At 38.5% G+C, this 72,089-nt stretch overlaps 1 protein-coding gene across 1 annotated transcript; it reads right to left on the bottom strand.

Annotated features, from left to right (window-relative positions):
- Window positions 1-20,219: 20,219 nt before the first annotated feature.
- Window positions 20,220-71,290, bottom strand: PPP4R2 (protein phosphatase 4 regulatory subunit 2). Its single transcript, XM_047848941.1, has 9 exons — window positions 71,020-71,290; window positions 69,934-70,015; window positions 36,061-36,231; window positions 26,701-26,794; window positions 24,854-24,891; window positions 23,898-23,972; window positions 23,520-23,663; window positions 22,265-22,554; window positions 20,220-22,010 (listed from the first exon to the last, which is right to left on the bottom strand). Exons 1-9 carry the CDS (start codon window positions 71,051-71,053, stop codon window positions 21,691-21,693), a joined length of 1,248 nt encoding a protein of 415 aa, XP_047704897.1. The 5' UTR covers window positions 71,054-71,290; the 3' UTR covers window positions 20,220-21,690.
- Between the last annotated feature and the right edge of the window lie 799 nt (window positions 71,291-72,089).

Here is a 72,089-nt window from a genome sequence, read left to right as displayed (position 1 = left end):
TCACTTCCTTCTTCTATCTACTCAAATGTCCCCCGAGAGGCCTGCCCGGACCACCCTATATAGAGTGACAGCCTCGGCTCAGCACTTCCTGCCTTCTCTGTTCCAGTGCATTTTTGTCTCCATAAAAAAGTTACCACCTCTGGGCATAGTAGGTATTTGCCACATTTTTTGCTTATTGTCTGTCTCTGCCTCTCTCTCTCTCTCCTTGGTTCACTGCTGTGTCTTGGTGCCTGGCTTACAGCGATACTCAATATGTGTCCAATGGCAGATGAGCTACGAGAGCAGTAATTTTAGATGTGCTGAGACTTGTTTCATGGCGTGGTAATGGTCAATTTTTATAACTGCTTCCTGAGTATTGGTAAGGATGTGTCTTCTCTAATTGAGAACAGAATTTCACAAAAGCCCCTTACATACCTACTACATCTTTTAAGCTTGTCCAGATCAAAAATCTCCCACTATGATGGCTGATGTAACAATTAGGCACATGACATACATTATCTTATTTGATTTTCATAGCAACCATTCCAGGTATTATGGCTATGTAGGAAATCCCCACCCAAAATTCATGCCAAAAGAGGGGTGCCTTAAGCTCAGTTGGTTAAGCATCCGACTCTTGGTTTTGGCTCAGGTCATGATCTCGCAGTTCATTAGTTCAAGCCCCACATTGGGCTCTGTGCTGACAATGCAGAGCCTGCTTGGGATTCTCTCTCTTCTTTTTCTGCCCCTCCCCTGCTCACTGTTTCTCTCTCTCTCTCTCTCTCTCTGTCAGAATAAATACATAAACTTAAAAAAAATCAAAATTTATGGCCAAAGAAAATCAACCATTTTGTTATGCTCATAAGTTTTTGTGGCCCCTGTCGGCCAGGGTGGGGACAGGTTGTGTCTGTTCTAGTGTCTGGGGCTGAGGCTTGGGTTGATTGAGGGCTAGGCACTGGGATCGTCTGGAGGCATCTTTATTCACAAGTCTGGTGGTTGGAGCTGCCTGTTGGCATGGGGATATCACTGAGAACACCTGCATGTGGCCATCATGTAGCCCTTTGCATATGCTGGGCCAGGCTTCCTCACAGCATTGTGGCTGAGCTCCGAGAGGAGGTATCTCAGGAGAAAAGACAGAAGTGGATGGTACGTTTATAATCTAGCCTCAGAGGTGCCAGAGCACGATCTGTCACACCACAGTCCGGGCCAGATTCAAGGTGGCCGGGCCTGGGCCCCATCTCTTGCTGGAAGGACTATTCAGCTCACATTAAATAAAAAGCATGTGTGACAAGAGATCACGCTGCTGCAATGTTTGGAAAATACAATCCATCACAGCAACCCCCAGAAGTAGATTTTATTTTTCTCCATTTTAAAATTAGGAGAACTGGGGCGCCTGGATGGCTCAGTCGGTTAAACGTCCAACTTCGGCTCAGGTCATGAGATCACAGTTCGTGAGTGCGAGCCCTACGTAAGGCTCTATGCTGACAGCTCAGAGCCTGGAGCCTGCTTCAGATTCTGTGTCTCCCTCTCTCTCTGCCCCACCCCCGCTCTCATTCTGTCTCTCCCTCTCAAAAATAAATAAACATTAAAAAAAGTTTTAATAATAAAATAAAATAAGGAGAACTAAGACACAGGGAAGTGAAATAACCAGTACAGTGTCACTCAGCTACTCAGTGGCAAGGTGAAGACTTAGTCTAAGGTCTGTCAGACCTTAGTCACACGAAAAATAGATGGATGTTCATTTATACTCAGACTTATTGTTAAAAATAATTTAAGGTAGATAGATACAAAATCATAGGGGCGCCTGGGTGGCTCAGTCGGTTGATCATCTGGCTCTTGATTTTGGTTCAGGTCATGATCTCACGGGTCATGAGATAGAGCCCCGCATTGGGCTCTGTGCTGACAGCTCGGTGCCTGCTTGGGATTCTCTCTCTCCCTCTCTATCTCTCTCTCTCTCAAAACAAATAAATAGACTTAAAAAAAAGAAAATACAAAATCATAACATTTCATATTTAGGAAACAATTCGCATAACTCGTTCATCCGCTACTAGTATTTTAGGAAGCTGAAAAAGAGACACTCTTCAATTTCATTTCCCATGGAGGAAATGACTTCTAATGAAGTCATTAGAAAGAAATGAACTGTTAAACAGGAATCAATCAGCTTTCCAGGGTCCCTTTGGTTCCTCCCATATTGGTTTGGACTGTCATGGGGGTGGGAGATGGAAGCTCTCCCTTCTGCTGCCTGCTCAGCCCAGATTGCTGCCCTGAGGACTGCAGGCTACAACCCCCACCCAGCCTTTTGGTGTGGAAACTACCCAGAGGTCACGGACTCCGATCCCAGACAAGCCAGGGGCGCCTACCCTTCTGCTCTTCCCCTCCCCCAACCTGAGGAACAGAAATAACCCCTCCCCATCCGCATGTGGTGAGAACCCCAAGCACAGGAAGTCACATCACCAAGCTCTTTCTGGAGCACAAGCACAGCTCATTTCCAAGAATCCCCTCAATTGCTGGATAGGAAAGGCAGGAGGCACCCCAGAGACACCCTGATCTAGTGGTGCTCTGGCTGTTGTGGGCATCAGAACCCCTGGCTAGGGACTGGGCATGTATATTCAGAGCTCTCTAAGTGGGCCTGAGGCCCAACCCTGGGTAAAAATCTCTGCTTTATCTAACCCCACATCATACAGCTGGGAAACAGAGACCCAGGGGGAGCAAGCGATCTGCACACAGTTACCAAGCAGGGTAGTGGCAGGGTTGGAGCTGAAACTCAAGGATGGAGCCACTCACCCCGCAGCCTCCCTAGGATATTTTGAAAGTGACTTCTGTCTGCTCGTCCTCTGACAAGTCGGTTTCTCAGGCTGAGCTGTTTGAACTAAATGAACAGCAACGACAAACTGCCAGGTTGGAATCATAAAAGCCGCCGGATCTTGGGGCAGGACGAACTGTCCCAAGAACCCATGTTCAATCCTTACAATGAGGCCAAAAAGCAAAATTACCATCGCGCCCATTTCACAGACTGGGAAAAAGAGACTGTGAGAGGACACGTGGTTTGGCTCACACAGAACTAAGGCACCACAGAGCTGCAGCCTCCAGTGAGGGCCCTGATAGCTAAGCCCACCAGCTGCTGAACCACTGGTTATAGCCCTTTACAGGGACAAAAGCATTTAAGCGTCAGATCAACCCTGGGAGGTGGGAGCTGTTGTAACTCCTGTGTAACTGGCGATTTGCTAACAAGCACATGTATTTCGGCCTATTACCCAGCAGGTGGCTTGCCAGGTGCCCAATGCCTGGTGATTTAATTCTTTCAACGGTAAGTCCTGTTTCTCTACCCATTTTAATGATCAGGAAACTGAGGCCTGGAAAACTGAAGAGCCTACTCATGTTTGCAAAGCCGCTTGATGCTCTGCATCTAGAAAATGTTAACTCCCTGAAGCCGTGGTTCTGCCGTCCAGTTTTCCTCAGAACCATGCACAGTGAAAAGCACGCAATAGGTCTTCAATTCATCCGATTCGGTGCCATTAAATCTAATGCAATGGGACAAACACTGAAATGATAAACCTCTCCTGGAAACCAATAGTACCTGCCATCCACACCTCCCTGGGGAGGCACCCAGGGCCTGGCACCTGGTGGGAATCAGGAGGTAGCCAGTGAACATGACTGTGGCTTCCAAGAGAAGATGCTCTCGTCTCCGGTGTGTCCTTAGGATCTGCAGAGACACCTTTATGTTAGCTACACGGGTAGCTACACGGCAAGCCCCAGCAGGCACGGGGCCCTTGGGGAAAGCAGAGCGAGAACAGGCACGTTATTTTGAAATGGGGGAGGTGGTGGCTTGCATCCCCCCAGGGTCACCCTCCCACACACTACCGGCTCCCTCCCCAGAGCCAGCAACCCCGGGAGCTTCCAACCCTCCCTCCTGCCAAGCCAGAGGCAGGAAGCTGGCTTCTGGCTAGGTATTCTTCAGACTCAAAGCTCTGTACCCTGAAGGGACTTGGTCTCAACCCATGTGGTGCTTTCCACAAGCTTGTTAAGGGGCTGTTGTCTGTCACGGCAGAGTCTCAGGGTCCACAGTAAGGATTTACCTCTGTGAAGGTGCCATTTTTTTTTGCCAGGCAGGGAAATCCAACAGGACTTAGTATTTTTTCTTTGCTTCGGGTAAATACCCAGAAGTGAAATTGCTGGATGGTAGGGTCATTCTACTTTTATTTTTTTGAGGATTTTCATAAGCTATTTTTATTTTATGGTGATATCCTATGGTGTGTTCAGTTCACTCAGAGATGGAGTCCCCACGCTGCGTGTTGCAAATGCACGGTTTGCCCAAGGGGAGAAGGAGTAGGCGAATAATGGTCCTGATAGAAACATTTGGAAAAACAGCTTTCAGGATCCCACAGGGCCTTTGACTTAGAATTCAGCATCCTTGACTTGTCTTCTCCAAAAGCAGACAGAAGCCAGCCACCCTTTGTATCGTGATTTGACAGAGAACCTAAATCTTAAATGTTCTCCATACTCCTTACACGTGCACCCCCAAAAGTTCTAGCACAGGATCCCAGTGCCCACTGGTAGGAAGGAGGAAGGAAGGGAGAAAGAGAGGAAAAAAAAAGGGAGACACAAGAGAAAGAAAGAGACAGACAAACAAAGGTTAGGGGAGAGGGAAGGGGAGGAGGAGAAGGAAATGGTTATCTCAAAAGCAAATACATACACGTTGAGCCAGAATTCCTACTTCTAGGACTTTATCTTACAAATACGGTTACCTACTTGGGAAATGGTACGTATGCAAGGTTATTAATTGAAGGACTCTCTGCATTAGCACAGGACAAAAATATTAGGAGCCTAAAAGCCCATTGAAAGGAGATGAATTATACATATTGTGGATTAAGTTCATAATATTATAGGTAAACTCGCATGATGGAATGACTCAGCAGTTGTAAAAAGAAAAAAGATCTTTAGCACCTATTGTGAGAAAATCAAGATACACTCTTGGGTGTAATTTTTAAAAAATCACAGTCCAGAACAATTCTATCAAATACTTTCATTTGTATGTATAAGTAGAGGGCGCCGGGGTGGCTCAGTTGGTTGAGTGGTGGATTTTGGCTCGCATAGTTTGTGACTGTGACCCCCACATCAGGCTCTCTGTTGTCAGCATGGAGACTGCTTTGGATCCTCTGCCCCGCCCCCACTCTCTCTCTGTCCCTCCCCTACTTACTCTCTCTCTCTCTCAAAAATAAATATTTTGGGGGGCGCCTGGGTGGCTCAGTCAGTTAAGCATCCAACTTCTGCTCAGGTCATGATCTCACGGCTTGTGGGTTCAAGCCCCACATCGGGCTCTGTGCTGACAACTCAGAGCCTGGAGCCTGCTTCTGATTCTGTGTCTCCCTCTCTCTCTGCCCCTCCCATGCTCATGCCCTGTCTCCCTCTGCCTCAAAAATAAATAAACATTAAAAAATAATAATAAATATTTTTTAAAAACTGTTTTAAAAGAATGAAGCAGAAAGCTCTGGGCTCTGGGTATTGGATTATATCTCCATCCAATTTATCTGGAAGGACATAGAAGCCACTGGTAGTGTTCACAGAGTGGCTCAGGAATAGGGATTGTTTTCGTGTCTTGAAAATCTTAAATCCTGTGATTGTATTAGCCTTCCAATACAAAGATTCAGATAAATTTTTTAAATTGTCAAGGCAAAAGAAATTCAGGATTACTCTGTGGCAGGAGTTGGAAACATTCTTAAAGAACCAAGGTAATGAATACTGTGGGTTCTACTGGCCTTGTGGCCTCTGACCCAGTCCCTTCACACTGTCTCCAAAATGCAAAAACACCACTGGGTGATACAACAGGCACGGCTGTGTTCTAATAAAACTCTATCTGTGGACATTAACTTCATACAATTTTCACACGATATGAAACAATTTCCTCTTGATTTTTTTCAATTATTTAAAAATGCAGGGCTGCCTGGGTGGCTCAGTCAGTTGAGTGGCCAACTCTTGATTTAGGCTCAAGCCATGATCCCAGAGTTGTGGGATAGAGCCCCTAGACGGGCTTTGCACTGAGCCTGGAGTCTGCTTAAGGTTTTCTCTCTCTCTCTCTCACTCAAAAAAAAAAAGGGGGGGGGGGAGCCTAGAAGCAAAAAAATAAACATAAATAAAATTTAAAAACAAAACAAAAAAAACCCAAAAATAAAAACACAAGCTGTAACTTGCTGATCCTGCTCCAAAGTCGGGAAGTGGTGTCTGTCTCTTGACTTCTGTGGTGATTTCACTCTGCTGGGCTGTTGCGTCCAGCTGCGGGCAGCAGGTTGAGAAATATTAACCAGCTATCGGAGTGCAAGCAGGATGGGAGGCACGTTAAAGAAACGGCAGGAACTGATCCTGAGGAAACAGGTGGAGTGAAGGTGAATGTCACCATCAAATATGTGGTGGGCTGCGGGAGAGGATCCCGGTCTCCTTTGGAGAGTGACAAGGTCCAAGAAGGACGGTGACTGGAGGCTGGGACTGAAAGGAGCTCCCAGGGACAAGCAGCCCTGGAGCAGGATGGCAGCACTGGGGTGTGGCATGCCCTCGGGGCCTCCAGCCTGCCCCACCACTTCAGGGCACCCCCAGTCTCCTCTGTGACACCTGAGCTCCCCTACTCGCTCTGCCGCCCACAGGTGAGCCAGAGGCCCCATGCCAGCCGCTCTTCACCATAGGCTGGTGGATAAACACCCCCCTTTGTGAGGATAACTGCCATATTCACTCTGTTCCCCAGGGCCCCCAAAAGGGCTGTGGCTCTGGGTGAGGCAAGAGAGGCACTCCCTCTCAGAGCCATACAAACTTGTAAATGTTAAGAATCACACAGGTTGAGGGGTGCCTGGGTGGCTCAGCCGGTTAAGCCTCTGTCTGACTTGGGCTCAGGTCATGATTTCACGGTTCATGGGTTCGAGCCCTGCATCGGGCTCTGTGCTGATGGCTGAGAATCCGGAGTCTGCTTCAGATTCTCTCTCAACCTCTCTGCCCCTCCCTGACTTGTGCACGCACACTCTCACTCTCAAAAATAAATAAAAGAATCACACACGTTTATGATCAAGTGTGTAAATTATTTTTCTTTCTTAACTTTTGAGTGGAAATCATAACCTGAGCCTTCAACCCCTCCCGCCTGGGAGAAGACAGTTTACCCAGTGCCAGGGTGCAGGGGGTCAGCTCAGGTGGGCGCAGCGGGTGGGAGGCCCCTCGGTCAGGCCCGGGCATCCCGCATCCACTTGCTGGCTGCTCAGAGCTGCCAGCTCCTTGTCTGTAAGACCCGACTGACGATGGTGGCCCCCTTGGGAGGCTCCCCATCTCAGAACGCTTGACGTCACCCTCGCTCCTTTTCCGGGCAGGATCCGTATGCGATCTGTCCACAAATCAGGTCCGACTTCAAGGTGAATACACAGTTTAACCACTTCTTTCATCCAGACGTCTCTCCCTCTCCCCCTCCCATGTCTCAGTTTCTGTCCCCGCCCCCTTTTGTGGTTTATTTCCTCCACGGGACTTTCATGCCTTGTGCATTTCTCTCCTTGTCTGTTCTGTGCCCCCTGCCCAAAATGTCAGGTCCACGAAGACAGAGACACTGTTGTTCGTGCCTGGATGGATGAGTTAACGTGATGGAACTTCCCGCATTCTTAAAACATGGGCAGCAAAAGGAGCTTCCCGCAGCAGAGAATTGAAAATTGAAGCCCTGTTCGGCCTTTTCACGAATGCTCTGCCTCTCTCTCTCAGCTGGTTTTCTTTTGGGTCCCCGTCCGAACTGCCACACACCTGAGTGTAACTTACCCCACTTCTCTTTCAGATCTTATTGTTTGTCCTTCAAAATGGTTTTGGCACATTTTTCAGCACGGCTCTGTCACGAGGCTCCAAAATGTGTCTACACGTCTTCTGTTGTGGTTACTTTGAAGTTTGTTGAATTGTTATGTTTTGACAGGACTGTCACATCTCAAAACTTGTTGCTGACTAAAAACATATGCAAGACCTTTTTTCCTTCTCTTTTTCTTTATTCATATTTGCAAAGAAGAACGCCACCACCGTCTTGCAACTAAACAGGCAACCACAAGAGGGCACCATGAGGCCACACTTCTGCTCCGTGCAGCGTGGACAGAAATTTAGACTTCCTGGGAGGGAAATAGTGGAAAACGTTGGATATACTTTATCTCTTTCGAGATCTGCATCTCCTACTGCTAATACACCCGCTGCCCTTCGCCCTTCTGGAACAGGCTTGGAAAACTAAATATTGGTACAATGTTGGTAACAGTAATACTAACAAGCTGCAGAACTTCTAGTTAATAGAAAATTAAAAGTAACATATTTATTCAAATACGTTTCTTTTTCAGTTCCTTTATCAGCGTTGAAAGTGTACAGATCAACACCTATAAGCATAAACAGAAGAGATCTGAGACTTCTGTAAACTATAGCCTTCAGAAAAATTTCCTCTGAAATAGAATCTCCAGACAAGGCAGATAGAGTAGTTGAAAAGAATAAACACTTGGAGACTCTTACCATAGAATCATTCAAACTCTATTGCCATCTTAGACAGCGGCAACCTCAGGGGAAACTTCTGACATTGTGTAATCCTGTAAACGGGATAATTGGATTTGGAAGAGGCAGGGACCGAGGGGCGGGGGATAGGAAAAGGTTTTAAACACGCAGGTAAATGTTATGAGTAGCCTTTACATAGAGGTGAGACAGAGGAAAACTAAGGTTCTGACATCTCAGAGAATCCCTTTCAAATCTTAACTAGCTGTGTGTCATTGGAGAGATTAATTTACCTTTCCGAGAAACTTTTTGTTTTTGTTTTCGTTTTTAATCTCTACAAGAATAATAATAACGGTACTTACTTCCAGGCTGTGAAGAACAGGAAAAGTACATTGAAATCACCTGATGCGTAACAGATGCCAAAATGACTACACTAATGACCGTTTGTTTCACGTGCCCAGGCCGGACAGGTGGCATGACTGGAGAAATGCCACTTCTGAGTATCAGTTTAAAGAGAAATGTCTCTGTTGCTATTAATAATTGGGTCCCTTTTGAAATCCCTCAAGAAATGCCAGGAAATATTTCAGTAGTTTTTAATTCAAATAAATTCATGACAATTATAACCCCTTGCCATTTGCTTCAGACATTCCTGTCACAGTGGATCAAGACGTGTTTAAGGATCTTCTTTTAGACGGTGTTGCTATCAGCAACAGGCCAATGGCTGAAATATTTTAGAAAACAATTTGAATGACACAGGTGTCACAGATCATGAGGCTGCTTAGTACCATGTCTGGGGACAGGTGGGGAGTGGGGGGTAGGAGGAGTTGCAAAAATCCCACCCTCTGACCTAAAGGAGTCTCTCTAGATAAAACAAGCCAGGATTTTTAACCAACAGATACTCAAAACTTCACCGGAAGATCACATCTGCAAAATTTCGTTTCAGGTTTCTAGCGATCATGAGATGTTGTGGCCAAGGCTTATAAGATGCTACTTGGCAAAAGTAATCATTGACACACCAAGGTGTGGATCCCAAACTTCTGGATTTTATTTCTGGTTTCTGCTCTGCCAAGCCTTACGCACTGGTTTTCATTCTCATGTTGGTCTCCTCCTAGGAGGTAGGTGGCTTCAAGACTGGGGTCTGAGTCATGTGTAGACCAGGAGGTCAGGGGACGGATGAGAAAGCAAAAGGGAGAAGACAAAGGGTCCAGAGGCAAAGAACAAAGCACTTTTCTCTAGCAAGGAACACTAGCTGTGGATTTCCGCCTCTGTCTCAGGGGCCTGAGCTGCACGACATGACTGCTTCTTGGTGGCCAGGGGCCGGCAGTCACCTTCCAGCCTGTATGGTACAGGCAGGCAAGAGGAAAGTAAACAGTAATAGTTTTGGAATACTGATCCACTGCCTGCCCAGGGGCCCAGCCGAGTTGTCAATGTTTTATTTTACCAAACACACACACACACACCACCAAGGCTCACCTCCGCCAGCGTTTCATAAAAGAAAGGAGATTTTTAACACTGCAAAACGAGGAAGAACGACCTCAGCACAACGATGTGTTCTATTCATTGCATCCATTTAGTTGCATGTAAAATTCTCCGCATTGTCCTTCACAGCCCAGTCCTGGGAACCACGTGAGGAGGGTTTGCCCAGCACGTGTGTGGTGATACGTGTACGCCACAGCACTGAAGAGCTTCGCTGTGGCTTTTGAAACCTCAACGCAGACCCTTCTTTTCTGACGGATTCATATACACGACCATGGAACACATTCTACTGGAATTCAGTCTTGTCGCAAACTTTTACAGGCTGTCATAAATGCAGATGTATATTATTAGGCCAAATAACACATCTGTTTCTGCTCCAGATCGTGATTAACATTCTACTCATAGAAACCAGGCTGGGACCTAGATTCAACTCCTGAATGAGAAGTAGGAGCTGAGGTGGGATGAGGAGAGATGTTTCCCGGAAGGACACAGCCGCCCGCCGTCAGTCATCCGAAAGCCTCCATGAGAAAAGAGGAGATTGTGTGGAGTCGTGACAGAAAGAAGACACAGAGCTGGTCCTCAGCGCTGGGGAACCCCTGACTGGAGGCTCTTGGCTAATGGCTCTGCCTCCGCGGGGGGCCACAACTGAAGGGGGGGCACGAAAAACGAGGTCGGGTGGTGGGGGTGGTTGTCATTTCTCTTTTGTGAAGCAGGTCACCTGTTTAGATGGTCTCTTTCCTGACTTTCCCCAAAGATTTTGTACCCTTCAAAAGAAATAATCCCATTTGATGGAAAGAAAGCAAACATCGCCTGCAAGAGGAAACAGACTTTAAATCTTTTTTTAAAAAACATTAGAAAAAAATTTTTTTAATGTTTATTTATTTTTGAGAGAGAGACAGACAGCGAACAAGGGAGGGAGACACAGGATCCAAAGCAGGCTCTAGGCTCCGAGCTATCAGCATAGAGCCAGACGTGGGGCTCGAACCCATTAACCATGAGATCATGGCCTGAGCCGAAGTCAGACGCTTAACCCACTGAGACACCCAGGCGCCCCCAGACTTTAAATATTTTGTCAACAGTATTATAGGCTATTTCTCCACTGGATATATCCTGGGCATTTCAGTTATTGGTAGCAACCTTTCATGGCAGTCTTCCTGTGAATGTTCCCTCAACCTCAGTCAAGCTCTCAATTGTCTTAAATGGAGGACCAGGTTAGTCATGAGTGATCACAAACCCGGAGGACGCAAGTATGCGTGAAAACAACCACCACTAAGGACAGAAGTCGGCAGACATTCGGCAATGGGTCAAAATGTAAATATTTTAGGCTTTGTGGGCCATACAGTCTTTGTTGTTACTACTGCACTCTGCCCTCATAGTGAGGAAGGAGCCGGAGACAATACATAAAATGAATGGGCGTGGCTGTATTCCAATAAAACTTTATTACAGACGCTGAAACTTGCATTTTAAATAATTTTTCACATGATATGAAATATTATGTTTCTTTTTAATTTTTTTCAACCCTTTTAAAAATGTAAAAACTGTTTTTATCTCGTGGGCCGTACAGAAACAGGCAGTGGACCTGAAGTGGACCCACCCTTGAGTTAGAAAAATAAAATAGATAATGCACTCAGGAGCAAACTTAACAAGAAAAACACACAAACCTGTATGAAGAAATTTAAAAAAAAATTTTAAGTCACAAAAGTAAACAAACAGAAAGATAAACCATGTTCTTTATCTTTCATCATAAGTGTACTCTTTGATCCCCATCATGTTTCACTCATCCCCCCCTACCCACCTCCCACCTCCCCTCCGGCGACCAGGAGTTTGTTTTCTATAGTTAAGAATCTGTTTCTTGTTTGCCTCTCTTGCTTTTTTCCCCTTTGCTTGTTTTTGTTTTGTTTCTTGAATTCTACATATGAGTGAGATCATATGGTATTTGTCTTTCTCTGACTTATTTTGCTTAGCATAATACATTTTAGCTCTGTCTATGTTGTTGCAAATGGCAAGATCTCATTCTTTTTTATGGCTGAATAATTTTTCATTGTGTGTGTGTGTGTGTGTGTGTGTATGTATACACCACATCTTCTTTATCCATTCATCTATCGATGGACACTTGGGCTGCTTCCATAGTTTGCTCCTGTAAGGCTGCAATAAACCCTAAGAGTGCATGTATCCCTTTGAAATAGTGTTTTTGTACTTACGGGGTAAATAGTGCAATATCTGGATGGCAGGGTAGTCCTATTTTTAACTTTTTGAGGAAACTCCGCACTGTTTTCCATAGTGGCTGCACCAATGTACTGTTGACATTCCCATCAACAGTACAAGAGGGTTCATTTTTCTCCACAGCCTTGCCAACACTTGTCTCTTGTATTTTTTGTTTTAGCCATTCTGACCAGGGTGAGGTGGTATCTCATAGTTTTTATTTGCATTTCCCAGATGAGGAGTGATATTGAGCATCTTTTCATGTGTCTGTTGGCCATCTGGATGTCTTCTTTGGAGAAATGTCTGTTCATGTCTTCTGCCCATTTTTAATTGGATTATTTGGTTTTTGTGTGTTGAGTTATATCAGTTCTTTATAGACTTTCGATATTAACTCTTCACCTATGCCATTTGCAAGTATCTTCTCCCATTCAACAGTCTGATTTTAGTTTTGTTAATTTCCTTTGCTGTGCAGAAATTTTTTATTTTGATGTAGTCCCAAAAGTTTATTTTTGCTTTTATTTCCATTGCCCCAGGAGACATATCTAGAAAAAATGTGCTCTTTTCAAAGATTTTTATGGTTTCAGGTCTCACATTTAGACCTTTAACCCATTATGAGTTTTTGTGTATGGTGAAAGAAAATGGTCCAGTTTCATTTTTTGCATGTGGCTGGCTGTCCAGTTTTCTGGGGAAGAGACAGTCTTTTTCCCATTGTGTATTCATTCCTCCTTTGTCAGAGATTAATTGACCATTTAAGTGTGGGTTGAGTTCTGGGTTTTCTGTTCTATTCCATTGATCTATGTGTCTGTTTTTAGTGTCTGTCAGTACCATGCTGTTTTAATTACCACCACTTTGTAATATAACTTGAAATCTGGGATTGTGATACCTCCAATTTTGTTTTTCTTTTTCAAGATTGTTTTGGCTATTCGAGGTCTTTTGTGGTTCCATACAAATGTTAGGATTGTTTGTTCTAGCTCTGTGAAAAATGCTGGTGGTATTTTGGTAGGGATTGCACTGAATCTGTAGATTGCTTTGGGTCATATAGACATTTTAACAATATTTGTTCTTCCAATTCATGACCATGGCATGTCTCTCCAGTTCTTTGCATCATCTTGAACTTCTTTCATCAGTGTTTTATAGTTTTCAGAGTACAGGTCTTTCACCTCTTTGGTTAAGTTTATTTCTAGATATTTTATTGCTTACAGTGCAATTGTAAAGGGACTGTTTTCTTTTTTTTTTTAATTTTTTTTTAACGTTTATTTATTTTTGAGACAGAGAGAGACAGAGCATGAACGGGGGAGGGTCAGAGAGAGGGAGACATAGAATCTGAAACAGGCTCCAGGCTCCGAGCTGTCAGCACAGAGCCCGACGCGGGGCTCGAACTCACGGACCGCGAGATCATGACGTGAACCGAAGTTGGCCGCTTAACCGACTGAGCCACCCAGGCGCCCCAGGGACTGTTTTCTTAATGTCACTTTCCATTGTTTCATTATTAGTGTATAGGAAACCAACAGATTTCTGTACAGTGATTTTGTATCCTGTGACTTTACTGAATTGATTTATCAGCTCTATACCATGTTCTTAATTGGGAAGATTCAACATCATAAAGATGCCCTTCATTCCACACTTAATTTTAAAACGTAGTATAATCAAATTAAAGTACCGACAAATCATTTTTCTGGAATCACACCAGCTGATTTTAAAGTTCACATGATACAGCTAACAACGCTGTATTATATACGTGAAAGTGGTTAAGGAATAGGTATTAGATGTTCTCAACATAAAAAAAAAATGGCACAACTGACATATTTAACACAAATGTCATTGCAGAGACACCTGATTTAAAATAGAACTACCCTCCTTTACTCCCCATACTCCTCAGCTCCACAGCCTTCATCACAGTCTTACATATATTTCCACTTACCTTGTTTCTCTGTCTTGATTGCTGTACTCCCAGGCCCAGGCTCATAAGCAGTCTCTTAATAAACGCGTATGGATGACCAAAGAAGCAACAGATCACCGTCTGGATTGATTGATGGCTGTTTCTGCGATGTTTGATGCTGGCCTGCTCTCGTCTGCTCAGAGCTCTGAGTGCATCCATCTCTCAAGAGCCCTGGGCCAGTGTGGTGGTGGCAGTGGTCACGAGACAGCATATGCAAAGTGGCCGTCACCATTTCATACCGTTGTCACTCCAACTGAGCTCTGTGCATTTCTGGTACACGACATGGATTGAAATTAATTGCTGCTGAAAATGTCTTTAACTGACACTGTGATTCTGCATTGAGACAAAAAGTTATCATGTCCCTTCAGGGGGAAAAAAAATGTCGTGAAAGTCACAATAAAAGAGCAAGTAATTAGTAAATGACAGCAATTAGTAAAGCAAGTATTTGTCATTGTGGGAGACTAATTCCCTACTTTGTTGCCAAGTGACAACCAAGAGCTTAAAAAATGAAAATACGCACAAAGAGGTGGAGCTATGTTTTGCTTCATTGCAAGATTGCCCATCACAAGCCAAAGCAGTACAAACAATGGAGAAATTACAAAATTCATCAAAAGAGATGAAAATGTCAAGCCAGGAGAGACCATTATGACTGACCCATGCCCTGTGCAGGAATATCACGAAGCATATTTCAGTGGGCAGCTAACGTCTTACTTCACGTAACAGTGTCTCTTACTGTTTTCGATGGCTGGCAATTACAGCATGTGGTTTGCCTAACAGGTAATCCCTCATCCTCTCTTCCACCTCATCCCAGGGACGAGGGCATCTATTTCACACATTACTTAATGATTCTTTTAAGGAATACTTCAAGTTCAGTGGCTGGTTGGCTATTTCTTCCCAGGGTGGGTGGTAAGGAGAGAAGCTGACTTCATACGTCCCCATGTCAAACCGCTCAAACTGGGTGAACAGTGGCCACAAGTCAAAGCTTCGTGCGGTCTCTTAAAGGGAAGCTGATTAAACCAAGCATGGTTCATCTATATGCTGACGTACTAATGCGGCTGTTAAAATGACTGGGGTGGCTTTCGAGGTACTGATGCAGACATATTACAAAACCATATTAAACAGGGCAGGAAAGTGCCCCTCACTGTGGACAGGAAGTCAGGGGAGACCACTGGAGAGTGAGGATCTCTTGTAGTGGTCACGCCCTGAGGTTGGGACCTCATTCTCATCTTAGAGATGAGATGTGCGATCACACAGACAACATATGGCAGAGCTGGGATTCAAATCCAGGCAATCTGGCTCCAGGATCTTTGCTGTCAAGCACTAAGGCCCACCTAGTGAGAGCACTTACCTCAGGGTTGAGGCGGGAGGATATAACTGAGGGGTATGGGAGCAAGGGTGGTAGGACTAAAACAATTCAGTATATGCTATTTTGTTTGAATTTTTGCCAGGTGTGCATTAACTTTTAAAATAGAGTGTGTACTCAAAACGTCTCGTGGAAAATCATGGGTGATAGAAAAAAAATAAAATGAACAGAAAACAGTGAAGTACATGGAGTGTGAAACCAAGTGCTTTGGGTCTGTTGACTGGCAAAGCCCTTTGATGCACCTGAATGTGACAGTCTAGGTGGATCTGAGAATCCTTGGACACCTGGAACAGCTCCCTTCCTGGCCTTCCAAGACTGGAAGGGATCTGAGTATAATGGTAAACAAGCAAACAAACAACAACAACAAAAACCACTGGTTTTTTTAGCGTCAGAGCCCCTAATTCTCATTCTGACCTACTTTCAAAGGGTCCCTGGGACTCTTTGTCTATACAATGAGGATATCATTCCACACCTCATAGGGTTGATGGGAATGTTAAAAGAGGTGACATGTGCTGAGGATAAGGAGGGGCATAAAGTGCTCAATTAGTGCTTGCGATTATTATCCTGTTATTGACCAGGATTGAAACCTCAACTTTGATTCTGGTAAAACGGTTGTCATCCCCAGGAACAATACAGAGCTTCCCCTCCATGTTTCTCCTAAAAAGAAATGTCAGATCCTGAACCAGATCTAGTTTTATACCCCTAATTGCACTGAATGCCCAAAGAGTACTGCCAGGCAGATACTATTTCCCCATTTCAACAATAAGGACACTACGGCTCAAAGAAATACTGTTACCTACCCACAGTGCCTCAGCTGGGCTTAACGCTTATCACTGCCAACTCCTATGCCCTTCTATTCTGACCATTACACCTTGCTACCTCCCTGTCCTGTTCATCTTTCGAGGCCAAATGAGAAGCCTTCCCACACAGCCACAAGTGCACTCAGGTGTCTCTCCTATACATCTCAATTCTCAGACCACCTTGAATTAAAAACTTCTTCTCCAAAAGTGACTAAATCCCTCAAAGGTCACAAAAGGGCTGAGTCTACTCTGTTGAGCCTCTCCCTTTCCCTGCAAATACACAGCTCATACAAGTTGCCACCCAACTTAATTTTAGGTACCTAGTCAAATTGAAAAGTGGAAGATTGTGTGCATTCCTAAATGCAGATGGCAGTTGTTGGGTCATCACCTAACCTGACCCTTCCATGCTGTAGCACTGCAAGCCAGGCAAAGAAAAACATCCGAAGATAGCCCAATACCACAGATTTCACCCTCAAATTCTCAGCAAATATAAGCAGCATTAACACTTGCAAGCCTATCCAACTGCTAACATTTCTTGATAGAACTACTAGTTACATTTAGTATTATTACTAATACCAGTAGTAACCAAATATCAAGTCCCATTATACCACATTAAAGCAGGACTGGGCCTGTTTGACTACTCAGCCTCCGGGTCAGAGGAACACTGTCCCCTATTCAGGTGAGGGTGTGTTGTTCCTTACTCTAGGCCAGGTCTTGCAGACACCAGGTCTTGTGTCATCAGCATGCTTATCTCCTGGTGATACAAACTGCTCGTGGAGCTCCAGTCAAGAGCATCCAACTGTGTGGACTGCTCCCAATACCATAAGCCTCACTGCAAAGACAGGCTTCAGGGATGAACACAGAACCCTTCAAGTGGGCAGAGAGTGATCAAAAGATTAGTAAAATTTAGGAATCTCACAGTGGACTGTGTAGACAGTATCCACAAGCCCACTTGATTTCAACTGTCCGCCACTCAGCAAGCACAGGGCTGGCTTGTCCAAGTATAAAAGTGAGGAGAGCAGTGTGCGCAGACTGGAAAACACAGGATTGCTGACATTTTTCTTTTTTTTTTAGCTAAAAAATCCATTGCCTTTGGAAGAAAAAGGCTGGAAGTTTATAAATCCCAGACCACAAACTCTACTGCTCAATTTTAAACAAGAAAAAAACGTCTGTTGCTCTTAAACTGTGACAACAGAAAATAGTATACTCTTCATTCTAGATTAGGGTAAGGGCCCACCATTGTGCTTCTTCCTAGTTAGGGCAAGAATCAGTCTTCCTTACCCAAACAAAACTCGTACTACCAATTCCGTTTACTAAATAATAAAGTTGCCTGGGAGCAAATTAGGTATCCTATAAAGAAGCTGAAACTCAAAAATTTTTTAAATCAGACACATGCTAGTTAATTAGTACTATCTTCTGAATCCAAAGCCCCAAGTGTTACTATTTACTATCACCTACTGTGCAATACAGAAAAGAAAACAGAACCCATCCTCTTCTTTCAGGGCAATTCTACATTTCTAGCCACGGTAGTTGTCTGAAAGAGGCAGTTCTAAAAGAATTCTAACACAAATGTTATAGATCTGTGCATGCAAATTAGTGCCATATTATTCCCAAAGAGAAATTTTTATAAGGTAAATCAGGATTTTATCAGATACCAGGTTTGAACTGTCCATTCGACACAGTTGCACCCTCCACACAGAAATACCATTATCACTCAAGAAACAGAGCTGCAATAAAGTCACGCATTAGGCTTTTCCCCCTATAGACCAGGAAATAAATGCTTATGGATCCTATAGCATCTGAAGTGACTAGGGGAGGAGGAGTTGGGAGAGAGGAAGTGTGAACTATTATGGCAAATAAAGGAATTCCACACAAAGATACTCTTCTAATTTATATTTTATTGCATTATGAAAATAATACATTTGGCAAAGTAATCTAGGCTCCAAATTGAAATAAAATAAAATTCCGAAGGAAGTGTACTGATTTTTTAAATGTGAACTATTTGATGTATTCTAACCAATACATACTAGCATCCTTATTAGGCCAATAATCCAATAAACCTAATTATAATAATTCCACATAAAATTACAAGGTGTTTTTGCATTCATCCATTTTATTAGCACAAATCTCGAGAAGTGAGCTTCGTTTGATCAAAACCAATGTAATTAAACTCCTGTTCAGAAGACAATTTGAAACACTACCCAAAATGTGTATTTCCTTTGGTTCTACAAGTTGCATTTCATTCTTATCACGTTACATTTCTCATAATCAAACATTGTAGCAGCTATAGATTCTGCCCAGTACCTTTATAAGTAATCTAGTATATTACATTTACATTATTTGAAAAATTACTGATTTTACAAATGCAAAAATGCATAAATACATGCCTATCTACACCACCAAGACAAAGTACTCTGAACCTCCATGCTTTCACAGGCTATGCCTTCTGGCCCAGGATTTCTAGGACGCCTTCCCAAGCCAAAGGGTGACAGCCCCCTGATGGGGAATCCCACTGCTCTCTGTGCACACGTGTGAAAGGTGTAGTTACAATAAACCCTAACTGGATTAAACTTATTTAATAATCAACATTTAAAATAGGACATTTTCCACTACTCATCTCTGTTCTGCTACACTTTCAGACCTGAAAAGATGTATTTTCAAAAATGTACTAGGATAATTAATGTTTTCACTTTTTTAAAAGGGGAAAGTGCTAAAAACATCGTACATATACACTCTGTATCCTCATCAGCACTGAAAGTCCTTTTCACATGTTGGGTTCAGAGTCTAGATTCTAACAGGTAAACAATCTGCTCAAGGCCAAAAAAAGGAAATAATTATTTTTAATCACTGAGGTCTTGATGCTTCATTTAGATCTTTTAATGACTTTGCTGATGTGTTAAGAAAATGTGCCTAAAATTAGCCTTTAAAAGATTCACATCTCAATCAGTTACTATTAAAACTCGTATTTTCATTAAAGCAAAGTCTGTGTAAGTGCACCTATGCATACTTGCGGAAATCTACTTCCAAATGGGCATCAATATCTTAAACCAGCTGAACAAGGTTTCCCAGTTTAACTACAGAAGTATTCCACCTATCCTAAAGAATATATCCCATGAGCATTCTACAATTATCTGTATAAACAGCAACAAGTTTGATCTATGATCAACATATGAATATCTAATAAATATTAAAACTATTAAACTATAGATTAAAATGCAGATCTCTCATAGAGTTAAATGATGGCATTTTGGTACATTCACCATTATTGTACTTTATTTAATAAAGAAATACATTTGCCCTTGCAAAAATAGCAATTGCAAGTTTACAAATAAAACCACAGACCTTAAAATCATGTTGCTAAATCTTCTACTTATAACCAACAAAAGTAAACTGATTTGTTTACAAATGGTCCATGGCACAATTAAAACAAAAAATATCAAAGGTCACAGGATCTTAAAGAATAGGTTTATTGACAATAATTTCATAAATATTCTAAAGAAAAGTTTAAAATTTCTAAACTTAAAATGTTTAAAATCTGTTCTCATTGGCAAAATATCCCTCAACAAAATAATAAGTCACTACAAATGAATGTCACATTTAAAATTTGCTTCATTTTAACATTTTTGCAAAAAATTTTCTAAAAATTTACAATGTGTGATTTTTTTCTCCCCTCCTGGACGCAGTAAATCAATATGTAGTTTTTATGTCAACTATTAGACATATTCATAAATATATCTAGCTGCTGTGAACCTGACAGTCAAGTCAGTCAGTAGTATATTACCCTATAAACATAAACGGAGCCCAATTTGGTAATTATAGCAATTTAAGTAGTCAAAATGCAAAAGTTGTAATTGCCACCCACATCACCCCAAAGATTATGATACAGTGTCAGAAACTGTTTGCATCAGTTTTCTAAGTTCATTTGTGTAATTCAGATATCTGAAACTAAAAAAGGGATTCTTTTGTATTTTGATAAAAATGTACTCGAATATTTCATAACATTAATATTTATTGCTTTATATGAATACTGTATTGAAAGCCCAAGCATTCAGTTTACACACAGAAATTATACAATTATATACCGCTTCACAAAGGCAGTGAACACATTACATTCTACAAAATCTACTTTACAGAAATTTAAAAATTCTAAATATCAAAAGGTACAGCTGAAGAAACAGGTATAAATTTGGCAGCCAGTAATTTTGACAGGGAAGTTGCAGCTTGCATGACTTTAAATATGTGAATTTGAAAATATTGAGTTTAGAGTAATCATTGTGCTTTGTGTTAATCTGAAAAATATAACACTGGCTGTCGAAGAAGCATGTTCAAAAATATTTAATTCACTTCAAAATGTCATACAAATTATGGTGGTTTCTATGCACCCCTAAAGCTTCAGCCATTTAGCTCCAGTACATTACTATAGTAATATATTAATTCTTCCAGTACAGTGGGGTTTCACACCAATGACATTTGCATACTCTAGAATAATTTAGAAAGAAATGTGTAATATTCACAATGTTCAGAAAAGCAAGCAAAAGGTCAAGGAACCTGCCGGGTTCTTCTGAGATGGTCTCATGTCAGCATTCATTCTACAAAATAGTAAGCTAATGTTTGAACACAGTTTCCAAGATAAAGCATATTTTCTCATAAATAGTGAAGTCTTTTTCTCAGGCACCTCAGAAGTATACAAAAGAATTTTAGTTTGAACAGATCTCTTGGAATGTGTTTAACCTGGTATTTCAACAGACTTATTTCCAGGGTTTCACAAGGGCCAGATTTTATTTGAATTACTCAGAAGAGAAACTGAAACTGTCTTCTGAAAGAGGTGAACTCAATCATTACCAATAGAAAAAGTATCCACTGTATTCATCTCTTATAGAAACAGAAAAATATAACATTTCCCCCCTTAGAATAATATATATATATGTGTATATATATATATGTATATATATATATATATATATGTATATATGACTTAAAGTTCCATTGTACATAGTCAAACAATAAAATCTGGAAACCAGCATGAAACCCTATAATTCACATGTTAAAATGTTGAAACTATGACCAAAATATGAAAACTGCTAGAGCTGTCAGAAAGAGACAAGACAAAAAGACTTCTTGCATATGTATAAACTAAATGTGATCATCTCCAAAAGGTTTTCAAAATTATAATTATTACCTTCCAGTTTAAAAACTTTAATTCAAAAAAAAAAAAAAAATCTATACACAAACCACTGATTTGACCAGACTGAAAGAAAAAGTCAGCGGTAAGCAGGACCCAGAGGAGCTGATATTCACAGTTCTTACATGTACAACTCTTTCAGGATTTATCCCATAAAGTACTTTATTTTACAACCTGCTTCTCTTGTAAAAACTAGAGGTCCATTTTATTACATAAAAGTTTTATACAGTGTAAAACCAGAACTGTATGTAAAATACTGCATCTACATGTTTCTAGATAGTTAGTCTTGTTCCATTGGTTCATCTGTGACTTCTGTGGCTTCTTCGTCGTTTTCCATAGATGATTCTGAGAGAATCTCTCCAGTTTTACTGGAATTGGATCCTACTAATTCTTCTGTCTCATGGCAATCAGAACCACTACTTACAGGGCCTGTATTTTCACTACCTTCAGAATGTAAATCTTTCTCAGCTTGAGTCAGATCAGATTCCTCCATTTGATTATTTTCCTCAGAAGTCTCTTCATTCACAGTTAAGGCATCATCAGATTCTTTTTCTTGATTTTTTCTTTCTGGAATCATTTCTCTTGATGTCATAAAAGACTCTAAAAATAAGCAAATGTTGTTGTAGTTAAATTTGATTTTCAAAATACCTCCACAGTTAAGTTTCATGAATTCTGATATTCTACAGTTCAAATCCTATCCCCTGAAACTCAGCAGCAACTACATACAGGTGGCAGAAAAGCCCAACATCAGCATTATAAGGAGTTCCATTACGTTAAATTCTTTCACGCAAAAATGAAGTACAAGAATTTGAGGATCTCCTTACTCCACCCTTTTACAGATGGTCTCTAAATACCTTCTTCTTCCTCTTCATCCTCTTCTTCATCCTCTTCTGTACAGTGCTGTCTGGTACAACTACTTTCCTTGTCTTTATCCTGAGATGACGACGATGTTTCTGTTTCTTCTACCATGACCGAAGAAATTTCACTGGAAGATGTTTGGCTGGCTGTCTCTCTGACTTCACTTTCTTTGTCAAACCTGAGTCTTTTTACCTCATGCCCCTCAGCCTCCACAGAATCTTCATCTGGGTGTTTATTTTTTATAGGGCTCACTGAGGAACCTTCGGATTCAGCGGTCACAGAGTCACTGTAAATGTTTTTTTTAAAATGCCATTAGTAAGATTTTCTTCATCTTCCACATTCTCATCTCATTTTTAAGGTCTAGTAATTTTTAAAACTGTATTTCACTGTCAAAGTTAAACTGTACCATCTGGGCAAAGAGAAACACAACACAATAATTTCGAGGGAACCTCAACTGTTTAACGAGTATTTCCCACTAGAACCAGTCAACAAGCTGCATGACATTTCTGTTCAATTCTGCAGTAAATGGCTTCCCGTAACATAACTACAAGTCCTCCAGATGGATATACTAAGATTGCTCACTTGTTTTGTCTGCTTTCCCTTAATGTGTTGCAGAAAATGTGAAATGGGATATAAACCAAAGGTTTCCTTTAATAATCTATAATGAGAAATAACTCACTAAATTTCAACATTTCAGGTTACTTGCAAAAACAAGAAATAAAAAATATCATGACCGGGGCGCCTGGGTGGCGCAGTCGGTTAAGCGTCCGACTTCAGCCAGGTCACGATCTCGCGGTCCGTGAGTTCGAGCCCCGCGTCGGGCTCTGGGCTGATGGCTCAGAGCCTGGAGCCTGTTTCCGACTCTGTGTCTCCCTCTCTCTCTGCCCCTCCCCCATTCATGCTCTGTCTCTCTCTGTCCCAAAAATAAATAAACGTTGAAAAAAAAAATTTAAAAAAAAAAAAAAGTTTAAAAAATAAAAAAAATATCATGACCATTTTACTTTCTTAAGACCCTACTATAAATAGGATCTCCCCAAATTAGCTGTTTTCAGCCTTTTCTATGATCATCTTCATCATGTACTAATACTGGAAACTTCCAGAAGCCACAGACTGCTCCTGTAAAACACACTAAAACCTTTCTGTGTTCCTCAAAACAACAGTAAATAGGAAATAATGAGTGCTGAAAACAATCAATAAACGTCAACCTTTTTTGAAAACATGTTTGTTTTAAAATATAAATCACATACAAACCTGTGATTTTTGTCCTCATTTTGCTGTAAGTTTGACTCTTTGCTGTCTGCGCTCTCAGGCAAGCCATTTGTTGTCATGGGGACTGACAAAGAAACCTTTGGTCGATTAAGCGGCCTGGGTGTTCCAGGCCCATTTATATTAGACCTATGGTAAGATAAATGAACATCATTTTCTCATTTTTGTAAGAGGTCGCCCTCCCAAAGTTTGCTTATATATACACATCACAGAAGTATTTAACTTTGACTTAGATTTTGGGTTACCAAATTAATTTATCCTGTATCTTCCACAAAATGCCCAATTTGTAACAAAGTATACTGAACCTGCTGCTCAAAATTAGGAAAATGCAATCTCTCTGGATATTAAAATCAATAACCTCACCGTTCAGTGTAACTTGGTGAATTTCCAGGAAACATAACACCATTCATTCGATTTAAACTATTGGAATTGTTTTTCCTAGGAGAAAATTAAAAAAACACCGTTACAGATCATTTAGTTCTTTAATTTTGGTAAGAGCCATGGACCTAAAACATCTTTTAAGTAGGATCTCATGGTCACAGAACCAAACAGAAAGACTTCTGTGAGAAACAACCTAATTATGGGATTACCTTAATATCTCATTTCCCACAGGTTTATTCTTGTGAGAGTTCTAAAAACAAACTCACTGTTACTGCCTATGGAATCACAGACGTTTTATAAACCCAGTGTTTCTCAACAGGAGGCAACATCATTCTCGCAGCTCTCCTTCCTCCAGCCCACAGCCCCAGGAGACTTCAGACAATGTCTGAAGACATTCTTTGAGGAAGGAGAAGGACGCTACAGGCATCCAGTGGGTAGAAGCCAAGGACAGGGCTTAACTGCTGAAATTCCCAGGACATCCACTCAAAACAAAGGATCAATAGTGCCAAAGACTATGTCTTAAACTGATACATTAATTTGTTATATAAATCTTGACAACTGGAAATACTTTTCCATTATGAACAGGAAACTCATCAAGTAGCTATCCCAAACCTAGGAGTTTTGCCCTACAAACACCATGGTAAGATATCTAGAATGGGATCTCAGGGTTCTGAGCACCCTGACAGTAGACAAATCCACAAATGTAAAGATTACAGTAAATTATCAAATCACTTTAATCCACATCTCTTTATCAGAAAAACATAGAGGTAATGTCATTGGTAATATTCTACTTGGGGGACTGGGTAGTAGGTTCACAAGTATTTATAAATGTTATCAAGCTTCATTCCATCTAAAGTAAATATAACCTATTTTAAAGACTAATAGAAATGATACAATTATTAGAATATACAGAAATGCAAAAATCTATATATACTTACTCTGAAGAAGGGTATACACAGCTAACAACCATCACATTCTGTAATAACAAAAGTTCTTGCTTTAATGTGAGGGAAAGCACTACAACATAAAGTTTAATCATTTGTTTTTAATTTCTCAGAATCCCCCTGACAGATTAAGTGCCTATCTATTCCAATTTTACTAATACAAGGAAATAAATGGTTAGAAAGGATTAATCAAACAAGAGAAACTGAAACAATAACAGACTATTTTTTTAATATTTATTTATTGTGAGAGCACGTATGTGCATGTGAGTGGGAGAGGGGCAGAGAGAGATGGAGAAAATCTCAAGTAGCCTCCGTGCTGCCAGCACAGAGCCTGATGCAAAGCTGGATCCCATGAATCCACAAACCATGAGATCATAACCTGAGCCAAAATCAAGAGCTGGACGCTTAATCAACTGACTCACCCAGGCATCCCCAGACTAAATCTAATATAACCTACTAAACCATTTGCTTTTTCTGCCAGTATTATTTTAACTCTACTCTAGCTACTTTGGAGTCCTGACAGTATATCTATCAATCATACAGTGGAGCCACACTCTTACATTATATTGAAATCACTCCAAGATATTTAGAGATTCAAATACTTAGGCCAAGTATAATGAATTTCCTTATAGAGCAGTACCCAATCAGAAGCCTGATGTGTAGTAGCATCATATACCAAAAAAGAGCCTAAGAACTTTTTAAGAGTATAATCTTCCTGGTAATACGAAACTTATTAATAGTCAATATTCATTAAATGTGTATTGAACCAGAGTAAGCACTTTACATTTGATCCCCTCCAGAACCCTGTTATTATCCATACTTTACAGATGAGAAACTGAGACTTGGGTTATATAACTAGTCTATGGTCACCCAAATCAAACACTGTAGCCCTGATTTGGTGAGAGGGCCACCCCTGGTACAACTGCTACAACTGCCTCTTCACCCAAAGATAGCCAAAATCTAATTGCTAAAAGTCCATAGGCTGAAAATAAGTACTGACGAATCATCTCAGTTTCCTGCCCTTCAGGAATCTTATTAAATTGAGGGCATGGAAGCTGCAACAAAATACATTAATCCAGTAAGGCCTTAAGATCTATTGTAAATCACTAAGAAATGGTTTTGGATTCCTGCTCCAAGGGTAAAATAAATTGAATCTGAATTAACCATGAACACTGAACTATGTTTTAGGATCAATCACAGGGAATTATAAACCCACTGGTCCAATCTTGGTTCTCATAGGGTTTCTTCACTGGTTCTTTACTCCAGACAAGTCAATTTCCTACTTTTCATTTCCTCAAACACCTTGATGTCTTTGTTTATCACACTGTTTCCTCTGTCCAAAATACCCTTCTCTTACAACTAACATCCCCTACCCACAAAAAAACCCAATGCTTTCCTCATTCGTAAGTCTGATCTACATCTTTCTCAATATCTAACTTAAATTTTTGCATCAGATTTTCCAAAGTTGTGCACCTCTGAAAGCCAGAAAGAAAGAAATGAATTCCATGGGTAAACAAGTGTGCAAAACACAACTGAAGTTAAAATATCAATGCTAGAATTTTGCAGAGCCTTTAATGTGAATGCATACCATGAACTCTGAAAAGACAGTAAGGTGCTTTCCCCAAACTTAAGTGATCACAAGCCCTCCCTCTATGCCCCTCCTATTAAATCTCTCTCCAAAACTTAGTTTTTCCCAAATTAGGAAAACAACTTGGAAAAACTTTAGGTAGATTTCAGGAAGCCTATCCGAAGAAAAGATGCCTATAACAGCACTTACTCAATACTCTCTTCTGAAATACATTAGGCTAAGTTTAATATAATTCCAAAAATAAAATAAATACCTTTTCTACTCCTCTGAGAAATTTGTCTGTTCCTGTATAGTTTCTCCTTGGATCTGTTAGCAACTCACATAGTCGCTGAATAGTAAAAGGGATACTGCAAAAGAACATGATTTTATAGTTTGAGATCATTAATTATTAAGAGAATCAGGAACATCATTAATCTTGCTATTTAAAGATTTACCTAGTCATCTGGTATTAAGTGACAAAAGAAAATGTTACAATAGGAAGATGAATAGATGAGTGACTTAAAAATAAGCAAGACAATAAGTACACCTGTCTTTTTAGTAAGAAAATCCCTTGCCTTAAAAAGTAATTAAAAAAAGAAAGACATTTTTGAAAGTTTCAAAACTAACTGAGAAAAAAATTTTAACATTCTGAATATAATTGAATTTTAAGTTTACAAGAGAGGCAACACAATTAATAATCAAGTTACAGTTTATTAAATACAGAAACTTTTCCTCAAGCATTCCTTTGCACACAAAGATTTCTGTACAGTGTTCCCCCCCCCCAAATGTAAATGTTTTGTTATCGGATGGAACAAAGCAAATGATTCAATAAAAAAGTATTATAAATAAGGTCCCGCTCCATAATTACAGTTTTATATACAATGTGTGTTTCATCAGACATAAAATACAAACACCATCATTATTTTGATAAGTGCCCTATTAACTTTACCAAATACTTCAACCACAATCACATTTTCATTTGATCATACCAAATACAAAACTGATATACGTTGGACTAGTATCATTATATAAATGTAAAAAAATTCATCTCACATACTATTAGCATTCCTTAGAATTACAGTGTGAACAGCAAACATAAAAGCATTAGGACAAACAGCTAAAAAGTACAAACATAAACTTCAGACTTCAGTATTTGCCATTCAAACCTACTTATTCTCCTTAAAAACAATTACAAAACCTCGAATTAAGACTTAACATTCACAAAGTTCTTTATTGAGTATAGGCATTTTGACACAGTACTCTCCCCAACAAGGGAAAGCAGTGAGTGAGTTAACAGTGCCAGGACTCAAAGCCAGTATCTCTAACCTGAAATCCCTTGTCTTCCCTTTCCACTATTCCAAACATACTTAAAATTTTGTTAATTGTCTAAATTGACAAACTATATTTGGTTCTCTTATTTTTAGCATCAATACTACCCTTATGTTCTTATAAAAAGTCAATATAAGACTTAGAACCTATTTTGAAAAAATATACATTTATTCATATGAAAACATTTTACATATAAGAAGCCAAGACTCAATCTTCTCTCAAGTAGCATCAAAACCTAAAACTGAGAAAGCTATCATTCTGCCAACAAAAGACTGAGCACGAACTAAAAGATGTGTGTGGCTGATGTCGCAAATACTCAGAAGGAGCTAGAAATTACAGAACTTCTCTGATGTCATCATGAATGCTAAAGGAAATGCCTTTGATTTCTGAGAAAGACCATTTCTTCCTTTTGAAAATACAGTCAGAATGGAGTATACCGTCCAAATTAAGAATCTTTAAAATGGAAAAAGGAAACAAGGCACATCAACAACGTTACTAGAAACAAGACAGTAAGCTTACACATGTGTTTTATTCATTTCTATAAAGACAACACAACTGAAAACCTACATATAGCTAATACACAAAACTGTTAACTACATTTAAACAATTAAAAAAAAAACATCTCCCAAGCTACATATATAATAAACAACATAAATTTACAATTTGTCTTTCCTCAGATTTAACTGAAAGCTTAAGGGCAGGATCTCCTCCTACATATTAGGTTCAATATGTAAGTTATTTGTACACATATATATCTGAAATGCATTACCATCAGGGATTTCTGAATATTAATAGTATCTCTGTACGTCAGCCCCTCTTCAAGTTCATTACTTCCCAAACCTTGAACACAGTCTGCCTATGCTATTCTAGTGACACTATAACTGAGTGGGTAAGTTATTAAAAAGAAGCAAATAGCACCCAAAGTTAAGAACAGTTAAACAATACTTAACTGACAACTACTTAAATAGATGTTATATCTAGCTATCTTTTCCTCCGACTACACTTCTTTCAAGAACCAAAACCAGTATATTCTCTTAAATTAAAAATAGCTTTATGGGCACCTGGGTGGCTCGGGTGGTTAAGCATCCAACTCTTGATTTTGGCTCAAGTCATAATCTCGGGTTCCTGAGACTGAGCCTGCTTGGGATGCTCTCTCTCCCTCCCCCACTCACACTTTCTCTCTAATAAACTTTTTTTTTTTTTTAAATGGAAAAAAAAAATAGCTTTAAAACATAAATATCTTTAAGCTGTTTGTTAACAATGTTTACCCTAAATGTTTTGCCTATTTTCTTTAGGAAGGTAAGTAAAAGTGTAGCCAATTAACAACACTACATATGTTGGTAAATAATACTACTTTGGGGGCGGGGGGGGGGGGGAGTGTATTATATCTGCATAACCATGTTTGCAATAATAGCCTGTGATAAAATGAGTTTACTTCTTAGGCACCTTCTGGAGCTTTAAGAGTTATTTTACCAAGTGTCCAACAGATGGCACTAAAATGTCATATAACACCCCTACTCCTTACCTGAACAGGCTAAAATATAAATATTACTTGTAAATAAAAGTATGCACTGGAAACATTAATATAATCTTGATAACTCCAAAGAAGGTCTCTTTACACACAGTTGTACTTTTTAAGTAAATATAAGCTAGAAATATTTACTCAGTAGCAGAGCATATAAGTTATTACAGTAAATGCTAATAAAATTGTACACAATGCTATCAGGATAAGCTGTATGCCAAGGAAGCAAGCATGAACCTGGGAACACTTCATCTGAGTTAGGTCTTTAAAAAAGAGGCCTAAGAATAAACCAGACAAATCCAAAATGAATGTTTGCTACAAAAACTGTTAACAAAAAGCTTGCCTTCGGTTACGTGTTTTAAGTAGGGCTCATGCCCAACACGGAGACCAGTGCGGGACTTGAATTCATGACCCTGACATCAAGACCAGCGGTGAAATCAAGAGCCAGATGCTTAACTGACTAAGCCGGCATCCCTCTTCTGTTACTCTTGAGACATAGCAAACAAAACCATTTATTCTAGCTCCTGTAAGTAAAGTTTTTTTCCAATAAAAATCACTAAACATGCTCGCTTCGGCAGCACATATACCAATAAAAATCACTAACTTAAGACCCCTGTGCTAAGAAGAAAAAAGCAAAAATGCACACAATGAAAAACCTAAACCAGAATCCCTAAATTTGGGGAAATGGGGTAAGGATATTCAATGGAACAATATACTGTAAAATATAAAATTTAGCGGAAAAATCTTTGTGAGGCAGGGAGTGCCTGCGTGGCTCAGCTGGTTAAGCATCAGACTTCAGCTCAGGTCATGATCTCACTGTTCCTGAGTTCAAGCTCCACGTAGGGCTCTGTGCTGACAGCTCAGAGCCTGGAGCCCACTTCAGATTCTGCCTCCGTCTCCCGCTCACTCTGCCTGTCTCAAAAATAAACATTAAAAAATTTTTCAAAAAAAAAAAAATCTTTGGGGTAATTTGAAATAAAAATGTATTCAGTTTACTCTGCAATGTATTACCTTATTTGCCCACCAAAGATAAAAACAAAGAATACATAAGGAACTGGGGGGGGGGGGGGGACACTTTTAAAAAGAACATGATTAGCTAGCATTTTCCACTGTAAAAAAAAAAAAAAAAAAGGTGTCTACAAAATCCAGCAAAACTTAAAACAAAACCACATTAAAGATCCAAGAGTGATAGGTTCTTTCAAAATGGCATTACTCAGAAACACTAGAGAACACTGTCAACCAGTCTACTTTTGATGTACAAAATTATATAGTGTAGTAAAAAAAGCATATTTGATAGCCCACTGGGAGACCATTTCCAAGTGTGTATACACGCGCACACACACACACACACACACACACACACACACACACACAAAATGTAACATAACATAATGTATATAAACCACTTAACAATGCCTGAAATATTTTATAAGGTGTTCATCAAATCTTAGGTTCCATCATCATCCTGATCCCTTTCAATAATTAATAGAGACTAGAAAGCACAAACACTCCAAAGACCAACTACAGAGGAACAAAATCAAAAGTTTATCTGTCTTTAAAAATATTCCTTTTAATTCCAAGGAGAGCAACTAACCCTGATTAAAGAGGATCACACATTTTATATTAGCTACAGAGTATATCTTAATTTGACTGCAATCTGTTCCCATTCACTGAATTAAAAAAAAAAAAAAAAGTATCAAGTCCTACAGACCTGAAAGCTGTGAGAATTCAAGTATCAGGAAAGGGTCTGTACATGAGAAAAACATCTAAGCGAAAATTAGCAATTCAATGTTAGTTTTAAAAGAAAGAAATTTTACACAATAAAGCCAACACCTAAAGGAAGAATTTCCTACCTTATATTTTAACCTGAGATTATAGTTTGATTAAAACTTATCTTAGTCTGTTTAAATGTTTTTATCACTAAGATGTACAAATATTCTGAATGCATACCAAGGTATTCAGTTGGAAAGAATGCATTCAGAAAAATAAAATGCACATTTTATTCAGGATCTAAGATAAGCATCAGATAACTTATTATCTTACTCTTGTAATACAATAAACTTTCCTCATGAAGAAGATAAAGGAATATAAAATATAACACAGGCCATCCAAGTAAAAAAACTAAGCGATAACCATAAAATCAGACACCCTATTATGAAAAATGCTAAAAGAGCCAGCTCGCTTTTATTTTATGCATAAAGATGTGGTTTTTACTGTCTTTTATTTTCTATTAATGGCTACATTCAGTTAACAGAATTACTTAAATCTGATCTGAACTATTTAGATAAAAACTAACTTAAATATACCTTAATTTATCAAAGGCTAAATGGGTTGTTTGGTTTACTCTTAGGTCCTACAAAAGTCAGAAATACCACGTGACATTACCTTTTTACAGAAAGCAAGATGCTCTACCTGTACTCAGGGTTTAATATTTGTATAAATATACACATAAACATTATTAGGTATATATTTCCTATCTCAAATCCAACGTTAGAAATCCTGATACTGAAAACATCAATGTAAAATTATAAGTACAAACAATTAAGAAAACGAAGAATTAGCCTCTTAAAATAATGCTGAGTAATCCTAAACTAGTATCTGCACCATTCCCCATCCCAAACTAAGTCCGTAGCAACTGTAAACACTTTTAATCAAGTTAAATCATCTTTTACAGTGCCTACAGCAGGCTGATTTGTCACTGTACTTTTATCAAATAGAAAATGTCAAGAAAAAATGAAGAGTTCTGCTATATCCTACCTTTCGATTTAAAACATTTTATTAGACATCAAATCAAACGTTATTACCAAAGGACAAGACAAAGTGGTGGTAGAGCAAGGAGGGTAGGTTACTAAATAATTTCAATTCTCAACTAGTTATGCTAAGTGAAAGAGATCAAAGAAAATAAACAGAGCTACAAGATTTAATATGCTCAACACAAAAAAAAAAACCGCAAAAACTTTTTTTTTCCCTAACTAGAGAAGAAAATTCAGCAACCAACAGGTCAAAGTAAGAGAACAAAGTAACAAAAGACTAGAACCCATCTTCTCATCCCTGAGTAATCTCAAGCTAACTGTAAAGCAACAATACAAAATCAAAACAGGAGTGTGTTTTACATCTATGATGCAGATAGAAGAGTATAAAAATCTCATATACGACCTTTAAAAAAGGTATGAAGAGGCACACACTCAAGTGCAGAAACTTACAAGAGATATCTGTATGTATGCAACCCACACGTAAAAGAATTAGTGTGAAGTTTTTAGGACTAAGAAAAATCTGGTCAGTCATGTATGTTAAAGTAACTTTAGAGAACAAATTCAATATTCAGAAAGACTATCATGTAGGGGCGCCTGGGTGGCGCAGTCGGTTAAGCGTCCGACTTCAGCCAGGTCACGATCTCGCGGTCCGTGAGTTCGAGCCCCGCGTCAGGCTCTGGGCTGATGGCTCGGAGCCTGGAGCCTGTTTCCGATTCTGTGTCTCCCTCTCTCTCTCTCTGCCCCTCCCCCGTTCATGCTTTGTCTCTCTCTGTCCCAAAAATAAATAAAAAACGTTGAAAAAAAAAATTTAAAAAAAAAAAAAAAAAAAAAGAAAGACTATCATGTCAAAAGTTGAAAAGCACTCCTCCGTTGTAACTGACTGTACCTGCCTTACAGATGATAGAACAATTAAAAGTTTTTAGGCATCAAATGGTTATGTATTTCTTCCAGACATGCTCATAAATACACAGCCATACTATATTAGTCAACTACCCATAATTAACTGAAACTCACTGCTTATTTTAGAAAGGCCTTAGATCTAACACCATTGACAAAGGAGAAGCAAACACACACAGTTAATTTGTATTCATTATTCTTCCACTTCAGTCATTTAGAGGACATATAACTATCTTTTTTAAAACTACCAGAAATGTAAATTACATTCTTTCTACCCCTTGAAGTCCCTGTGTACTATTATAGGAATGAACTACCAGAAACAAAATATAAATATAGAAGCATGCTTTTGTTCTTTTCATCCATTTATTCAGTACTTGTTTGAAAACCTACTATGTTCAGGCACTGACTGTTCTAGGCCTTGTTTGGAACACACTTAACCCTGTGTCTGTAACCCCTTACAGTTCAAGAAATCAAGCCAACAAGTCAATCGACAATTACCACTTCAAAGAGGGAAAATTTAAGTGCTGACAATATAGTGAAATAATTTTGAAAAACGGATACTCTATTTTATAGCTAAATATTATGAAGCATTTACAACAGAGCTTTTACTCATGAAAAGCAAAACCAAAACAATAAACTTACCAGTGAGAAAATCGCCTCAAAGTAAGAAAAACAAGGGTATGAAACAACAATTTATAAGAGCCAATAAACACTTAATAAGATGTTCAATTTCACTTGCAAAGACACACAAAACTATGCATATACACACACAAACTAGTGAATAATTACAGTATCTGCACTTTCTCACACATGGAATGACAAATTAACACATTTTATGAGGTTAATTGGCAGGATCAGTAAAAATTTAGGTATGCATACACTCTGACCTATCAATTCCATTTCTACAAATTAAAAGAAAAAGCAACAATCTACATATACATTCAATGTGTGACATTCGTCAACACAAGAAGGTATGTATACAGATGCTCACTACAAGCACTACCTGTAGAAGTCAAAAACACCCACCACCAATGGAAATAAGGCAAATGAATTTTAACTCGCTTGTATAATAAAAAATAATGCAGTTATTTCAAATACATAGACAACTATAAATGCACTGAGACAGTGATATCTTAGCTCTTAGAAAGGAAAATACAAATAGCATGATATGATCTTACTTTTTTTTTTTTTTATGGACTACTCCTATGACACCTGAGGATCTTTTTGAAACCATGACCAAGTATCATTTTTGTTACTTAAAAGATGACCTATTATAATAGCAAAAAGATATACTAGAAATGACAAATCCTCAATCTGGCTGAAAAAGACCAAAGTGCAATTTTAGCCACCATTCATAGCAAAATTTTTAAAACAGCATTTGTATGTATTCAAAGCATGAAAATAAAATTGAGAAAAACCATAAACACATTTCAATATGCCAATATATGATAATATAGACAAAAAAGCTTAAGTAAAAACTGAAAATTATTTACCACTGATTAGTAAGACTTGGATCCTGCCTGATTAGGGAAAAGGATTCATAACTACTATTCTGAAACATCAAATTAAAACAATGTAAGCTCAAAATACTTACAGTTCAAGGATGAAAAATGTTTTAAAAGCAATTACATCTTAAGTATACTTAGGTATTTAAATGATTGCTCAAATCATTTTCAGAAGTAAGTCAATTACCTATTTTATAGACTAAGAGATTATAAATATTTAGATTTATTTAATAACCTACCTATCCAGTCCATTTTAATTTGAAAGAAATAAAAATGGTATTACTAATTGAGAATCAAAAGTAAATTAGCTTCACATTAACAATGCAGTAGTATATGTGGTATCACTTGTTTTACCTTAACTCTTATTTTTAAATGGTAGCCATAACTTACTAAAATAAAAGTTACCATAACATGTAAATACTATCTACCTATACACTATTTATAAATATCCCCAAAAAGCATCTTACCGTGAGTAACTCAGATCAAGAATAAATCTTATGCAACATACTTCTAATATATAGCATGTGACTTTCTTTGGTATGAGCATTTAAAATATACTATTATTAAAAAAGAAATTAATGAATACAGATCAGTAATTTTCAGTACAGTACAAAAGTACAACAGGGTACAAAGTCAAAATATGTCTCCCTCCCACCCCAAACCCACAAAGGCAGTTCAAACATACAGCCGTAAATTCTACCCCCAAGGAAGTATTTTAGTGACTTATCTCAAACCAAAGCTGAAGGATGTGTTATTTTAAGCAAAACTCAAAGGCACAAAAACATAACATATAAAGAATTAACTGAATTACACTATCTTGGTGCAAATCCATGTGTTTAAATATCTGAAGGGAAAAAATGAGACTGTTTATGCTACCTAAAAATACTTACAAATGAAACTCCCTACCCCAAATATGAATTCAGTTAACATATCCACAGTTCATTAAATTTGGTATTGCCAACCCACACTCCAAGCTGCTATTGCCAATGTAAATAGTGAACAATTCAACTTCACAAATACTTCTTCCCTTCAAAAGGAACCCCAATACAAAGTCCTAAAAAGAAAAATATTAAAATGACACAGAATATGACATGCAGCAACATTTTTTAAAATAGTAGTTTTATTTTAGTGCAGTGTATCTTTTCAATGCAATGTTTTACAAAGGGCTAAGAACAGTTACTTGTTACTTGGGAGTAAAAGGGGAACTCCAAAAAAAAATTTTTAAGTAAAAAGTTCCAAGGGGAATATGTACATAAATTGTTATTTTTCATTTTCAAAAAGGTGTCATTTATCTCAATGATATACAGGTTCTAGATAAAGTATAATGACTTATAGTATCACATATAAAATGGAAAGCAAAAACTAACATATTTCCTCAATGTTTTCACTGTCATACCCATTTAAAGTTCAAATGCCAATGATACCCATAAAGGTAGTTCAAGTTAAACAAATTAAATACATGAAAATGCTGTAATTATTTTAAATACTTGTAAGCTAAAAATCAGTAACTACTAAATGTCACCAAAGACACAGAACTTATTTAATGGATAATCAATGAACAAAGCGTAAATAAAAGTCCATAATGTTCTGCTAAAAAGTAAACCTTTAAAATAGTATTAAGTGCATACCCATTAAATCCAGTGACAATTTTCAGTATTCTTTCCTTCATTTCATCAAAGGGAATATATTCGACATTAGGGTTGGGAGGACCTCTTGGTTCAGGAGCTGAAGTTCGAAAATCATCCATCACTTTCTCCAGTTTGAAAATAAAATAGCCTTTAAATTGGGACCACTGAATCCTATAAGCAAAAAAACAAAACAAAACAAAACAAAAAAAAACAGCATCATGTAGCTTTATAACTCTTCAACACAAACCACAAACACAGAATTTATCATGACACGAATGGTAACAAAATGAAGATCTGAATAAGTAGCAGTGAGAGTATCTTTTTCAGTAACATATACCAGGACTGCATCTGATGAATTTGACTCAGAAGCTCCAAACTAGTTATGTCCAATTCTCCCCACTCCTGACCCAAACGACACCCAAATCTCTAATAAAAAGCTTTAAAAAGAACTACCTCAGGCTGAAAGGCTACTGTGTGCTATGTCTCATTACTAGCATTTTAAAACAGTTTTGTTTTGACTCTATTGCTCATAACAAACCTAACCAGGGAGGTGTTACTGTCCCATCTTAAATAGGTTATTAGAAATTAGAGCAAGTTCACATTTGTAATTTTAAATAAAGAAGTCAAAATGACTCTATACTCTAAGCTTCTTGTCTTTTATCTATGTTAAACAGCAAAATAAACTTCAATTTCTCCTTTAACTTTCAGCTAGTATTTTCAGAATCTTATGTCTTTTAACAAAGTATATATATTACAGGTTCTATACAATATGTATCTACAAAGTAAAAATACATAATTTCTTTATGTGCTTTTAATATGTATTCATTTACTAATATAAATATATTTTTATTCCTGTCCTCTCACATTTTCCCACTAATATAAAAAAAAAAAAAAATTGGGATGCTACCTGCCTAAATAGTCTAAATTCCAGGAGATCCAAAAATCAGGAATGTGAACCAAATCCCCACACAGAAAGTAAAACCATTAGTGGCAGCAGATCAATCTTAAGCAAAATAAGGGGGATGCTAATCTGCGATCACCTTTCCCTTCCATCCACAATCCTAAAAACCAGGACAGCTATTCTCAAAGTATAGTTGAAGAGGCCAAACTTTTTTTTTGTTTTGTTTTTACTGTGTTAACATTTGTCTTGGTGGTGCAAAAAGAGCAGTGGGAAAATGAAGATACTTTAGCACAAATCAAGGTAACAGTACAAAACTTGTATCTATTAGTAGTCATCATCATCTTCACCACCAAATTCACAGTAAAACAAAAACCCTTTCACTTAATGTTTAATAAAACAAAAAAATACTCATTTTATTAATTCTCAACCTTTGAATACACATCTTTCTAATATTCTGAGTAACAAAATGAAAAGTATACATAAAAAAACTTCTGCTGCATAGGAAAATACTACAGACACGTCAAGGAACAACAGCTGAATACTGTTGCCAGTGGAACTAGCTGCTATCATAGAAGGCCACTTTTGCTTGAAAGGACTGTCAAATAAGGCTATTTCAGAACAAGAGAATGTGGTGGACATTTTCTCAAAAATGAATGACTTGAAGAGAAAGAACTAAAATATTTGTGGTCAACAATAAAATGTGAACTTCAAAACAAAAAATGAAAATTCTAGAAAACGCCTTTCAGTGTGAGCTGAGGTTTTGTATACGTTCCCAAGACATTTCAAAATCAGTCACTGTTGACGTCAACAATATTATGTGACAGCAAAAAAAAAAAAAAAATTACACTACATCAAAATCAAAACCTTTTTGTGTCTCAAAGGACACTATCAACAAAAGTGAAAATGCAACCCACAACATGGAAGAAAATACTTGCAAATAATCTCCCCCATGAGGTATTATTACTATCCAGGAGGTAAAAACAACTCCTACAACTCAGCAGGGAATGGGCCACAATCCAGTGAAAAAAATGGGTGAAGTATTTGAGTAGATATTTCTCCAAAGATATACCAATGACCCATAAGCACATGGAAAGATGCTCAACATCACTAATCATTACGATAACATACATCAAAACCATGAGACAGAACTTCACATCCATTAGGGTGACTGCATTCCAAAAAAACAAAAACAAAAACAGAAACAGAAAATAACAAGTATCTCTGCTGAAGATGTAGAGAAACTGGAAACCTTGTGCACTGGCTGGTGGGCATGCAAAATGATGCAGCCACTGTGGCACAGGACGGTGATTTCTCAAAAAAAAAAAAAAAAAATCAAAGGATTATTGGATGATCAGTTATTCCATTTCTGAGTAGATACCCAAAAGATGTTTGTACACCAACTCACAAAGCAGTAATACTCACAATAGCCAAAAGGTAGAAACTACCATCAGTCAACAGAAGAATGGATAAACAAAATGTGGTATATATACAAACAATGGCATATTATTAGGACTTAAAACTAGAAGGAAATTCTGGCACACGCTACAACTTTGATTAATCTTGAACATAATATGCTACATGAAATAAGACAGACACAAAACAACAAATTTTATGGTTTCACTTATATGAAGGATCTAAAATGAATTCAAAGAGGCAAGGAGCAGAAAGACATTAGCCAAGAGCTGGGGGAAGGGAAGGGTGAAGTGTTACTGTTACATGGGAACAGGGTGTCAGTTTGGCAAGACAAAAAAGGCTTGGACATGGATAATGAAGATGGTGGCACAAGCTCTGAATGTACTTAAAGTCACCAAATTATACACTTAAAATACTAAAATTTTTATGTATATTTTACACCAAAAGTGTTAGAAAATGAACAAAAGACCCAAATAGGCATTTCTCCAAAGAAGATAAACGGCCAAAAAACATGTTAAAAGATGCTTAACATTATTATCCATTAGGGAAACACAAATCAAAACCACAAGACACTATTTCACATCCACTAAGGGGTGTATAATGAAAACAGATGGACAATAACAAGTGTTGGGGAGGATGTAAGGAAATTGGAAATCTATACATTGTTGGAGGGAATGCAAAATGCTATAGCCACTGTGGGAAAATAGTTTGGCAGTACCTCAAAAAGTTAAACACAGAGTTAACACGTGACCTGACAATTCCATTCTATTAAATGAGTTAAATTACATGGTATATAAATGGCATTGATACTAAAAAATTTTGTTGAGGATGATTAACAAAAGCTATTTGCACGATCACCTTTCTTCCATTCCTTGGTCTATTTTGGGAAGGGGAATTCAAGGTTTAACGAGCAGAGGCAGCATATTATAATTTTTGACAAGCCTTATATTAATTTCTGATTAACATACAATTGCCAGTGGTTACTACAATTTATCTCTAAATTTCACTAGGCTCCCCAGAGGCATTCAACTAAAACACACCAAGGAAGATTACTGAAAGAGAACACTTATGCTTTTTATTTCTTAAATTAAAATTTTTTATAGTTTTAATAAAGCCACTAAGTAATAATCCACTTTATGAATTAGGATTTCTATACACACAGGAGTTTTTCCCATCTTTCCATTAACCACTTGTCAATCCACCCAAGATTTAAAAAACAAAAACAAAAAAACCCAAAAAACCCACAAACACAAACCCCAAAAAACAGCCACACACATTAACGGAAAAGATACAGCCCACACAATCAAACTATGGGGATCTTCAAAAAATATCATATTAACTTACCAGCCAAGAATAAGTCCCATAATCTAAATTTTGTAAATACTGTATTTTAAGAATTAGATCCAAGAGATGCAATTCAGAAGTTACTACACCATATAAAGATGAAAAACCACTTCTGCAGAATGTTGAAAGATGCAACTTTTTGTTTCACTACAACCAAATTATTAAAAACAAAAACACAGGGCGCCTGGGTGGCTCAGTCGGTTAAGCATCTGACTTCGGCTCAGGTCACGATCTCGCGGTATGTGGGTTCGAGCCCCGTGTCGGGCTCTGTGCCGACTGCTCAGAGCCTGGAGCCTATTTCCGATTCTGTGTCTCCCTCTCTCTCTGACCCTCCCCCGTTCATGCTCTGTCTCTCTCTGTCTCAAAAATAAATAAACGTTAAAAAAAAATTAAAAAAACAAAAACAGAAAATGCTCCCCTGAATATTATATAATTTGACCACAAAAAACAGGCCATGATCAAATCAATTAAGAATCTGGCAACAGGGGTGCCTGGGTGGCGCAGTCGGTTGAGCGTCCGACTTCAGCCAGGTCACGATCTCACGGTCCGTTGAGTTCGAGCCCCACGTCAGGCTCTGGGCTGATGGCTCAGAGCCTGGAGCCTGTTTCCGATTCTGTGTCTCCCTCTCTCTCTGCCCCTCCCCCGTTCATGCTCTGTCTCTCTGTCCCAAAAATAAATAAACGTTGAAAAAAAAAATTAAAAAAAAAAAAAAATCTGGCAACAAAAAAAATTTTTTTATTCAGAATGTACTCACTGGTTGAGTAGAAACTAGAAATGAACAACAAAAACACCTTATTTTTCAAATGAAAATAAAATTGTTCTAAACAGATGCTCACGAAACACATTTTCAACTTTAGAATCAATTCCTCCACATAAAAAATTTCCAAAGAATAAAATACAATTTAATCTACTTTGCTAAGATTAACTCAAGAATTTACTGAAATTACTCTTTTTAAAGTAACCTCATCTCCCTTCATTTTCTTTTCTTATCTTTCCATTTTTCTCTTTATGCAGTTTCTCTTCTAGAAAGGCACAACTCACATCACTAATGAAGATATCCCTCAATAAAACATCACACACTTTTTTCCTCTATAGGAACTTACAAGTCTATTCCAAAACAAACATGTTTCCCTCACAATTCTCGAGGTAAAGGTATTTTTTAGAGGCTCAAGGGCAGAAAAGCCATCTCTTATTTGCTCAGCTGGTCCTAAAACATTTTAGTGACCAGTGACCACCAACTTTTAATTTGCTGCCTCTTACAGTTCCAAATTCTATTAAGATCACTCCTACTCAGCCTCACTGGTTGCCACACAATGTGTGGGAAGCTAACACAAGACAGCACAGGAGAGGCCTATTACCACCAAGGGATACCAAATATTACACCATTTGGAAATATCAAAAGGGAATATGGGAAGAATGAATAAAAACAAAAAAATTAAGGAGGCTGATCAATCACACAAGGTGACAGGCTTATAAAACAATCTTCAAAAGGCAGCTATTTAAGTCAGGGGACAAAGTGTCAGAATTTTTGCCTGACAGGAGAGAGCAAAACTAAGTAAATTTAATCTGAATATTCAATCACATGAGCAAAAACACATGGCAAAAATAAGAGTACATTGTGAACTGCTTACACAAAATGACAAGATTTTTAAGAACTTTAAAATACAAATTACTAGTTCAAGAGAACCTTCCCTTTTCATCATGATTATACCATATATTATACTTCATCAATTAACTGAGCGAATAAAATACAGAAGAGAGACCAGACACAGACGCAACACAAAAGGAAACTAGGTATATGGGAAAGGACAGATTAATCAGGAAATACCCTAAGAAATTATAGGACTAGTATAAAATTTTACTAGACTGTAAAAACAATTTTTTCTGATTAATGGTACAGTCATAAAAAATTAGAAAACAGAAAATAAAATGAAAACTGCCCATAAACTGCTCATTAATCATTATTAAAGTACATTTTAGTGTATTTTTCACTAAACTTTGTTCTACTCATTCATTAAAATTTGGCATCCTTAGTTTGATATCCTTCTTTCCCTCCTTATTCACTATGTAGGTATTGTCACATGATCAACAGTCTTTGAAAGAAGGATTTTTAATCTGTATCATATATAGTTGCACTATTATTTATTTAATCGCCACCATTTTAAGAAGAGTTAGGTTTGTTTCCAGCTCATTACAATGAGAAGTAATTGTGATTAACATCCTAATGGAGGGATCTGTTTTATTACTTTAGGATAGATTACCATCAGTGGAATTACGGAGTCAAAACTTTAAAATATAAATAGCAACTTTTGATGCATACTTTCAAGAGCCTCTCAGAAATGCTGTACTATTGTATAGGGCCAACAGTATATTAACACCTATTTCACTCAAATATTAAAATCTTTCAAAATTCCTGTTAATTTAATAGTAGAAAAACACTTTAATATGCACTTCATTCACTGCTAGTAAACCTGAGTATTTTAACCTACGTTCACTGTTCACAAGAACATTCTTTTGTGTTTGAACAGGTTCTCTGCAATCCTCTCATCCTGGGGTTCTCAACTTTGGCTTCACTGACACTGTGAGCCTGATCATTCTTGGTCACAGGGGAATGTCCTGTGTACTATAGGATGTTGAGCAGCATCCGTGGCCTCTACCGCTAGAAGTCAGTCGTACCCAATCCCCACTCTCAGAAGTTGTGACAACCATAAACGTCTAAAAATATTACCAAATGTTACCTAGGAGACAAAAATTGTTCCCAATCAAGAACCAGTGTCCCTCCCTATCCCTTTAAAATATCTTTTTCTTACTCACAGAAAAAGGAAATCACTATGTGACATTAAGTGTGAACATAACTTTCAGATTCCCATTCTGTACTGACTGCTTAAAATAATGAAAACTGTTTTTATATAAATTTTGAAGTGACACTAAAATATTTATCTAATTGTTCCTATTTTGAAATTACCCTTCAAATGTTACACATTTTCTTGCACAAACACTTATCTGAAGGTGGCATGGTATATACCTGTTCCAAAGCAATACATTTCTTTCTAACACAAACATTGAAAAGTGAATCTTTCAAATTAAGAGTACTAAATATCTCAGGTCGCCTGGGTGGCTCAGCTGAGATGTTTAAGCTTCCGACTTGACTCTCGATTTCAGCTCTGATCATGATCTCACCATGGTGAGATCAAGCCCTATGCTGAACCTGCTCGGGATTCTCTCTCTCTCTCTGCCCCTCCCCTACATGCACGTGCTCTTTCTCTCAAAATAAACATTAAGAAAAAAGAGTACTAAAAATCTCATGACAGCTGTACACATCAAGGATCCAATCAGATGGAAAAGAAAGCTTCAAGAGGTAACACAAACGTTCAGGTAATACCTCAGCATGAACTTGGGTTTCTTCTTTGGCAACTTTTACATTCAATGATAAGGATTCTAACATGTCTAAAGAGTCAAGTTACTTTCCTCCACTCACCCATCTCTCCCTACCAATTAAAACAAAAAGCTGAAGAAACAGTGTATTCTGATTAACTCAATTTATACTTAACTCTGAGCTAACCCCTTTAACCCCTTACTGAAAATCTTTCTAAAATTTATTACTATACAAACATGAACCCTTCACTATCCCATAAAAACAGCTAAATCAAACAAAAATACATCTCTAACAGCACAGCTCAGGCTGAAGAAAGCCAATTCAGAACTCAGAGGGTACTGAGGTTTTCTAATAGCCCTAGCTTAATGGCTGAGGTGGATCTACTCTGCCCCTTCTAGGAGGGGGTGGTCACTCTTCTCTCCACTTTCACCACTACTGCTATCACTTTCACCACAATTCATAAATTAACAACTCCAAATTCCCATCCACAGGAAATGGTCCTTTTCTCCATTGCTACATTTGCCAGAGCCTAGGTAGGCCCTGGGCCCTTTTTTCATTCTACCAACTCGTACTATACATCTAAGTCAATAACAGCCCAGAAAAAATACAACCTGATCTTCCACTAATATGACTTTAGAAAACAAGATACAATGACAATAAACAAATAAGACATCAGAAACTACTGGTTGTAGAGATTTAGTGATGGTACAACAGAATCTAAAGAAAGGAAACATGAAATGTAGGCTTAGAGCTATCTAGGAAAAGCTTCACGACAAAGTGGGACTGTAAGCTAGACCTTAGAAGGATGAGTGGAGTATGGAAAAACAAAGTGGAAAGATACAGGACCTAAAAGTAGAAGACACTTTAATGAGATCAAATTTCTCAAACTTACCATTAGTGACATTTTGGGCTAGACAGTTCCAATTTATAAGAGAACTTCCTGTAGCACTCCCACCCTGAGTGATCACAACCAAAAAGGTCCCCAGACAATGCCAAATGAACCGGGGGGGGGGGGTGGGGGGGAACACTGCCCCCTCAACAAACACACTTAGTACTAATGAAATACACAATTCCTTTTTTTGAGGACTACATTGGTTCCTGAAATTTAGTAAGGCTGGAAAATGGTAACTGCAAGATCAAAGACTCACAAAATTTGAAGAATAAAATAATATGCATATATACTTTTCAATGGCAGAGACAATTTCTAAAATGCAGAGGATTCATTTAAGAAATGAATAAAATGTTCTTTAACATTAAAATCTACCTCATGAGTCACTTCCAACTGTACAGGAATATGTGCTGTGAAGATCTGACCTTAATTTTTTTTCTCAGGTGTAGTCTTCTGCATATTGAGAAAGGTAGAGGTAAAAAACCAACAACAAATCTTTCTACCCCGACTAAGAGACAAACTCATGTGCTGCAAAACAAAGAATCAGTAATTGTTTGGGTTTTTTCTAAGACTGCAATATATTCTATACAGTAAATGATTAAGGCTTTACAATTTGTTATTGAAATATAAAAATGAGGTTACACATCCACATGTGGCAGGAGATTACTGTACATTTTAGTACACAGGTTTCATCTTGGAGAATCTTTAAAAAAATTTTTTTAATGTTTATATATTTTTGAAAGAGAGAGACAGCACGTGAACAGGGAGGGCAGAGAGAGAGGGAGACACAGAATCCCTAAGCAGGCTCCAGGCTCTGAGGTGTCAGCACAGAGCCCGACACCGGGCTTAAACTCACAAATGGCGAGATCATGAACTGAGCTGAAGTCAGACACTTAACTGACTGAGCCACCCAGGCGCCCCTCATCTTGCAGAATCTTGAGTTTGAAGATGAGGCTCAAACAGTCTTAAACAGTATTTGCAATAGTGGCTTTTAATTGTCTGATATGTGTCTATTTTGTGCTGTATCACATACAGATTTTTACTCATGTTTTGAAATATGCCCCAGAGTTATGTGCTACTCTAAAATTACTAGTTAAATAAAAATCTAATTACTTAGCATTTTTCTATTTTCTACATACTCCCCAAAGGAAGAAAAAACATCATTAAAAGCACAGCATCTAGTGCAAGAACAATTTATACTCTGGTCCAAGAACTGACTCAACGTGTGTTAAACAAACACATGACACTGAAATAGACAACCCTTCTTGAGAATGTCAACCTATATATAATGAAACCAAGAAAATAAACTGGAAGCTAGGCTGAGTTCAAATTTCAGCTCAGACTTTTCACTTCATCTAAGACAGATAATCCCTCCTTTGTTTCCCCATCTGTAAAATGGAAATAACTGTACCTACTTCACAGAACTGCTGTAAGGATTAACATTACTGTAAGTAGAGTGCTTGTTAGCAAAGTAACGCACACCTAGGAAACACTCAATGATTGTTTTTCCTCAAGAAACTTGAACAGGGAGAGCACCTGCGAATTACAGCAGAGCCGTGCAGAGAGCTTTCCAGGTGGCATTTACTAAGAAAGAATCGGAACAGTGAGCAAGATCTCTGTTAGACTATAACAAAATGGCTGGGCTAAATCTTATGTACTACCACATAATAGATTATAACAATTTCAGGCAATCTCTCTGGCCTAAGAATATGTCTTTATTCCCTTCATCAGAGACAGGAAAAATTTTTTAACCAATACTCCTCCCTCCACCATTAACAAAACTATTTCCTTAAAGAAACTAAATAAATGAAGTGTTGCAGCTAACAGATAAGAATAGAGAATAGGAAAAAATAATCTATATGTCACTTAGCATTGTCAAACCTTAGCTAGTTATATTTTTTACAGTTCTTGATGAACTAGAAAATATTTCATATATTACATTTGCTCCAAAAATTCTGATTCCACCATGATCTCCAATCCACCAATCCTACCACTTTGATATCCTCCCCTGGATATCCTCCCCTTTGATATTCTCTTCATTACCCAGATTAAATTATAATACTCATTATAATCACCCCCTTACATACAGCTGACTCTCTAGTTTCTCTTTGCCTTCATTGTACTCACAAAATCAACTCCACTGATTGAAGGTAATCCCCACCACATGTGTGCCCGTTCATTGGTGCACAGAAAGAGGAAGACAAAAGTTATAGAAAAATGCACCACCATGCTGGTTAGACTCAAGTACACTATTTTTTTTTTAATTTTTTTTTTCAACGTTTATTTATTTTTGGGACAGAGAGAGACAGAGCATGAACGGGCGAGGGGCAGAGAGAGAGGGAGACACAGAATCTGAAACAGGCTCCAGGCTCTGAGCCATCAGCCCAGAGCCCGATGCGGGGCTCGAACTCACGGACCGCGAGATCGTAACCTGGCTGAAGTCGGACGCCTAACCGACTGCGCCACCCAGGCGCCCCTCAAGTACACTATTAACGCTGACAGGTAATATATTTCCCTAGTTTATTCACTCTCAGACCCTTATAGGTAACTATTTTATATCTTCTCTCCTCAAATCCCCATCGAGTTCTTCACCATCACAGACTCTTCCTGTTTTACTTACAAAACTGAAGCAGTTAACAAAATTTCCAAAGTTCTACCACATTTAACCACCTACTATCAGGATCATATACACACACCTTGAATTCCCTCCTGTAATCACAGATGAACTATACATTCTCTCATCTATTAACTTACCAGATTCTCCATTTGTGCACCTAAAAGCATCACTCATGTAATTCCATCTTTCTCCTACTTACTACATTTATATCTACTTTTTAATATCTAATAATTTCCACTATACCATGGAAATATATCAGTATTTCTCCCATCTCAAAAATATCCTCTTTCCTCCACTGACCCACCTATCCCCCACATCATTCATTTGTTTTCCTTGGCAGGAAAATTCCTTAAGAGTTGTCTCCCTCTCTCTCTCAAATTCACTCCAATCAAGCTTTCAGCCGCACCACTAAAATTAATCTGATCTTAACAAAGTCATCAATGACTTCCATATTGCTAAATCCAAAGTTCAATTCTCACACTTCATCCTTAGTTGCCCTAAAAGAGTATTTCACACAGCTGATCACTGTTTCCTAATTATTTTCTTGGGTTTTCTTTTAACTCACTGGTCTTTGCTGCTCATTTTCCTTTGCAAGTTTCCCAAACTGCTTAATTCTGGAGTGACCCAAAGCTCAGACTATCTCTTCTATCTACATTTGGTGATCTGATCCAGTCTGGAGGTTTTAAATACCATCTATATGCCAAAACTATACCTCCTGATCTCCACAGTCATCCACCCAAGCACCTGCTCCACATTAACATAACATTCATCATGTCCAAAACTGAACATGCTTATCTTTCCCAAATATTGCCCCTGCCACAGCCTTTTCCATTTCAGGTGTAACGAAATTCCATCTTCCATGCTTAGGGGAAACCCTTGAGTCATTCTTGACTCCATTCTTTCTCTCATACACTACAGCCTATCTACAAGGAATCTTGTCAGTTAAACCTTCCAGATATATATATAATGAAGGTGACTAATCCTCACCACCTCCTGCTACCCAAGCTACTATCAATCTTCAATAACCTGTGCTTCTGGCTTATTTTACATAAAGTGCATTTTCAGCACAGCCGTTTGTAAAACAATCCTAACACTTAAGTCTGATAATGTCACTTCTCTGTTCAAAACTACACAATGTCTTCCAATTTCAGTCACAGTAATGGCCGAAGTCCTTACAATGGTCCACACTGCCTTACATAAGCTAACTCCAATCCCCTTTACGTCTCTGACCTCCTCTCTCTGGTCAGTCTACTCCAGTAGCCTCCTTATTAGTCTGTGAAAAGGCAAGACACACTCTTACTTAAGGACTTGTATACTGGAAGATTCCTCTCCCTGGAATGCTCTTCTTCTATAGGAGGCTTATTTTGACCACTGCATTTAAAATTACAAGTACCTCTTGGGCGCTTGGGTGGCTCAGTCAGTTGAGTGTCCGACTTCAGCTCAGGTCATGATCTCACTGTTTCGTGAGTTCAAGCCCCACATCAGGCTCTGTGCTGACAGCTCAAGAACCTGGAGCCTGCTTCCAATTCTGTGTCTCCCTCTCTCCGTGTCTCTCTCCCCCTCACACTGCCTCTTACTCTCAAAAATAAATAAACGTTAAAAAAAATAATAAAATTACAAGTACCTCTTGACCCTTAACTCTCATTTCCCTTACTCTTCTTATTCTTCCATTGCCTTTACAATCACATAACATGCAATTTATTACATTTACTATGTGCCCACATATTTCTTCACCTAAATATATATCAAACTACCAGAAATATGTTTGACAAATAGTTAAGTGCTCAGTAATTATTTGGTGAATATCCTGAAGCATGCTTTGGTGGGAATAATGCAACCCAACTACAGTATGGAAAAAATCAGGAAAATACCACTTTCCAAACAAATTTGGAAGCACTATATGTGCAACTGTTTTTGCAAAAGGAGTACAGATTCATATGTGAACTGCAATATATAGTAAAAACACACAACCACCAATGTCAGACACTGGTCTAAGCACTTTGGACATTTAATTCAATCCTTACAACCACCCTATGAGTTAGGCAGTATTATTTCATCAATCTTACCATCAGCAGGCAACTAAGAAACAAAGACGTTTAATAACCGGCCCACGGTTGCACAACTAGTAAGTGGCAGAGCCAGGATTTTAACCTAGGCATTTGGCTTCAAAATCCATACTCCTATAAAGTCAGGACATCTAGTTACAGGCAAAGAAGAAAAAAAAGAAAAAAGAGAAGAAAAGAAAGAACGTAAGAAAGGCAATGCAAATATGCATCTGTATGCTACTGTACAGTAGGAAAAGATACAAAAAAAAAAAAGTCTAGATGCCTCATAGAATTCACATCTAAGCAAAAAAGACAGCAAAACATCATTTCTCGGCCTTTTGGCTAAGATCAAGTGTAAAAAAGACAGCAAAACAAAACCTACATGCAATAATGATGGAAGCAATCACAAAGTACTGGAAGTGGGCTAAAGACTGATCTACCTGGAGTAAAGTTTTCCAGACTTAGTACAGATCTTAAAAAGATGAGCACAAAGGAAAAGAGACTGTTCCAGGGAGAGGCAATAGTAAGCAAAGTCACTGAGATGAGAGAGCATGATCCACCAGAGAACTATAAGTAGTTTAGCAAAGCAGAAAAAAACAAAGGGAGCAAATTGGGGAATATCACACTAAGCAGAGACACAATCATATGCATCTTAAAACATAATAAAGATCTTAAATTTTAACTTAAGCAAGAAGGAGGGTGCATAAAAATTTTAAGCAGGGAAATAACATGTTATTTACATTGTAGCACGTCCATGGCTAGTAGCATAGATTAGACACTAAACAGGGAATGCAAAACTGCATTTTAAGAAACCATTTAGAAAAGCCTATACAGAAACTCAGGCAAGATGAGAATGATGGATAATGTCTACAGAACCATAACCCAATGTTTGAGAATCTCCCATGTCCATTCCTACTAACACTGCCCTATTTCAAGCTCTCATTTCCTCTATCTTAAAGTCCAGTAACTCACCTGAATTAGACACTAGTTTCCCCAAGGCAAAGCTCTGCTTTCTCTCTCTTCTGCTAAAAAAAAAAAAAACCTTCAATAATTTCTAAGGTCTCTCTAAATGCAAAATTCTTTGTATCGGCAAGATACTCTGATTTGTCCCAAATACACCTTCATAACCATTCACTTTTTCCTGACTATCCCTTTGTTTATTGTTCCCTCTAGCGGAATTGAGCTTAACTGCCTCTGGTATCAAAGTTTTCCCCAATCCTCAGAAATCAACTTGTTACTCTACTTCTCTCAAAGCATTTTTATTACTCCCTTAAAGCAACTATTACGTTCTGCCCCAGACCATTTTTCCCCCTTAAGAGGTACTAAGAAGCTAAGCATCATGCAAGAGAATTCATCTTTGGGGAGGGAACTGTCTTTTGTTATGAGAACATTCTGATAAGAACTTAAGCAAAAGCTATCCTTCAAATTGTAAGCATTTCAACAATTCAGAGATCCTGGTAAGGACAATGAATTTCTCATAATAAAAGAACAGGAGTTGTTTCCCCCAAGTCACAGTTATAATCTCCTACCAGTTTTAAGGTAATAATTTTAATACTTTACCTGTATAATGAACTGGGGATACTGTATATGCACATATGCTGATTATAGCATACACCAAATGAGTTGGTTCCCCAGCCACTTTCTAGGAAAGGGATGTAATACACAAAGATGGGCCTCCAAGAACCAACTGTTTCCCTGTCCATGTTACCTGCCTCCTCCTCTAAAAAAGAAATGGATTAATCCTGGGTTAGGCCAATTGGACATTTTCCTCCAGAAATGTGAAATATGGAGAGAACACACAATGGAAGTTATTGGACTAAATCACCCGTTTGGCAGGAATCCGAAGGAGAGATCCAGCAACTTCTATGGCGGAGGCCCCCAAGGTACCCCATCGTCCTATCCTTGGCTTGGTAGTTTAACTCTCCCTGTGATTCTAAATTCTGTCTACCTCAGTATCTTTCCAAAAAATCTTTCTCTTCCTTTCTCACTTTCTTTTGGGCTTAAGAGAACCAAAATCAGTTTGTCCTGCTTGCAAGCAAGATAGTTTTAAATGAATCTGATGCTTTCAAACAGCTATTTTTCTTTTGAGGACTACATCCTTAATGCTCTATCTTTAAGTAGAAATCTGAGCTGAGAAAAAAGTCTCTTCGGTATTTTCAAACTACAACTTAAAAGTTTACTTCTTATGGTGTAATATTTAAATTGCTATGACACTAAAAAATTAATTCAAGTCTAAGGAGACGTCCCCAAATGAACCATTTGATCATTCAATCTAGCAGCCTACCCACGCACGGTATTCAGGCAATGTGGGTTTTAGTTTTGTTCTCTGCATGTAACCCTCCAGAATGTCAAAGATCCTATATGTTGTTATATACACTGACCACCTCTGTATGACAGATTACTGCCAATAAAGTAACGTTATTGCTATTTGCTTCTTTATTTGCACCTTATCCCTTGATTATGGTTTGAATTTTATCTTTTCCAATATAAATATACAGTATTTAGAGATAAGGTCTTTGGGAGGCAATTAGGTATAGACGAAACCGTGAGGATGCGACCCTAATGATGGGGAAGGGGACGGGAGGGGGGGAACAGCAAGCTATTACACCTCCCTTATCCTCTCTTCCCACAGTGCATCTGAGGACAAAGCAAGAAGGTGGCCTTCTGCAAGCCAGAAGACAGCCCTCAACCGAAGCCCAAATATGCTGGCACCTTGATCTCAGATATCCAGACTCCACAACTATGAGAAAATAATTTGTTATTGAAGCCATGTGATCTATGATATTTTGTTCTCGTAACCCAAAATAAGACAGCAAGTCTATTACTGAAGAAACAGTGACATATGACACAGAAGGATATAAAGATCAAAAACCAACTTATGATCTCTAAAGAGCCTACCTAGCTAGCCAGGAGAAATAATATCTGTATTAATATATCCATAATACACAGCAGAAAATGGTAAATGGAGAATTTATAACAGCAAAGTTACTATCTTTTTTGAAAACCTGGGAAGGCTTAGACACAAGCAAAGGTGACAAAGGATAAATAGAATCTAGACACAGGGAAAATTAAAAGGGAAGAGAAAGCAAGCTTCTCTCCCTCTTACATACACAAACCTTATGATTTGGAAACAACAGTTTCTATTATTTTCTCAAGTTAAAATATTTCTTTAACAGAAGAAGACAACATTTTGATTTTTCTTCCATTTACGTATTTAATCCAGCTCCTATTTCGTGCCACATTCTCAGTAAGGGAATTTCAGCCCCCTCAACACTTGGGGAACCACAAGTATAAACAGATTAGTAAGCAAACAGCTACAACAGAAACGTGATCAATGCATGTCAGAAATACGGTAGTTTCAATTAAGAAAAAGGAATCTGAGAAAAGCTTTTCAGCAGATTGCTATGTATTTGAACTGAGCTATCTGAACAATGTTAAAAGACAAGTGGAGGTCATGCCACAAGGAAGAACAGAGGCAACCAACAGAAAGATGCTATTAGAATTAAATACTACTAGCAAAAGAGAACACTGCATATTCACTGAAATGCAAATAATTTGGAGAAGTTACAAATGGTGGCAAAAGATAAGACTGAAAAGGTAAGATGAACCCAAATCAATAAAGAATTTTAAAGAATAATCTCAATGAAAGAATGATAAACAAGGAATGATATTAACTAGTAATGCTAAGAATGGTGACTTCAAAGGGAACAATGGAAAATGACCATACATCCTAGTTAGAAGAGTCCTGGTCTACATCTGTTCATCCGGTGTTCCATCCAGTTTACCATTTGTACTGTATTTAATGAAGTATTAGTAATTACATTAAAATATGCAGGTTTAGCAGGCCTCTTCATTTTGTACTTCCAGCTGCTGCTATGATCTTGTCAGCTTGTTTATGAAATGCATGTATAACGAACATAGGCCTCACTTTAATGTGCAGTTAAATTTGAAAGATGACAAATAATTTACCTTTCACTTACCCCTTTCTGATTCAATGTACCTAACCCTACCCTCTCAAGGTATATGCAGAGTAGCTAATGTTAACACACAAAGCCAGTACAGTACCCTTTTAATGAAGTGAGGAATTAAAGCTTCTCTCTCCCCTATGTATATGAGTCCCATGAAGCTAATGGATGTATTTGTGAAATTTATATAGGTCTCCGCCCCTAATTCCTAACAGAGCTCCTAAAACCCTTGAAAATAGGGGTATTAGGACAATCTTTTGTTCTACTATTTAGTCTTTTGCCCCAGTTCCCAATATAGAGCTCCTAAAATCTTCAGAATTTCCTGAATAACAGAAACTAACGATCATGGTCTGAGCCAAAATTGGACACTTAACCAACTGAGCCACCCAGGCGCCTGAAACAGCTAAGGTAACTCTTGGTGGGCACCTGGTTGGGGTGTGTCATCACAAAGACCAAGTTGGGATTAGAAGTTGGGAACTTTCGAAATAAAATTTCAATGAATTTTCTTCATTGATATGTTTTTTTCCATATTTTAATATCTCTGAAATTGAATGTCTTAAAATGTTTATTTGGGTAGCAAAGAAAATCTAAGGTTAAACCTTTATTTTAATAAAATTTGTAATTATGTCAAAATTTTGAGAAATATATGGAATTGATATATACACAGAAGAATAAAGCAGAAATTTAAAGCAATTTCAATTTTACTCCCATGTAATCTAACAAAGTTCTGCACCTCATACATTATGAGACTATTATCTCTGGAAACTAAAACCTTTCCCTCCCTACCCAAAATTTAAATACAGAAATGTATGACAAAAATTATTATGGATTAACCTCTTCAATACCTAAATAGTCTTAGGCTCATAGGTTAATTCAGGAATCAAATGACAAAAATTACTAACTTAAATAACTACATTTAAAGTTTCCACCTGTCCTAACTTTAAAAATGAAGTTAACGTACTTGATACACGGGAATGTTGATAAAAGCAACAAAGTATCATATAAATATAATACTTTACTGCCAAAATAATAAACATAAGCAACTGTGGTTTGTTTGCTCACTAATGCATTCCCAGCAACTAGCACAGTACCTAGCACAGATTATATGTTGAGTATTTGCTGACTTAAGTAACATCTCACAGAGATGTTAAGGAATGAAGGAACACTAAACAAAAAATGCACAATCAGAAATTACACAAAAACTAAGTGGTGAAAAAATAACAAAAGGAACTTTTGCATTCAGTGAATTTCACACCAGCATATCTTATACAGAATGTCACACAGTATGGATTATCACATAGCATGTTTTCAATAAATCCCAGTCCCTTCTCTTTCCCATTTCCTTTAAAGAGAATGTACCTAAAACATTTACTTCACAAAACTGAAATTCAAAAACTTCAAGAATGCATGTCTATAAAACAATCCACACCTGAATTCAATCAGTAGATGTAAAAACAGAAAGATGCACTAATTGCACAAATCAGTTGCAAATGTTATGGACTGAATGTGTTCGCCCAAAATTTTTATGTTGAAACCCTAAACATATACCGTTTTTGTTCTGTTAAAAATTTTTAACATTTATTTATTCTTGAGGGAGAGAGAACATGAGCAGGGGAAGGGCAGAGAAAGAGAGAGGGACACACAGCATCTGAAGCAGGATCCAGGCTCTGAACTGTAAGTAAGCATAAAGCTGAGTGTGGGGCTTGAACTCACCAACTAACTAACGATCATGGTCTGAGCCAAAATTGGACACTTAACCAACTGAGCCACCCAGGCGCCTGAAATAGCTAAGGTAACTCTTGGTGGGCACCTGGTTGGGGTGTGTCATCACAAAGACCAAGTTGGGATTAGAAGTTGGGAACTTTCAAAAAAAAAAAAAAAAAAAAAAAAAAGTTGGGAACTTTCAGCACCGCCCCCTCCCTATTATCCAGAGAGGGGAAAGGGGCTAGAAGTGGAGTGAATAATCAATCAGGTCTACATTATGGAGCCTCCATAAAAACCTACAAACTATGGATTCAAAGAGCTTCCAGAATCATGAACAAGAATGCATCCACATGCTGGGAGGGTGATGCACCCCACACTCCATGGGGACAGAAGCTTCTATGTTCAGGACCCTGCTGGACTTGGCCCACTGTATCTCTTCATCTGGCTGTTCATTTGTATCCTTCAATAACCAGTGTAATAAACTGGTCATCTAGTTAAGTAAACAGTTTTTTTGAATTCTGTGAGCAGCCACTCTAGTGAATTAATGGAACCCAAGGAGCAAGCCATGAAAACCTCTGTTTAGCCTGCTACTCAGAAGCTTGGGTAACAAGCTGAATGCTGATTGGCATCTGAAACGGGAGAGAGAGTCTGAACTGAATTGAATTGTAGGACACTCCGCGGTGTCACAGAATTGCTCGGTGTGGAGAAGAAAGCCCACACACGTAGTGTCAGAAGTGTTTTGAGGCTGAGAGCAAAGGAGAAACAGAATTTTCTGGGCAACATTTGATTAAAGACATAACTTTTAAGATTTCCATCTACTGAACATCAAAAAAGATAACGTTTTAATAATTAGACTATAACTCTTTCTCAAGTAGTATCTACTTCTCAAACTGAAGTTTATGAAGTTTCTCAAATAGAATTCTGAAAGGTAAAGCTAGAAGCTTTGGTTAAACATCTTGATCCTACCCACCACTGTTTTTATTTTACAGGTGAAAGAACTATAAAACACATTAAAAACATTTTTTTTTAATATTTATTTAGTTTTGAGAGAGAGACAGACAGCAGAGTATGAGCAGGGTAAGGGCAGAGAGAGAAGGAAACACAGATCCAAAACAGACTCCAGGCTCTGAGCTGTCAGCACAGGGCCCGAAGCGAGGCTCGAACTCATGAACCACCAGATCATGACCTGTGTTGAAGTCGGACGCTCAAACGACTGAGCCACCCAGGTGCCCCTAAGACACATTTTCAAGTTTGATGTATGCTATTTCCTATGAAGCAGAATCTTTCAATCTCAGCATCATTGACATTTTGGATCTGATAATACTTTGTTGTTGGGAGTTATCTTCAGCAGCAACCTTGGCCACTACTCATTCCGTGCCAGTAGCATTCCCCCACTAGTAACAACCAAAAATGTCTCCAGTCATTATCATCGTAGGCTAAGAACCACTGATATATATTTTTAACAAAGTAAGTGAAGGGGCACCTGGGTGGCGCAGTCGGTTAAGCGTCCGACTTCAGCCAGGTCACGATCTCGCGGTCCGGGAGTTCGAGCCCCGCGTCGGGCTCTGGGCTGATGGCTCAGAGCCTGGAGCCTGTTTCCGATTCTGTGTCTCCCTCTCTCTCTGCCCCTCCCCCATTCATGCTGTCTCTCTCTGTCCCAAAAATAAATAAACGTTGAAAAAAAAATTTTTTTTAAGTGAAGACATATATTATAGAATTAAATGCAAATTCAAAGAAAAAGCCCACATCTCAAAATCTCAAACATCTGCAATTACTTTTACTTCTAATTATTGCAAAGTCCTATAAGCTTACATACACACCACAGGTAAGATTAAATATTTTACTTACATTTAAAAAAAAGTATGTATTTATTCAAAACTAAAGATAGTAGGAACAATCTTAAGACATGTCCATTGTTGTGAGAAATAATTTCATTCTTTCTGCTTGAGTATGACTGACATTTGAGATCTCAGAATGCCCTCAGTATTCAGTCAACCTAAGAGCAGAATATAGGTTTTTTTTCCCTTAAGCTAAGTGGTTTGTTTTGGCCAATTCACAAAGAAACAGGCGAGAACCATACTGCGAAAAAAAATTTCTTTTATAAGGACAAAATTTCAAACACAGTCATTAAAACTGAAGCCACTGCTCAGACTATATATTTGAAGTCACTGTTACTGATAAATATGACTACTTGTCTAGAGAGTGTAACTAATAAGACAAACACCAGAAATAACAATTCAATCCACCAACCATAACAAAGACTATTCTTTGATATACAGTCATGACCATCTTTTTAAAACAACTTGCTGCTTGAGACTCGTAAACTCAAATTATTCCTAACACAATAAAATGTGTAATTATTTAGGGGCACCTGGGTGGCTCAGTCGGTTAAGCATCTGACTCTTGATTTCAGCTCAGGTCATCATCTCGTGGTTCCAGTGTGTGAGTTCTAGCCCCATGTTGGGTGTCACACTGACAGCAGACAGCCTGCTTGGGACTCTCTCTGCTCCACCCCAACCAGCATGTGTACTTTCTCTCTCTCTCTCAAAATACATAAACTTAAAAAGTATAATTATTTAGAATCAACTTTATCAGGATACTTAACATTTTTATCAATAAAAATCTGAAAACCAAATCATAACTTCATAAATGAGGACGACAGAAACTATAAATGATAACAGACAAATGGAAAGATGCAGACACAAAATAAAACAAGTTAAAGTTAGATACTATTTTTTATCTATCAGATTTTCATATTTAAAAGCCTAATAATGCTCAGTGCTGTCTGTGGTAGAGAGATAATTTGCACACCCTGTTGGTATAAGCATAGGTTGAAAAAATTTTTGGGAAGGCCAAATACCTGGCAATACCTGTCAAAATAATAATATAGAGGGGAGCCTGGGTGGCGCAGTCGGTTAAGCGTCTGACTTCAGCCAGGTCACGATCTCGCGGTCCGGGAGTTCGAGCCCCGCGTCGGGCTCTGGGCTGATGGCTCAGAGCCTGGAGCCTGTTTCCGATTCTGTGTCTCCCTCTCTCTCTTCCCCTCCCCCGTTCATGCTCTGTCTCTCTCTGTCCCAAAATAAAATAAAAAAACGTTGAAAAAAAAAATTAAAAAAAAAAAAATAATAATAATAATATAGACTTCAACCTATAGATCCCATTCTTGCATCTGTGCCAGCATAAATATGCTCACTTAAACACTGTTTCAATTGTCTGTAAATATAAACAACCTAAAGAATCATCAAAGAAGGGCAGGTTAAATTAATTACAGTATACCCCAAGCAAAGGACTAGTATGCAACCCATAAACACAATAAGGTAAACTTAAGTGTTTTGATAAGAAAAGACAGCCAATACAGCAAGTATTCTGCAAACTGCAGATGTTTGATATTAGGTGGTTTTTTTTAAAGAATCAACACATACATTTATATAACATAGAAAAATTCTGTTAATATAGAAGAAGCGGGTTAAAGGTACAGTTTGATTTTTTTCTTATTGTTAGTGCTTTGAATAAAAAAATTTTTAATGAGACAGGCTTATCTAAAGCAGTACCGATTTCCATAATCTGTGTATCTGACTTTTTTTTTTTTTACAGTATGGAGACAATAAGTATTTAATTCATGTGATCCATTCAACTCAATATGCAGTTATTCTAACTTTCTCCTTAACTAAAATGGGAACAGGAACAGAACAGTATGATGATAGTCTCCATATTAAGATACTTAAAATATGAAAGACTGAAAGTTTTAAGTATTTAAAATTTACCACCTATTCACTCATCTAAATTTTGTCAGAAAATAATTTTTAAAGTGGCCACATCCTGACTGTGGCATTGATTTCTGTCATATCCTCTAACAACTAAGAAAGCAAAATCAAATACCACAGACAATATTTACAAAAAAAACAGATACAGTGACAGGTGTCCTCATGAACCCTCTAATATAAACAGGGCAAGACAAGAGAGTTATCAGTATCTATATAGGAGGAAGAGAAAGACTACTTGTCTTACAACAACAGCTCATGCCCAGGAAAACCCTGAATTCACTAACAATACTTAATTGGGGAAAAAAGAAAACCGGGCCACATTCTACCCCCATTTAAGATTACTCCTTGCAGAAATATCCTATTGTTCAAAATCCCTAGAAAAGTTGGACCTGTCTCCAGGAAAAGAACCACTTTGATGGGGCGCCTGGGTGACTCAGTCAGGTAAGCGTTGGACTTCAGCTCAGGTCATAACTTTGCAGTCTGTGAGTTCAATCCCCATGTCAGGCTCTGTGCTAACAGCTCAGAGCCTGCAGCCTGCTTCAGATTCTCTGTCTCCTTCTCTCTCTGCCCCTCCCTAAATTATGCTCCATGTCTCAAAAATGAATAAATGTTTAAAAAATATTTTTTTTTAAAGAACCACTTTGAGACAAAACAGCCATAATCTCAAAACTCACCCTGCAGTCACCATGGACAATATCCCTAAAATAAGACCAAAATAAAACAACTTCCAAAATATAAAATTTACTTTACAACATACAATTCTGAATAGAAATATTTCATCAGTTAAAAAAAAAAAGCTCTCACCCTCCTTCTATGAGATACGCAATAGGGCACACTACAAATGCACTTGTAACAGCTCTTATACCTCTCAAATTTCAGATTCTTCTACAGCATATTTTTTTCCAGTTTCATCACCAGTAAATGGAAATATTACCACCTAACCCGCAAGGTTAATATTTTTGGTTGACTAAGAATAACAAATCCAAAATGCATACATTAAAAAGAAAATTAGGCTCATACTTTCAATTTAAATATACATCAATCACATTACCTATATGCTTCAAATTTACACCTCTGCAAAATTATAATTACTACAAGCTTTCAACTTTTGAAGTTACTGGAAATAGTCTAACTTACACATGTTAAGGGTATATCAAATATATACTTCTTTACCTTACTGATGCTCTTGACATAGATTTTCTTAATTTTCTTAAGTCCCAAACTACCACACCCAACCTCCCCATTCTTGCCACAATTCCCAGGCAACTATCCATGGTCTCAGGGCTTAGAAGATCACACTATAGTATGCTACAATGCAGGGAAAGCAGGACAGGTGCCTCAGATCAGGATTAGATAAGCAGCAAGAAAATCTCAGAAATAATTAGTAACAGATTCTTATCAAAAGCATAGTTTCAAATTCTAATGATTTTAAAAAGATTCTCAGATTTCTTCAGTAAAGAGGAAAGATGTGAAGACAACAATGAAGATTTAGACGCTCAACCAACTGAGCCATCCAGGCACAAGGGACAAGGGGTATAAAAAAGTAAGAGTTATGAGAGAACCTAAAGTCGGTATGGTATGCCTGAGTTTAAATTCCAATTCTGTCACTCACCAGATGCACAACCTTAAAACTTTCAAGTTCTCTAAGCCTCAGAATCCTCTTTTATTTTTTAATTTATATGAGGCAGAGATAGAGCAAGCTAGCCTCTCGAGAGCAGGGAGGGAGGGGGAGGGAGAGAGATAAAATATGCTAAGCAGGCTCTATGCTCAACTTGATCCCCGGGATAGTGACCTAAGCTGAAATATTTAGATGCTCAACCAACTGAGCCATCCAGGCACCCTCAGTACCCTCTTTTTAAAAAAAGGCTTGTTTATTTATTTAGAAACAGCCAAAGACAGACAGGACAGAAAGCAGGGGAGGGGCAGAGAGAATCTCAAGCAGGCTCCACACCCAGCCCTTGGATCTCAGGGCCTCAAAATCATGACCTGAGCTGAAATCAAGAGTTGGATGCTCAACTGAGCACCCCAGTATCATCTTTTAAAAAGCAGAGATACCTACTTCAGACAGTAGTTGTAAAGATCAAATTAAGATAGACATATGAAATATTTGACAGTGTCTGGCACAAAATAAATGTTTACTACAAGTTTGCCTTTTAATTAGATAAAAGAACTTTAACCCAAAACAGAAGTGAAAATTCTAGTCCCTTATAAATCCCAGTTTCAGGTTCACGATTTTAAAATCAATCAAAAATTCTATGTAGGAGTACTGAGAAGCACCACATGCAAGTAACAAAAGGAGAATAACACTTTAGAAGGATCAAAAATAGGGGCACCTGGGTAGCTCAGTCAGTTAAGCATCCAACTTCGGCTCATTGGAGCCCCACATCGGGCTCTGTGCTGACAGCTCAGAGCTTGGAGCCTGCTTAGGATTCTGTCTCCCTTTTTCTCTCTCTCTCTGCTCCGCCCTCCCCCACTCACATTCTTTCTCTCTCCCTCAAAAATGAATATTAAAAAATTTTTTTAAATTTTTTTTAATGTTTATTTTTGAGGGAGAGAGAGACAGAGCATGAGCAGGGGAGGGGCAGAGAGAGAGGGAGACACAGAATTTGAAGCAGGCTCCAGGCTCTGAGCTGTCAGCACAGAGCCCCACGCGGGGCCCGAACCCACAGACTGCGAGATCATGACCTGAGCCGAAGTCGGACGCTCAACCGACTGAGCCACCCAGGCGCCCCTTAAGTGTACTTTTTAAGAAAATATTTTTATTTACTGATTTTGAGATAGAGAGGGAGTAAGTGGGGAATGGGCAGAGAGAGAGAGGGAGGGAGAATCCCAACCAGGCTCTGAACTCTAAGCGCAGAGCCCCAGTGTGGGGCTTGAACTCACAAACAGTGAGATCATGACCTGAACCGAAATTGAACGCTTAACAGACTGAGGCACCCAGGTGCCCCTCATTGGTTATTTTTAAAGTAAAATTCTTTCACACACATATGTATTAAATGAAATAACAGCCAACGTTCTCCTCCTCAACTGTCTATACTGTTTCAGTCACTGAATACATATATGGGTTGGTTTTTTGTCTGTTTTTGCTACTGATACTGAAACTTGATTTTGGTATAGAAAGAAAAGATAAAGACAGCAGAGGGAGGCAGACAGACACATTCATTCACCTCAATGACAAACTCCTGTATCATTAAGGTAAAAGATCTACAGTCCACAAAACACAGGGAAAGCATAGTAAATTCTAGATCATAAATTCCTTAATTTCTTATTAATAAGATGTTCTGAAGCAGCATGAAGTTTTTCAAACTTCCAGTAATAGACCATCAGCATTTTGAACTCATGCATTAATTGGCAGGCACAGAGAGGATCTCTGGATATAGATAAAAACCACACATGTATACAGGGTACACTATGAATGGCATTCTGTGAACGAACCTCTTTGTGGCTCTAATAAATTAAGTGGTAACAATGACTGATCTTTCTCATCTAAGTATAGAAAACCAATTCTCCATTTTTTTTTTTTTTTGTCTGCAACATACTCCCAACAGTTAACATCTTTCACCATCAGCAGATATTTTTAACTTCAACGACTATCACTGTGCCCCATTTCCACCCTTAATCATTATTGCTGCAATACCACCCCCAGATAACTACATAACTACTGCCTCAACAGGCTCCTATAAGCTCTTCAAGCTGGGAGAAACCTTGGAGGTCATCTATTACAAACCCCTCAGTCTGTATCAGAGCAAATTGTGTCCCTTAGTAACTTAGATGATTTAAATAATGGTAAGTAAAACAGTTACAGCAGCTTCCATTTAAAGGATGGCGGTGGGAGGGGGCTGTCATTGTGTGCCAGTCATTGTATCAAAAACTTTAGATGTATAAATCCACTGAATCCCCACAACACACCTTGAGATAGATTTTATTACTCATATTTTACAGATGAGGAAATTAGGGCACAGAGAAGTCAGCCTGGGCCACAGACTAACGGGTAGAGGCAGGAATTCAAACCCAGGTGTTGGGTGTTCTCCTGACTCAAACCAGAGCTCCTTCCACAGGATAAAGTACCGCAGGCTTGTTTCTTAAGCCCAAATCATTGAATTTATGCCCAACATACAGACAATTCTAATTTTTACTCCCAAATGTTAGTATTTATAGCTACTTTCATTTATTGGAGTCCTCACAAGAGCTGAGACAACTATAGAGTATAAGCTCCATTCTTCAAATGAGGAACAAGCTCACAAATAATGTGCCCAAATTCACACGGAGAAATCGCCAAGCTGAATTCAGAACTCAAGCCATGTTTCTTCCAAGAATGATATTACCACCTGCTAACTCTCATGAAATTATGGGACTGACCAACTACTAATAAAAATCTTAACATGGAAAATATGAGCTCACTTGCACACCAAAGAGATTGAAGATTTGAAGTTAACTTTACTCAAAAAACAAAGGTGACAGGTCTATCTTCCAATGCACCAATCAATTTTGTGCAATGTAGAAGACACATCCAGATTACAGCATGATGTGATGAAAGAAATGAAAACGACTATAATTTTATTCATGTTCATACCTTAATCACTGCAGTTATTGTAATATTTGAAACAAAGAGCATTCACTTAACTAATATTTATTGAAAATCTACTGTGCTTCCTGTGTACCACTGTGACGGTGGTACATGAGGACTTTAGGTGGCACATGGAAAACTCATATTAGGTATGTATTTTAGTACTTACAGATTTTAAAGAAACTTTAAAAGATAGAACTAATGCAACAAACCAGTGGTTTCAGATCTTGTTTCTTGCAAGGGGAATAAAATTAACATAGTAATATATTTATGGGGAAGGGCAAAATGAGCACTTAACTTCTGTAATATTTTTCTATTTTGAAAAAAATCTGAAAAGAGGTGCCTGGCTGGGTCATTTGGAAGAACATGCAACTCTTGATCTTGGGTTCATGATTACTTAATAAAACTTAAAAACAAATCTGAAAAAAAGCAAGCCAACCTAGAGAAGAGTGTTAATTACACAGAAGTTAGAAAGATGTGGCAAAAATCAGGAAGGCAGTTTAGGAAAATGACATTTTAGAAACTATGTTGACAAAACAAAATCTCCTCCTTTAAGAAACTCACAGAAGAAGGATCTAACAGCCTCATTCATAAGGAGATTTTTAATAATGCAGATTTTATTTTCAATGTAAGGAGATTTTATAATTCAACTGTTTTCAATAATTAGTTGTTGATAACTACTTTTAAGCAACTTAACTTTTATTTTCCTAATCATATGTCAAAATCGCTCAACACAGAGAACTTGAAATTTCAGGGAGGTGGTGGGGGGATAAAGCAGACCCAACATAAGCAGTGTCAACACAGGAATGACGACTATTTATCGAGCATTTACTCAAACAATGTGCTAAGTTTTCCCTGTATTAACTACTTATACTAGGAGAGGCTACTATTATTCCCATTTTATACTTGAGAATACTAGTAAGTTTTCAGAAGAAGTCTAATTATGAGAGGGTAACAGTGCTGCTACAGTTTTCCATGTCTCCAAAACTCTATCAGACTTAACTAGACCAAAGCGAAAAGCCAATTAACAAAAATAAAGTTACAGAAATGAACTTATAATAAAACTAGGTGGAAAACAAAAAAACCCTAGCTGACCAAGTAGTCAATTTCTCAAACCCCAAAGAGTAAAACAGGTGAGAAAAATGACAGTCACATGACCTGTACCGTATCAGGTTCCGAGGAAGAGAAAGCAGAAACAAGTCATGGTGTACCTGAAGGGCCTAGGAATAGAACCACAAAACAGCCAACAAGCATTCACTAGAAATCATGATACGCCAATCTGAGAACAGCAGCTGAAACTGAAAAGGGTTTTGCCCACTCCACCGAAGAGAAAACGGAAGGGACCCACAATGAGAGCTGAAAGACAGCAGCAGTCTTGCTCCCATGTGCTCTTAAAAAAGACCAACCATGGGGCGCCTGGGTGGCGCAGTCGGTTAAGCGTCCCACTTCAGCCAGGTCACGATCTCGCGGTCCGGGAGTTCGAGCCCCGCGTCAGGCTCTGGGCTGATGGCTCGGAGCCTGGAGCCTGTTTCCGATTCTGTGTCTCCCTCTCTCTCTGCCCCTCCCCCGTTCATGCTCTGTCTCTCTCTGTCCCAAAAATAAATAAACGTTGGGAAAAAAAAAAAAGACCAACCAGAGCTCCCATTCAGAGATGACCCCAGTATAAGACGACAATAAAGATGAAGGAAAGACAGGATCCAAATAAAGCAGAAATTGGAAAAGGGAAGCTGGAAATTTCAGAAAGCAAGCTCCATGTTCTTAAACACTACAAACAACAAGAGAGCTCCAAGTTAGGAATGCTACTGAGCCCTATCTTGTTCTCAAGGGTCAGGAAAACTTATTTCACGTAAAAGAGTACAAGAGAAAAATATCAAGGTTAAATCCTGTACAAGGTGATTATAAGGAAAAAAAAAAAGAGAGAGTAAGGAGAACAAACGTCCCTACAGACAATGAGAGGAATCCACAAACACTCGTCCAAAAACAAACAAAATCTGTATAATATTTATAAATGAGCTAAAGACACTTAACAAAATGATATAAGTCAGAATTAGACAAACTCAGAAAATGAAGCAATAGAATTCGGCAACCAATTAGGTAGAAACTTAAAACATTACTTCAGGAAATAAACTAGAAAGTACATGAGAACAAAAGAACCTAAGAGGTAACGCAGTAAGAGTTCTTCAAAGGAAGATATTTTTAAAAATCGAAATAGAATTAAATTAGAAATTTCAGGAGCACTTGGGTGGCTCATTCAGTTAAGCATCCGACTCTTGATTTCAGTTCAGGTCATGATCTCACGTTTGTGGGATCAAGCCTCACATCAGGCTTCATGCTGAACCTGCAGCCTGCTTGTCAGTCTGTCTGTCTGTCTGTCTCCCTCCCCCTCCCTGTTATCTGCTCCTCCCTTGACCCTCCCCTACACACTCTGGCTCTCTCAAAATAATAATAAAAATAAAGTTCATTCTTTAAAACAAAAAAAATTAGAAACTGCACTTTGAAAAACACTATCAAGAGAATGAAAAGCCACACTGTTATAGCAAGTATTTGCATATCATATCAGATAAAGGTCTTTTATCTGTAACATATATAAGAACTCTCAAAAACCAGTAAGAAAACAACTCAATTTTTAAATGGGCAAGATTTGAAGAACCAATTTACCAAAGATGATATACATACAGCAAACACATGAAAAGATATGCAACATCATTAGTCATTAGGGAAGTACAAATTAAAACCACTATGCAATATGTGCCTATTAGAATGACTAACACAAAAAAGAATGGCCATACTAAATGTTGGAAAGGACGTGGAGAACTGGAACTCAACTCCCAAAGTACTGCTGGGAATACAAACTGGTGCAATCACTCTGGAAAACAGTTTGGCAATTTCTCAAGAAGTTAAACATCCATCCACCACATGATCCAGCCATTCCACACCTAGGTTTTTATCCAAAAGAACACATATGTCCACATACAGATTTGTACACAAATGTTCATAGCAGCTTTTGTAACAGAAAAAACAAAATAATCCAAATGTCCATCACAAATGATTGTATTAAAAAAACTGTAGGGCATCAATATAATGAATACTACTCAAAAAGGAATGAGCTGCTAATACCCGAACCTGGATCTCGGTTGAGTAAAAGAAGGCAAAGGATACAAACTGTATGATTCCATTTAGATACAATTTAGAACAAGCAAACTAATCTAAAGTGATGGAAAGTAAATCATTACTTGCCTGAGGGCAGGGGAGCCATGCGCAGGGAAGAAAGATTACAATGGGGCATGAGGCAACTTCTAGGAGTCATGAATGGATATTTTCACAATGTTGAGCGTGGTCAAAGTTTGAATGTGGGTATCAAAATTTAGAAAACTACATATTTTCAACAAATGAAGTTTACTGCATATAAATTATACCTTAATAAAACTGTTTTTTTAAAAACAGGAATAAGGAAAAAGAATTCAACAAAATGACAAAATACTGAAGACATGCAAGATGATCTGACAAATAAGAATACAAGGGGGGGGCGGGGAGGACAACAAAAATCAAAGGACATAATTTGATTTCCTGAAATTAAAAAAAAAAAAGATATGAAAAATCTGAAAATACAGATTGAAGGAGCACACCACATACCTGAGTTTACTGACCCAAAATGCCCAATACTAAAACAAAGTCCAAAAAAATTACTGCACCTAACAGAAAAAAAAATTCTTTGGGAATCTAGGCAAAAAGTGTAGATGACTTACAAGGTAAAGAAAATTAGATTATCATCAGATTTTTGATAGTAACTTTGAGTTGCAGGAAAACAATGGAATTAACACATTTACGCTACCAATGATTTTATTTCCAACCCAACTGACCTTCAAGAACAAAGGGCACAAACTCTTAAAAATATACAAGAACTCAGGAATGCTCCCATGAGCTCTGCCTAAAGAATCTAGTACAGAACGAACTCCAGACAACCAAACTGACTAAAGATATTGACCTAAGGACTAGGGTGAGCATCTGAAATAGAGCCATTATAAAAGATTAAGTGATGGTTAAGAGAGACTTCTATAATTGTTACATGTCCAGATAATGTAGATACAACTACTTTTCTTAAATGGGGGCTACAAACTGGAAGAGATATGAAATATTTTTAATGTCCCCAATAATTACATTGGTGACATTATTATTAGACTTTTCCCCTGTGTCCTTGGAACCAAAATTGTGGAAGAAATAAAACACTGTAGTCCTGATTTTGAATTGGAACCATCAGTATGAATCATTAAGTATTTCATTAGCTTCTATCCACTGAAGAGGCTTGAAACAATGACCAACTCAGTAATAATAAGCAGCTCTCCTCTCCAGTTTGTACTCTTTAAAGACCATTTCCCACTAAAAGAAGGCATGGCTTCTTGAGAAACGGCTGATTCCAGGTCTGGGCAGGAACGAGCTCAGATCATACCAGGGAGTTACTGATACTATTAAGTCAAAGGACTCTGGAATCAAATTAAAGAAGCTCCCATAGGACGAACATGGGACAATAAGCCCACCAAAAAGAGTAACTGCAACTAAGTTTATCAAATAAGTTTAAATCTACAACTGAAACCCATCAAATGTTTAAATTCATGATTGAAACCCACCACATATGTTTGTTTATCCAACACATAATATATACTTGGCATTAAGTTACAAACTGTTACCTTCAGAAAAGTTTTGTTCAAGGTAATGTCCCATTTTCAACATAAATACAATTTTTTCAAATAGCCAAAACCAACAAATTTGGTGATTGTTTTAGATAATCTCTGTATTCATAACAGTTTAGTACACCATGTCTTGGCATCTTTCCCAACTTCCTATATTAGATGTTTATAGGTAATTTTTAATAGACCAGAAAGCAAAATTGTTCCAGGGCTCTTTAATTTTCCTACAACCTCCTGCTCAGTAAAAACCTATACTTCGAATTCTAAATTGTTTAGAAATCAAACTGTTTAGAAAACAAATCAATTGTTTTCTTTTTGTATGAAAAATAAATAGCCTAAGTTGTCACTAATTTTCATCCATAAACAAAGTTCAAATATTTTTTTTGTTAATAATTTGTTACTATAACGTATCAATGAAGATAAAAACAGAACTACGCAATTTTTATCTTAAGCAACCTATCTATCCTAAAACACTAAAGGGACCTGATCTGCTGTTCTTTACGTTTTCTTGTTAAAATCTTAGAAGTTACATAAAGCTCAATTTAACAATAAATGAATGACAGAAACTTTGCAAATTTCAGAATCAAAAGTTAAGAGGCACCTGAGTGGCTCAGTGGGTTAAGTGTCATCGGACTTCGGCTCAGGTCACGATCTTGCCGTTGCCGATCCTGTTAGAACCCAGTATGTGGCTCTGTGCTGACAGCTCAGAGCCTGGAGCCTGCTTCAGATTCCGTCTCTCTCTCTCTCTCTCTCTCTCTCTCTCTCTCTCTCTCTCTCTCTCTCTCTGCCCTTCCCCCACTCACACTGTCTGTCCCTCTCTCAAAAATAAACATTAAAAAAAAAAAAATTAAGGCATGCTCATGTTAAGCAACAAAGGCTAAAACTTTGTAAACACCAGCTGCTTTAGTAACTCTAAAAATATTTTCCAAATGCTATAAAAAATCTAACACCACCATTTTAATACAAAATACTATTAGTAAATGTAAAAAGGTTGGAGGGGGGAGGGAGTAAGGTGGTGGACCTTAAGACCTCTATCAAGACAAAATAATCCACAAAAATCAGGTTAAATTTTCCTACCCACCTGGTGATCCAAACAGGATATTAAAAAACATTTCTTTCAGAAGTTTTCAACTATTTACACATTTACAGCCAATGAAAGTTATCAAAAGGGAAGACAGTTTGTACAGAACTGATAAGGAGGAGGTTTTAAGTATTTATCTCCCAATAGTTTGATATAATCTTGTGTATCAAAACTCTGAAAGTAAAAAGCTTTTCCTCCCGATACTGTACGGAGATAAGTTTGGACCAACTAACAATTGAAAAGAAACAGTGGCAATCAAGAGTATTTACCATTTAGGGATTAATTTCTTTTTGAAACCTGGCATCTAGTCATTTTTAAGCTTATCTACATAAATACCAGTGAGTTATGTTCCATCAATTTTTAAAAGATGCTCTAAGAGTAATTCAGAGGCAAAAATGATTTTTCCCCTAAAGGATTCCATTTTTTAAGTGGAATAAATAAAAATGTAAGATTGAATACATCAGATTCTTAAGCTGATGATAATTTTAATAAAGCACTGCAGAGATTCAGTTTGTCTACAGGACCACTCAATCAGAGTATCTTTTTCCTTTCTAAATTAGGCTAGTTGTTAGAAGGCTACACACACTAGAGCCACAAGCCAATCTTGTGAGAAATGAACATTGGCTAATAAAGCTAAAGAAAGCAGTTATCACTTGCTAAACCTTACACTCTTATAGTAGGCCTCAAAAGAAACTGTACAAAAAGGACATAAGGGAGCCAAAAGAAGGCTCACTTATTAACACTGCACCCAAAGAAATCTTTCTCCTTCCTGCTCCCCACCCCCCACCCAAAGAGAAGAGTACAAGGAAGTCACAAATCTGCACTACTTTCTACAAATTAACTTGGTGATGGTGAAAACAACTCCTGCAACATAAACTACACACACACAATGAGATGGAAGGATCCTTTTGAAAATAAACTTCATAGTTTAAGTTTCAGATTCACAACATTTGGAAACAAGCCTAATAAAATGCTGAGCATATGTAACAAGTTAGCTATCCTAGAAAGTTTACAGGACAGTCAAAACTGTAGCATCTGGAAATTGTCAGATAATCACCAGAAGTCCTCAAGAGAATAAATAGAAATGACACTTCAAACACTCAAATATATAAATATGACAACAAAAGGTTGGATACAGGACAATATTGGAAAATACCACCAACAAAAAAAAAAAACTGAGACAGAATCAAAGCCACAAAATTTTGGAAATAAGTCTGTTTGTTATAGCCAAAAGAGTCATAACAGACGGGATAGGCATTCTTTTCTCTAGCTCTTCAGACTAATAAATTCTAAATGTACAAAAGCATAGATAGAAAGAAAATTTTAACAAATTTTTAAAACTCATTACAGAGTATACATAAAGCAACTAAAGTATATGCATTTAGTAAATGCTTTAATAACTGCAGCTTGTACAGTTTGGACACACGTATTATTCACTTCTTCTGAAATAGTTTTTTCCCTTTCCTAAGCGATTCTGAATGATACACAGGACCGTAACAACTAATACATGTTTTCAACTCACATTGTTTCTCCAGTTTTGGCTACATGACAAAGAAACTGATCCAGGACAGGACAAACTTCCTTTTTTCCCCTCTTCTCAAAATCTAGATAAGGGAAAAAAGAAAAGTTATCAGTGTTTCTCAAAGGCCATGAACCATCTCCGAAGCACTACAAAAACAAACTTTCTCCCCAGTCCTTCGTCAAATATTAAGAAGCAATTATTAAAAAAAAAAAAAAAAAAAAAAAATCAGCCTCTCAACCAACTGACTCCCAAAGTTCTAGTTCCAGCATGTGTCTCTTCACACGTAACAAGAATCCCCCTAAAGGGGGCACTCAACCTCTCCACAAAGCCTTAATGTGGTGTTTCTCAAAGTGTGGTCCGGAGGAACACCAACATCACATTTATCTGGGAAACCAGTTAAAATACAAATCCCAGGCCCCAACTTCCACAAGCTGTTTATCTGCGTTAAGTTCATAAACCTGCGTCTTAAGAAACTGCAGCTACCTAACGTAGCCGTTCCCAAATGATTTTGGATGTCAATTCATAATTCCGAAAATGCTGAAATCACACGGTATTCGAAGTTTGAGAACCACGGTTCTCAAGCCTGTTGCGTGGAAGGAGACCACCTTAGAATCAGGGCGCGTGGAGGAATGACTTCAGAAGCTCTGAAAAAGACTTCCTGAGACTCTTTAAAGTTGCTCTACCGCCCTCTCTCCGCCACCCCCCCCCCCCCAAACCTTCTACTTTTTCGCTTAGCCCGACGCCTGGCGAACGGGGGCCTGACAAGAGAACGGAGCCTGCCTGGAACGGGGCTGCGGGCCCACGACCTCACCCCAGAGGGGTCGGCGAGAGGCTGGGGCCCCTACCAGAGCTTCCCCGGCTCCCCTCCCCCAGCCCAGACGCCGGCGGCCGACACAAAGCCCAGAGCGGGGTGGGAGGGAGCTGCCCACAGGGCTCCCCGCCCCTGGGGAAGTGGGAGGGGGATGGGAGCCGGGGAAGCGCAACCCACCCTCTCCCGGCCCGGCCCCTCGGAGCCCCCAGCCCAGAAAAACAGGAGAAGGAGCTGTGGAGGGTAAAGAGGAAGGGAGAGGGGGCAGCTACCCCCACCTTTCAGCGCCTCCTGCAGCCTCTCGACGTCCATGGCTTCCCGGAGTCCCTCGCAGCCTCCGCCTCCCTCCGCGGGTCTCCCGGGGACCGGAACGCCTCCCCCCACCCCCCCGACGCCCTCCCCCTCCCTCGCACACACTCCGGCACGCAGGCGACCGGGGGGGGCACCGAAGGGAGCCGGGGGAAGCGAGCGAGAGAGCGAGACCGAGAGAGCGAACACCTCCCCGAGCCGCTACCACCAGCCCTCCAACATGGCGCCCGGCACGTCACCGCGCGCACGCTCCCTGCCGCCGTCCTCGCGCCCGCCGCGCGCCCCGAGCCGAGCCCGAGAGCGCGTGCGCGGCGGAGGCGGGCCGCCAGGGCTGTCCCATAGACCCGGCAGACGCCCGACGCCCCGCCTCTCCCCTGGCGATGGCCCGCCGCACCCCTGTTCCAGCTAGAGTGGTCGCGGCGGGGTGCTCCTGGCCAATTCCCAGGATTTGAGTCCTTATCTTTTGCTAGCTGTGTGATGTTGAGCAGTTTACAGAGCCTCTCTGAGCCTTACTTTCCCCGCCCGTGTGAGGATGGCACTAGTACCGACCACCTTGTACAGGTGCTGGGAGAATTGAGTGTGTACACACAGCGGTCAGAGTACGCATAAAAAACAAAAAACCCAACACACTCTGTGTTATTAATAATCATAACAAAAATACCTCCCTGCCTGAACCCAAGGCTCGTCCTTGACCCACCTTAAAAAGAAGCAATGCATACAAAAAAGAGATGAAAATTTCGGGATTGTAGCCATCTGGATTCGAAGTCCAACTCAACTACTTCCTGTGTGGCTTTGGGCTAGTGATTTAAACTCACAGAGTCTCAGTTTCTTCACCTATAAAATGGGAGTTTGTAAACTCCCCCCCACCCCAAGACTTGAGTGAAATGGTGAATATCAAACATGTAGCACGGTGCCAGAGAACTTGTAAGCACTCACTTAACGTGACTTCTATTTTTATTATCATCATGATTGGGATTGTCTTACATAAGCACCCAGGAAGTTAGAGAGGGCGAGATCTCAGAAGGCCTCTCCAACCCTG

This window comes from Prionailurus viverrinus, chromosome A2, assembly GCF_022837055.1.
Source record: "Prionailurus viverrinus isolate Anna chromosome A2, UM_Priviv_1.0, whole genome shotgun sequence".
Lineage (NCBI taxonomy): Eukaryota > Metazoa > Chordata > Mammalia > Carnivora > Felidae > Prionailurus > Prionailurus viverrinus.
The sequence above is the reverse complement of the archived record's forward strand: the minus strand, read 5'-3'. Positions and strand labels throughout refer to the sequence as shown.

Coding starts and splice junctions, on each gene's coding strand:
- PPP4R2 (XM_047848941.1), bottom strand. CDS start 71,053: ATGGACGTCGAGAGGCTGCAGGAGGCGCTGAAAG. Junction 26,795..36,060: donor ATTGTCACTGGATTTAATGG/GTATGCACTTAA, acceptor GTTCTTTTGCAG/TATCCCTTTTACTATTCAGC. Junction 23,664..23,897: donor TCACCAAGTTACACTGAACG/GTGAGGTTATTG, acceptor ATCTTACCATAG/GTCTAATATAAATGGGCCTG.